The sequence below is a fragment of the Loxodonta africana genome, chromosome 20 (genome assembly GCF_030014295.1).
Source record: "Loxodonta africana isolate mLoxAfr1 chromosome 20, mLoxAfr1.hap2, whole genome shotgun sequence".
Taxonomy (NCBI): domain Eukaryota; kingdom Metazoa; phylum Chordata; class Mammalia; order Proboscidea; family Elephantidae; genus Loxodonta; species Loxodonta africana.
Window position 1 is genome coordinate 36,784,787 of NC_087361.1, and position 72,089 is coordinate 36,856,875.

At 36.9% G+C, this 72,089-nt stretch overlaps 1 protein-coding gene across 1 annotated transcript; it reads right to left on the reverse strand.

The window, feature by feature from the left end:
• Positions 1–21,110: 21,110 nt before the first annotated feature.
• On the reverse strand, positions 21,111–60,153 carry LIPI (lipase I). The gene is made up of 9 exons (XM_023548156.2): positions 59,842–60,153; positions 58,010–58,118; positions 56,544–56,645; positions 51,622–51,711; positions 50,271–50,438; positions 48,046–48,150; positions 39,804–39,915; positions 35,000–35,176; positions 21,111–21,483 (listed from the first exon to the last, which is right to left on the reverse strand). The coding sequence occupies exons 1-9, from the start codon at positions 60,151–60,153 to the stop codon at positions 21,396–21,398; spliced, it is 1,263 nt and encodes a 420-aa protein (XP_023403924.2). The 3' UTR covers positions 21,111–21,395.
• Between the last annotated feature and the right edge of the window lie 11,936 nt (positions 60,154–72,089).

Below are 72,089 nucleotides of genomic sequence, written 5' to 3' on the forward strand. Positions count from 1 at the left end.
AGAGTATAATGCACAAAACCCAGTGTACAATTAAAAAATTATTAGACATAAAAAAGAAACAAGAAAATATGACCCACAGTCAAGAAAAAAGTAGGCAATAGAAACAGACATCGAGATGGCCTAGATGTTTGAATTAGGAGACAAGAACTTTAAATCAGCTATTATAAATATGTTCAAGGATTAAAAGAACATAGATAGGCATAAATATGAACATATAGGAAATCTCAGCAGAAAAAGGAACACCTATATATATAAATAAAAAAAAAGACCAAAAATGAAATTCTAGAATGAAATAATGTAATACCTGATATGAAAAGTTTACTTGACTGGCTTAACAGTAGCTTAGAGATGACAGAAGAAAATGTCAGTAAACTTGAAGACAGAGCAATAGAAATGATCCAATATGAAAAATACAGAGGGGAAAAAATAATAAAAATAGGGCCACGGTGACTATGGAAACAATAACAAGCAGTCTAGCAGTAATGTTATCGGACTCTCAAAAAAAGAGTAAAACAGTAAAAATCAGTTGCCACGGAGTTGATTTTGAGTCATGGTGACCCCGTGTGTCTCAGAGTAGAACTGTGCTCCATTAGATTTTCAATGAAAGATTTTTCAGAAGTAGATCACCAGGTCTTTATTCCAAGGCGACTCAGGGTACACTCAAACCACCAACATTTTCGTGAGTAGCCAAGAGACAGTTTTTTTTTTTTTTAGAGACATAGCTATTTGTACCACCCAGGAACTTTAGAAAAAGAGTACAGAAGGAGAAACTGAAACAGAAAAATATTTGAAAAGTTAGATGTTTTAAAATCCCTCTCTCAGTGGTTGATAAATAAAAAAAATAGAAGCAGTAAATTAATTATTTAGACAACAATATTAATCACCTTGACTTAATTGATATTTATAAAACAAGACAGGATAGCTAGACCATAAAATATACCTCAATAAGTTTCAAAACATTGAAATCTTAGTATAGCCTCTGATTACAATGGAAATAAGTTAGAACTGAATAAAAATAAGATATCTAGAAAAGTCCAAAATGTTAGAAGGCTAAACAACATATTTCTAAATAACCTTTAGGTAAAAGTAGAAATCAGAAGAAAAATCTTTTGAACTGAATGAAAATAAAACTACTACAATGTATCAAAATGTGTGGGATAAATTTCAATGCATAAAACATTGATTAATGGGGCATAATAACTTGTGTTAAACTTAGGGATAAAGTTAGATTCTGTGAAAAGCTAACCAAGTCCATGTCATATATAATATATATTTTTAAAATACTGTCATTAACATTTCCAATCAGTTTCCATCATATTTTTTCTAGTTTGAGACTAAAATGACCTACAGTAATCAGATTCTGTGTTTCATTGCATAAATTTTTATCCATGCCATTTTGTATGGTATTTTGCTGGTGTACTATTCAAGTTCCCTAGTTATTTATGTTTTAACCTTTTGATTTTAGTTCTTTCAAAGAAGAATTTAATAGGCTTCTCCCTTGTTATAAAGTAAGCTTAATAAAGTTTCAAAATGCATTAAAATATTTATATTTTAGATTGAAAATTGATGAGTTACAATGATTTTTATCATTAGAAGGTACAATGTAGATTTTTTCGTCTCCTGTTAAATATATCTCAATCTGTCTCACATGAAGATGAGCTGTGCATATGTTACCAATGTTTGGGGGTAAAGAATACAGGGTGTTCTGTGTTTTCTTTTGGTTAAACAGGCCTGTGATGTTTCCCATAATTTCATAAATTTATACATTTAAGGCTCACTTTACTGAGAAGTTCTCCAACCCTGGTGACGTAGTGGTTGAGAGCTATGACTGCTAACCAAATGATCGGCAGTTAAAATCCACCAGATGCTCCTTAGAAACCCTACGGGATGGTTCTAATTCTGTCCTATAGGGTCACCATGAGTAGGAATCAACTCGATGGCAGCAGGTTTGGTTTGGAAACCCTGGTGGCATAGCGGTTAAGGGCTATGTTTGCTAACCAAAAGGTCAGCACTTCAAATCCACCCGGTATTCCTTGGAAACTCTATGGGACAGTTCTACTCTGTCCTATAGTGTTGCTATGAGTTGGAATCGGCTTGACAGCAATGGGTTTTGGGGGCTTACTGAGAAAGTTATTTCTTCCCAGTTACAAGGCTGAAAATTACTATAAATGTCCACCAACTGGGAGCTGCTGAGACCAAGCTGAGCCTGCCCTCTCCTGTCTGTTATTCTAGAAGTTCTGGGTGTGGCTTAATCCAGTCAAACTTAGTTTACTAGCCTACATGCCAAAGAAAAAATGCAATTTGTCTTATTGAGCCTGCTCACCATGATAACCTGTGTAGTTCATAACGTTTGTATGTACTTCCTTGTGAGAGACGGTATAAAAAGTTCTGCTTCCCTTTGTTCACGCGCTCAATTTGAGGTATACACCTCTTTGCTCTTTGCCTGCAGTTTTGTAATAAACGCTCTTTGGTGTGTCTTTATTGATGAGAAGACACACTGAGCAGAACCTGCTTTAGGTAACACTATCAGAAATGAAAAACAAATAAATTTCTACCCTGCCCCATCTCACTGTAATTCCATATTTGAGGCAGGCATATTGCATAGCTTCTGTCAACCCTAGGAATTGCTCTGGCACATGAGCATTGCCGTGGAACTTGGAGCAGGTCTAATTACTGAGAACAGAGCCGGGCAAAGTTGGAAGAACCTGGCTCTGCCTTAAAGTCCACAAGTGGTAAAACATTCTGGGGAACGTCCCTACCTTCAAGATCTAATAAAGACAGCAGTGATATAGATTAGAATTATTTCAATTCCATTCAAGATTTAAAAAATTGGCAGTGGTGTCTAAGATGAAAAAGTATGTCACCCATAGGAAGTCGAAACTCTACAAAAAGAAATTTAGAATAGTCAATACTTTCAAATTCAGGCAGAGATTGGTCATCTAGGTGGCCAGTCAGTACTTGAGTCTGAGGCACTAAGTTTTACTTTCTCTGAGTAAAATTAGTAAGAACAAAGCAGACATTCAGTTCTAGGGGGGGAAAATGGGACAATAAGAAAGTTTCTACTCCTAGAGAAGAAGGAGCCAAGGCAGAAAAATGCATTCCGGGGCATTCAAGACAGCAAGAATAATTGGGCTCTAAGCCAATTACCAGTGAGTAGTTTTCACTGGCTTTTAAGCCAATTACAGATCCTTGGCGTTGCAGTGGTTAACAGCTCAGCTCCTAAAAAAAAAAAGTCAGCAGTTTGAATCCACCAATTGCTCCTTGGAAACTGTATGGGGCAATTGTACTCTGTCCTGTAGGGTCACTGTGAGTTGGAATTGACTCGACAGCAATGGGTTTGGTTTGGTTTTGAAAGCCAATTACAAAAACGGGAACTTGGAAGGATGGATTTAATTTGTACAAAAGTTTACTTACCAGAATATTGAGGTGATGATGAGGTAGAGAGTTGGAGAGAGAGTAGGCATGGGGCTAGAAATAAATGGGGGTAACCCACAGTCACAACCTGCAATACCCTATGACTGTCAGAGGTGGTGCAGAAATAAATCTTCCAATGGGAGCATCTTAAATCTCTTCTACCATAGGTCAAGATTGGTCTTAAAGATAGGGAGGAAAGTATAGCCTATAGGTACGTCTGGGAAGGTGTGAGACGGGCCACCCCAAGTTGGGTAGACTCAGCTGTGAATTGGAACAGGGCAAAAAGCTGAACCCCAGATAGTCTTCAAACCACATGGGGGATTTGGAGCTTTGTTCCTCTCAAGCCATAGATCTCACATTTTAGCTTGCATCAGAATCACCTGGAGGGATTGTAAAACCACGGGTAGCTGGGCCTAACTTCAGAGTTTTCAATAAAATGAGTATAGAAACTCAAATTGGAGCCAGGCATTAATAGCACTTTAGGCTGCTCCAGGGAAGGGGTCATGACCTTGGGAGAAGTGATTCTATTTTGCTGAGGGCAATGGGGAGTTTCCCATACTGCTGACCTGAGAGTACCCTCTGTAGATCTTAGAGACCAATGCCAGCCATACCACAAGAGTTCTTGCAATTTACTTTTTATCATCATATCCACATAACATTGTGTCTGGGGCTGAAACTTTGAAACATATATCCAATTGCATCCATTTGCCCTTGACTAATACATCAGTCTGGATTCGTCCAGTTCCCCTCTGCTTAGTTCAAATTTTAGGCAGATCAGAGATAGATTCACGTTTGGTCACGTGAGAATTTTGGTACACTCAGACCTTGACGTAGGTGATGTTTATAAAATATACCCTAAGGAAAACCATCTTTCTATGTGAGGCAATTCAGCCATTGCTTTCCTTACACATTTTTAATATTTTCAATTGGCAGTAGTAAAAAAAATTAACCAACTTATCTGCTTAAATGTTTTATATTGTTTTATCATTAGTTGTGTGGATTAAAGTAACAGCTTTCAAGAAATTTCTACAGGTTGAGGAAAAATTTATGCTAAAAGGCTGCCCTCTTGTGACAATATGTTGTATGTTTTATTGGTAAAACCTAACTTCATCTTAGACCTTTTAGAATTCAACTCATAACGGCATAAAAAAGAAAAGAAAGCACCTTCATGTAGCTCTGGATTTTTTAAATACCTTGTCTATGTGCCATTTTTGAGTAATGAATATTTCTGATTAGGTATGTGGTTTAAATCCATCCTCATTATTTAACTATTTTACTGAACATATTTCTAATGTATACAACCCATTTCTGTTTCTAAAAAAAAAAAAAATTAGTTAGCTGTAGTTTGAGATGGTACTGACATAGCTCATAGAATTTAATAACTTATGTTGTCACCTATATTACCGTAACTATGAATATCACTACCAGATTGAAGAAGCAGTTCACCAGTAAACATTCCTAATGGAAAGATAAAGAGGACATACCTTCTAGCTTTTAAGAGCTCTAAATCTAAAGCAGGAGACAGATGATGTAAACAAACAATCACAAAGCGAAATTGCTGGTATCGTAGTACAAGAATACATACTATACCTTGAAACATGGCCTGATCACCCAGTAAGCAAGGTACACACGGGCCCATTGTGCCTTCCCACCAATCTGTAGTGCACAATTTCACCTGTCCCCCACCACAACAAAGATGCAGTGAAACCTCTGTGAAATTGCTCACCACAGATTAGCAAGTAAATAAAATTAAGCCCATGTGTTATCTTGCTCAATGCAAGCCAGTGCATACTGTGCTTACTGGTTAATTCCCCCTAGCCTGGAAGCATGGAAGAAGAAAATACTTAACTTTGCTTTGGAGAACCAGGGACATTGTCTAAGAGAATGTGACCCTGGAGCCTCTGTTAAAATTTGAATAAGATACACAGAATTTGTTTATGTCTCAAACTATGTTGCCTAGAGGCTGGGAACGTATTAATGAAAATACTTAGTCCCTGCCTTTAAGGTACTAAGGTGTAATGGAGAAACCATGACTGTAAATACTTTGCATGCAGCATGACAAGAGCTATAATGTTCTGTGAATTTTCCCACCAGAGTATCTTGAAAACGTATGCTTGTTTTCATTTTCATCACCACACAGTACTACAGTGACTGTAGTATTTTTGTAATGTTAATTTTTAGGTTTTTTTTTTTTCTTCCAGTGTTTTTCCAAATCCTTTCCTGCAGTGGTAGGAGCAAAGCTGTTCTGGGCTCACTGATGTAGAGAGATAGAAAGGAGAGTTGGACAGAAAGGAACAATAGCTGTGATTCTTTCTGGCTTTTGTTGCCTAAAAGCTGAGCCTTTGGGAAAACTTAGAAGGACAGTGGAGTGGGTGGAAAGAAGGTAAAGGTGTTCTTTCTAAGTGTGAAGGTTGTTGCTACATGTGAAAGGAGAAAGAATTTCCCCAGATTAGAGAAAAATCCCTCACTCCAACATCCCCTTCCCATGGTTGAAAGGAGGGGAAAACAGAGTGGCCTCTCGGTTGGCAGTGGGGATCTAGGCCTAGTTTTCTACAAATATCCCCAGAGGTGTTAAGATTTCAGAAGAAGTGTCTGTGGGGTCTGTCTAGGCAGAAGGGGCTGTGAGCGTGCTCTTGACAAGATTCTTGCATTCCAAAGACTGTAAAGAGCAGCAGTGCGCTCCTGGGCCTAAATGGGCCATGCATAATGGACAAAGGAGAGGCAAGCAGCAGACTGTGTGAACAGATGGCCATGCGTCAAATGCCTACTCACCCCCAATACCCTTGGTAGACTACGATCTGCCACCCAGATGCCTCCTTCAGGGCTGAAGCATGATTCCCCAAGCTTCTGGGTGGACCAGGGTGAGTCTTGAAAATAATGCTTACAGCTGAATAAAGTCACTTAATTGTGCAAATAGTTAACACGCTAAGTAGCTAACAGGTTGATGGTTTGAGTCCATTCAGACGTGCCTAGAAAGAAAGTTCTTGGTGATCCACCTTCAGAAAGCCAGCCATTGAAAACTCTATGGAGCGCTACTCAATGGCAACTGAATTCAAGATCACAACCCCTTCCAGAGACAGCCCACCTCCAAAGACTGGTCAAAACGGGGTATAAAATCTTGGCTCCCTTGCACCAACTTGGGGCAGTTCTGTAGACTCATGGTGACCCCCATAGCATCAGCTGAGGCCATTTTGTGACTGTATTGCAGTTCAGCTTCTTCTTCTGCACAATCCTGTTTCCGTCACTTCTCCACAGGTATTAATCCCAAGGGGACACCCCAATAAACTTCCTGCATATGAATTTCCACCTCAGAATCTGTTACTTGGGAAACCTGACCTGTGGCACCCCTATAACTACAGCACAACCCAGGAGCCAGCCCTCAAAGAATCTGACGCTAACTTTCCTGTCAGTACAGTGGAAGGGTGGCTTAAAGTAGACGTTAGAAGACATGAAGAAAATTGACAAGGCATGCTCACCTGAGCTTACGATTGAGATGTGCATATGATTCCTAAGTACCCTCGTACAATACATGTGTGCACGTATATAAATTACAACCTCTTGAATTGAAGCTAATGCATTTTGAGACAAAGACAATGAACCTATTGAAAATACGGAGTATGTAGACAGGCTAGTTCTGGAGAGTCACTTATAATTAGAGGAATAATAGTGGACTAGTTGGGCTATTGGGGAAGAAAATAACAAATAATTTCTATATTCTTCATTGGTAAATAAAGAAATCATATGATTTTTTTCCTCCAAATGTATCTCTCAGAAAGAAAAAAATTCCCTCTATATTTATGTCCTCACAAATCTCTCATATTAAGGATGATTCATGATTACCTTCCACCGCCCCTCTGTTAATTTGTTGGACTGTGGTGGCTTGTGTGTTGATGGTGACTTTGGAAGCTCTACTACCGATATTTCAATTACCAGCAGGGTCACCAATGGTGGACAGGTTTCAGCAGAGCTTCCAGACTAAGGCAGGCTAGGAAGACAGGCCTGGTGATCTACTTCTGAAAATCTGCCAATGAAAACCTTATGAATCATAAAAGAACACTGTCTGATATAGTGCTGGAAGATGAGCCCCCTGACGTAGGAGCTACTCAAAATACACAATGGCTACAATTGACAAAATACTCAGCGGCTGAAACAATGGGCTCCAGCATACCAGGGACCATGAAGATGGCACAGTCCCGAGTGATGTTTCCTTCTGTTGTTCATGGGATCTCCAGGAGTTGGACCTGACTTGAAGGCAACTAGAACAGCAATTATTACTTCGAACAACAAAATAATCTTCAAGGAAACTGCCTTTCCCAAACGTACCCTAACTTACATTATTTCCTGATGTTTGTATAGATATTATGGAGGCAAGTCCCAAACAAAGCAAGAAAATAACAGACTTAGTAATTATTCCTGATGGTGTGACATCCAAATTGCAAGTGTGGGATTAAATGCTGCTTTTAATGATTCCTCAAAATGAACAGGTTAACTCCAACAGGATGCACAAGAAATTGGTAACAGCTTTGGTTCGAGGGCGAGGGAACTCTGGATATACTACGTCTTGGTAGTGCTTATGACTTTTGCATGATGTTGACAATTACTTCTTTAAAAATATATCTAGATTGTAAGTACTCTATCCACTTTTTCTAGGTTTTGTAATGAACATACAAACCGTTTAGGCATAAAAAAAAGAAAAAAAAAAAAAAACCCTTTGCCGTGGAGTCGATTCTGACTCATAACGACCCTATAGGACAGAGAACTGCCCCTCAGGGTTTCCAGGGAGAGGCTGCTGGATTTGAACTGCCAACTTTTTGGTTAGCAGCCCAGCTCTTACCACTGTACTACCAGGGCTTCCATTTTAGGCATAAATAAATAAATCTGAAGAGGGATAATGCTATGCCTGTCTCACTGCCACTGTTTCCTCCAGGAAATCGCATCTCACAAAATCAGCTACGTAAGGAATTTGGTCACCCCTCAGGACTCTCCTGTCTGAATGCATTTCCACACTATTGTGGAATATTTTACATTCTGTCTCTGTTGGAGGACAGCTCCAGTAACAGGCCTGTGGACACAGAATGGTTTCAAACCCATGCCCTGGAGCTAGTCTTTCGGAGTTCAGATATCTATGTGACCTTGATCTGGCCTCCAACTCAAGGTCTAAGAGGACATTGCAGCAATGATATACTATTAGAAAATACTGAAAACAAGAAAATTATGTATATGAAATGACAGGTAACAGAAATACAAAAATGAAAAACTTCAAATTCCTAGACTCGTGGAACTTAATAAAATAATCACTAATATTTATTTATTAACCTTTCTATATTCTATTAAGAAAGCAACCATGTGATTTGTTTCAGCACCATGTGGTGACTGCACAACATTGATTACTCCAAGGTGTGGTGTGGACCTCATAGCTGAGCTTCCGATGTGGAGGAGGAAACTAGGGAAGGCTTGACTGGTAATAGAAATGATTCAGTTGGGTTCTTGAAAGATAATTAGGGAAGAGCACATGCCAAAAGAGGGGTATAGAACAGAAAGTAGCATACTGCAGTTGTACAGTGTGAGGCAGGAAAAAGGATGGATGTGAGGCAGGAAAAAGGATGGATGTGAGGCAGGTGGGTCAGATTAAACAAAGTTTGGTAACTCATAGAAAGGGAGTTATTCTAGTCAGTAGCTATTTAAGATTCTTGTGGAAGGAAAGCATATGAGCATATTTCTGTAGTAAAAACAAAAAGATATTTCTTTCATATATTTTACTAGAGAGGGGGTTACCAACCCCTCTTCTGGAGTCCTGGACCTGCCACGGTTAGACATGAAAGGGTGTTGGTAAGCAAGAAAAACCAAAGAGAGAGCCATTCAGCATACTGATGTTTCAGAATCTTGCTACCACAGCCAGATGCAGGGAAGCCAAGGAACCAGATTCTTTACCCTTTGTTTAACCCAAAAACCCAGTGCTGTCGAGTCAATTCCGACTCATAGCGACCCTATAGGACAGAGTAGAACTGCCCCATAGAGTTTCCAAGGAGCCCTTTGTTTAGCAGCCTTAAATGTGGGCGTTCTACACTGAATTTTACTTCAAATACCCCTGATGTCACAACAGTTGGATGTTGACTGTGTTCCCTGGCAGATTTAGGTGATCTGATGTCCTGGCAGTTCTCACCATGAAGAAATGAGGCTTCATGGGCAATTTTGTTGAGATTTTTTCTCAGAATCCAATTTCTATTCATCTCACCTGTATTGTAAAGTTTTTCATTTAGCTCTCATTCTAATTTCATTCTCTTCATTGTCTATTAAGCATAAAACTCATTATGACAACTAGTAAAGATTAGTGCCATCGTTTGTACATGTCACCTCACAATATTATTTATTTAATCTTGCTACCATAAAGTTATTGATAACCTGTAGTTTTTATAATCACTACTGTGTAAAGTATTACTAACTAAAATTAAATTTATAGTATCCTTTTAGATTCAGAAATTAGAGTCATTATAAATATTATGTCAGAATACTATAATTGTCATGGATCGAATTGCGTCCCCCTCAAAATATCTGTCAGCTTAGCTGGGCCATGATTCTCAGTGTTGTGTGATCGTCTGCCATTTTATGTGATTTTCCTATACGTTGTAAATCCTATCACTATGATGTAATAAGATGGATTAGCGGCAGTTATACTGATGAGGTCTATAAGATTAGGTAGTGTCTTAAGCCAATATCTTTTGAGACAGAAATGAGCAGAGAGACATGGGGAACACATTCCACCAAGAAGGCAGCACCATGAGCAGAGAGCATCCTTTGGACCTGGGGTCCCTGCCCCTGAGAATCTCCTCAACGAGGGGAAGATTGATGACAAGGAATCTTCCTCCAGAGCCGACAAAGAGAGAAAGCCTTCCCCTGGAGCTGACACCCTGAATTTGGACTAGTAACTTACTAGACTGTGTGAGAATAAATTTCTTTGTTAAAGCCATCCACTTGTGGTATTTCTGTTATAGCAGCACTAGCTGACTAAGACAATAAGCCACTGCTGTCGAGTCGATTCTGACTCATAGCAACCCTATAGGACAGAGTAGAACTGCCCCACAGAGTTTCCGAGGAGCACCTGGAGGGTTTGAACTGCCAACCTCTTGGTTAGCAGTTGTAGCATTTAACCACTAAGCCACCAGGGTTTCCCAAATAAGACAATAGTAAAGGCATCTTATTAAGTGAGGGAAAAAAAAAAAAAAAAACTGGTTCAAAATCAGGATTTGGGGGGAAAACAATTCTTGGTTCTCTCGCATTTCTGAATGACTTAGAAGCAGAGGCACTGACTGCCTTGTTCTGAGGTTCATCAAACAACCTTGGAATACAGAAATATTGCCTCCTTCTGGAATGGAAAGAAGGCTTGTTTACCGTTTAGTATAATATAGATAATGTCTCCCTTAGAGGCAAAGTTCAGGCAGGTGGACGGCCTATTATAAAAGATTTGGTTTCTCTAAGCTTGGGGGTCCCCCTCTGCAATGCAATGTGCAGGCATCACCTGCCCTCGTCGTGTTGGCCTGTGGGATCGGAGCCTGGGAAGCCAACGCATATGCTGATACTCTGGCTCTGATATTGCTATGAGTAATTTCGTTTTCCCACTGATACAGGAATTTCATGTCTTTTGCCAGCATGCATAATCCTATAATACTATAGCAGGCTAATTTGTTAGCTTGCAAGTAAAGACTAAGATGTTTCATAGTTCCTGACAGGTATGACCCCATTAAAAAAAAAAAATGCACGTTTTTATCCATAGACGTTTGGAGTGAATGAGGGAAGTAAGGGAAAGAAAGACACATTTAAGAGAAATGTTGATATTGATGAGTATGATTTTTGAATTTCACTAATTTGTTTTTCCATTTTTCTCCAATTAACCTGTTTTGTAAGCAGAAAAAACAATCAACTTTACATAAAAATAATATGCTAGGAATACTATATATTTACTATCATGAAAGTTACACAACTTTCATCATTGTAGTTGTCAAAAAATTTTTTCCTAGCAACATAGGGAAATTATTAATTTCTGCATATTCTTTCATATCCTGCCTCTACTGAATTCTTATTTGTTATAAAGTTGCTGACTCTATTGTGTTTTCTTGGTAGACATTATTATCATCTGAAAACATGATAATTTTAAAAGACCCAAAGTTAACTTTGTTTTCAGAGGCTAGTAGTGTGTGTATGAATTTCTATTTCACATTTTATTTCTTTACAGGATAAAAAAGGAACAGTGGAGAAAATGGACTTCCTTATCTTGATCTGATTTCAACAAAGATAATTTGGCTGTTTAACTGTTAATCAATATGCAGCTGTTAGTTTAAGATAGATATTCTTTTATCATTCCAAGAAAAATTCATTTTTAGTCCTAGTTTACTAAAAGTTTTTTTTTTTTTTTTTTCTGTCCTTCCATTATTAGACATGTTTTGAATTTTATCAAATACTTTTTTGGCATAGAATGAAATGACCATTGGATTACCTATAGCAGATATGGATTTCCTGTGTTGTTGTTGGGTGGTGCCCTCAAGTCAACTCTGCCTCCTGGAGACCACACATGACAGAGTAGAACTGCCCCAGGGGGTTTTCTTGGCTGTAATGTTCATGGAAACAGATCTCCAGGGGGAGGCCAGGTCTTTCTCCCCCACAGCCTTTGGGTGGGTTCAAACCACCTACATTTCTGTTAACAGAAAAGCCCTTAACAGCTGCACCACCAAGGCTACTTATAGATTTCCCAATACAATGGAAATGAGTGATTCTTTTGTCAGTCTTTGATATCAGTTATCTTGACTTAGGAGCCCTGGTGGCAAAATGGTTAAGTGCTCAGCTGCTAACCGAAAGGTCAGCAGTTAGAACCCACCAGCAGCTCCAAGGAAGATAAGACCTGGCGATATCCTCCCATAAAGATTACAGCCTAGGAAACCCTATGCAGCAGTTCTACTCTGTCATATAGGGTTGCTGTGAGTTGAAATTGACTGGATGACACAACAAGAACAACATCCTTGATTTACAAAATAAATTGTGAATATCTTTATTTGCTCTTTGCTCTAATTAAATCTAATGTGTGATTTTTCTTTTCCTTGAATGTTTGAAAAAATCTAGCATTGAAGCCTTTTTTAGAGACAATCTGTAATAAACGTCTAGATTTTTTCCAAAGTTTTTGGAAGAAATCTACCTAGACAGTATTTTTCTGCTTACAACTTTACTAATTTATATTACTAGAAAAGCAGCCATTTAATCAATATTGTTAAATAGATTAGCATAGTAAACCCTATTTTCTTTATTCTCTCTTTTCTCCTGCTTTTTTCCCAAAGTATCTGCTCTGTGTGTGTATGGGTGTGTGTGTGTTTGTATTTTTAAAGCTTCTTGACCTTTTGTCATGTAATTTGAAGATTTTTGTTTGGGTTTGATGTTTTTGTTCTTGTATTTGGTTACTTATTATTTATATTCAATGTATTTAAGAGTTGAAATTGATTCTGAAAACCACTTTGGTCATATCAGATATATAATATTCTTGTTTTCATTGTACCTTAAAAATGCCTTGAGGATATTTCTTCTTTGGAGTATATAATTAGACTTTCTTTGTTGCCTGGTAATTGCAGATTGACCAGGATGGTGAACAATTTTGATAAATCTTCCTAGTATGTTAAAAACGATTTATTAAAAAAAAAATTTTTTTTTTAATTGCCAATTGACCAGTATGGTGAACAATTTTGAAAATCTTCCTAGGATGTTAAAAAATGATTTATTATGGTTTCGAAATACCAAGTACATTTTTTTTTATATACATACACATGTATTCATTATATTATTCAAGTGCTTTATATTCATTTTATCATCTACAACTGAAGATTCCTGAGATCAGTAGGTTAAGTCCCCAATTATAACTCTGAGTCAAGTATTCTCCCTGTTTCTAATAATTTTATTAATTATTAGAAATAATCATATTTATAGCCCAGGAATATAATTTGGATACCATTTTTCTCACATCAATTCCTTATCGTTAAAAGAAAAGTTTAAACCATTTACATTTTTTGTCCTATTACGCTTATTCTTAAAATATGCTGCTTTCTTGTATTTTTCCCCCCTTTACAACAATTTTATTTTTTTCTACTGATTATTAAGTAAGTTTCACTTGGTTATAGGAGAATGAATTAACATTTTTAATTGTGTTTTATTTTCTCTGCATTTTCCTCCAAGAATTATAACCAGATACCTGGGTCTCAGTACTCCCCTGATTCAATATAAGTTAGTAACAAGAGTGGTAGATAAAATTTGCCTCCTTGTGGGCAACTTTGCTTTCTGGATTTTGTCTTCCGGAAAAAAAAAAAAAAGTTCTTTGAGGGGGTTTGCAAGGGCAGAGAGTAGAGAAGGGTTAACAAAAGAAAAAGTGGACATTGAAAAAGGAGAGGAAGAAAAGATTTACTAGCTCATGAAAACAAGAGAGATTGTTAGGTTTAGCGAGTAAAGAAAATCAAGGCCAGCTCCCTTGAGTAGCCACTGTGAGATGATAAGACCCCGAAAATTAATAACTTCATCAGCACCTGGGGTGCACAGAAAGCAATCAGGCCAACAAAGACCCAAGCAGAAAATCACATTGGAAATCAACCTCATTCAGAAGATCTAAATTTGGAGAGTGACAACCACGATCAAGTGGAGATTGAAAACAACCAAACCCGTTGCCGTCGAGTCGATTCCAACTGATAGCAATCCTAGAGGACAGTGTAGAACTGCCCCTTGGGATTCCAAGGAGCGTCTGGTGGTTTCAAACCGCCGGCCTTTTGGTTAACAGCTGTAGCTTTTAACCATCTAGCCACCAGTGTTTCCAAGAAGAGCTCCCCTATTCTCTGGGTGGAGCCCTGGTGCAAACTCCATGCGGCAGTTCTACCCTGTCTTCTAAGGTCGCCATGAGTCGGAATCGACTTCATGGCAACGTATTTTTTTTTCCCCTCCCCTTTGGTGTGTTATTTGGAAGTTGCGTAGCTCACAATGATTTCATGTTCACACGAATTCCTCATTTTCAGGCACCATACATTTGTACACACAAGTTACAGTGTACCTGAGGTACTGTGTGTACGTTTTTGCAATCCTCCGGGGCTTCTTTTCTGATTTATGAGCTGTGAGTACGTCTTTTATAAAAAATAATTCATTGTAGTAGTAATGTTCCCATGACAACAATGTCCTTTTTTTTTTTTTTTGGTAAAAGGCTGGAATAACCCAATTTCTCCACTTGTGTGTTATAATTGTTTGGCGGTATAGTATATGGAATTATGCTAGCTTTGCAAAATCCACAATTATTTTTTTCCTGTTTTTTAGCAATGGGCCCTGTGAAGGATGAAGAAATTCTAGATTATGTCTTTTCTGTACCCAAGAATGAAGATGATTCTGAGGAGGATGGGGACAAGGATGCCTCGGAGAACTTACCCATCTTGTGGCAACTGGAGCATGTTGCAATGGTTACAACAAGGACACTGCCATGGTCATAGAGGAGGATGAAGCAGTCAATGTTGCAGAGGAAAGGACTGAAGGAGTTGATAATACCCATGATGAAAGCAAAGAAAATGAAGGTGAGTGGTATGAAGATGTCTCCTACTTTGACAGTTCTCCTCTACTTAGTTTTTAATCCTCCCAACTATCTTGGGCTTTTAAACATGATGTCTCTGGGATGGAGCTCTGGTAGTGCAGTGGTTAAGAGATCAGCTGCTAACCAAAAGGTCAGCAGTTTGAATCCATCAGCTGCTCCTTGGAAATCCTATATAGCAGTTCTACTCTGTCCTGTAGGGTTGCTATGAGTTGGAATCTACTTGACAGCAAAGGGGTTTCATTTGGTTTTTGGGTCTCTGGGATTCAGTGACAGCAAGTACTTTTCAGGTCAAAGTTTGTGTCACATTGGCTATTGTCCCACTGGCCAAGGGAAGACACATATTTAAGCCCAGAGTCAGAGTTTGAAGGAATTACTTAAGGGAATTGGTACAGGAAGGTTTGAACAAATTAGGGGCCATTATTGAAACAATCTACCACAGGAAACGAGCCATCATTATCTGTCTACATTTGCTTCCAATAGTGTTATTTTCCCAGATTTGTGTGGTTCCATGATGACTGGAAAGTGGAATTCTTATGTCATACCCTGTGTATGTCACAGAAGGTGGAAATTGTCTTTGTATCAGAAGCACTTACTTCCCTGAAGGTATATGACCATATACCTTGGCTAGCAAGTAAGATGGAATCACAGTGGAGTGGGTGAAATCTCTTTTCTTTCCATTCCTGGTCCTACAATCTCCCTCAATGTCTCATTTGTATTTTGTTATCAAAATTCCCTCCTGGAGAATGAAGAACACCAAAGACCACAGTAAATATGAGCCCAAAAGACAGAAAGGGCCACATAAACCAGAGACTACATCAACCTGAGACCAGAAGAACTACATGGTGCCTGGCTACCACCGATGACTATCCTGACAGGGAACACAGCAGAGAATCCCTGATGGAGCAGGAGAACAATGGGATGCAGACCTAATGATGTGATCAAGGCTGGAGGGACCCCAGAGGTCATGGCCCCTGGACCCTCTGTTAGCCCAAAACTGGAAACATTCCTGAAGCCAACTCTTCAAATAGGGATTGGACTGGACTGTAAGACAGAAAACGATGCTAGTGAGGAATGAGCTTCTGGGCTCAAGTAGACACATGAAACTTTGTGGGCAGCTCCTGTCTGGAGGCGAGATGAGAAGGCAGAGAGGGACAGGAGCTGGTTGAATGGTCACAGGGAATACAGGGTGGAGAGGAGGAGTGTGCTGTCTCATTAGGGGGAGAGCAGCTAGGAGCACATAGCAAGGTGTGTATAAGTTTTTGTATGAGAGACTGACTCGATTTGTAAACTTTTGCTTAAAGTACAATTAAAAAAAAAATCCTTCCTGGAGTTTAGCAGATTGTGATTAATTTCCATGAATTTTCAAATTTAGCTTGTCTTCATGTATTTCCTTGACTTGTTCAATGGGAAGGGAGGTAAGGGTGAATCCATTACTGTTGGTTAGCACCATCTTAACCCAGAAATATTTTGCAATAATTTTTCCACTCTTAACTTCATATTAAAACCTGTGCCTATATTTAAATCTATAAACACTTACCAAGTCTTTTTTTTTTATATACCAGTTGGATGAGGGGGGATAGGCTGTAGTTACTAAGGTTGAAATAAGATAATCCTGTGTTTGATAACTCACTATTTAACAGAAACTGAATTTTGGCTGTTAGAATCAAAGTTTCTGGGACAGTGTCCTTTGTGTCACATGGTTCTGAGAATATATTTACATTGGTGATTAAAAGAAAATGTATTCTTAATAAATTCTACTTCTCCTTCTCTGCCTCTGTCCTATATTCTCCACTCAAAGAATATTCTGCTAAGAGTGAAACTACTTTCTGGTTCTTCATTCTTCACTCACTTTGGCAACTCTCACCTTGAAAACTTTTTCCATAGACATTTTCCCAGTTAAATAGTTCTCCCAGTTCTTGAGGAGTAACATAATCCTAGCAAATCTTAGGGGGTAATAAAACCTTTGAAAGTTCAACTGCAATGGTTCAGTGATTTCAGAATCTCTGCAGAAGACTTCATTTACTTTCAAATGTTCTCTTTTGCTAGAGAGTTATTAAGGAAATACCTAAAACGTATAATTCTTCTGTGTGTTTAAAGTGTTCAGGAGTGCTTTCACACTTTACTAATATATAATGAAAGCTTCTTTTTCTCAAAACTTCATTTCTAAATGCAAATTATAACTAAAGGCTGCATTTGTCTTGACTAAAATCTGGTTTCACTACATTCTTTAAAATGAGTTTGAGACACTGTTAGATTTGCTGTACTGTGAGAACTTGCTGATCTTTAACTAGAACCACCTGTAACATTTTGTCCTTCTCAATAGCCTGGAAACACTAGTCCCTGCCCACTTTCCCCTCACATTAAGCTAAAAAAAAAAAAAATTACTCTTTCACTTATTTAATTTTGCATTTATCATCCAACAGGTATTTATGGACTTTCTTAACTAGCCCAGGCATTCTCCTAGACCCTGAGAGTATGAAGATGTATAATATAAAGTTTAGGGAGCTCACATTCTAGTGATGGAGACAGACAAGTAAGCAAAGAGTTATAAGAGTAATGGAGACATGGAATAGTCTCTCTGGGAGCTCAGAGAAGGAGGCAACAGTGAAGGTGGGGTGAGGTGGGAACAAATAACAAGAAAAGGCTAAGAAAGAAGCTAAGTGAAAAGCAAAGTGCAAGGAAGGGCAAATCTGAGCCATGAACTGGAAGGTGTTGATGGGGTTCAAACAAGGAAATCTGGAAGACTAGTGGAATCTCAGTGAATCTGGGTAGATGGTCTGTTGCTTTGCAGCTTCCAACACTTTCTGCAATGTTATGTTCTATTTAAAGTACTTTAATCATGACTGCTAGCCACATTCAAACACATTCTTTCATGTCCCTGTGAGATATAATTCTACTCGTAGCCAAGAGCCTAGCATTCCAGGAACTTAAGACATAATATTGAAATCCATATTCGATTCATCAACACCATCTGCATAACCAGCTGTTCACCTCCCAGATTTTCTTCTCTTTTCAAATCCCACATGTTCACTGGGAGGGGGTGGAGAGGGAAGGATGAATGAAAATGTTATCTGTACTTTGAAGTCCTTGATTTTACAGACCCCGAAGTTGTCCCCTGAGGTTCTCTAACAGGGTTATTTATCCCACATGGGGAAGCAGGTGGGGCCAAACCCAGGTATATAGAAAAGTTTAGCAGTGTCTTCCTCCTAAGATCATAAAAGGATGCTCCAGAAAACCAGCACATGGCTATTTGCAACGCAGTCACACTCAGCAACCTCACATTGGTTGACAGGCATTCATCAACCTCATCACAGTTTCTCAAAGCCCGGCTCTTCTTTTTGACCCATACTTCTTTTCCAAAGACTTGACTTGCTTCTGTCATCCATTTATTTATGCCACAAACATTTACAGAGTGCATATTATGTGCTCGATGCATAACAGTCAAAACACAACAAAACGCAAAACATAGCTTTCAAGTATCGCCAATCTCCTCAAGGAATTTTTCTCCCCCTCCATCACTGAGCATGATAAATACACCCAACTAATAGGGCATCTGTAAGGACTAAATGCAGTATTACGTGAGAAAGACCACCATGTAGTAAGTATTCATTCCGTATTTGCTATGATAATGGTAAAAAATGTGATAAAGCAAGGTTATAAAGCCCTAGGAGTTATGACCTATCAAAACACTTCTATAAATGTAACTAACTATAAATACACTTACATCTATCTTGAAAACAGTAAATTAAAATAACACTGAAGCCTATTTGGATAATGCAATTTATTAAAAAAACAAAACTGGTTGGCTTTTAATTGTGTTCACTCTCCATTTCAGTTGACTACTGTGGGTAAGAAAAAATATAATTTGTTCCTTTTTGGGTGCTTTTTTTAAAAATAAAAGTTGATAATTCAATGGAAACACAAAAAAGGCAAATCAAGAAAATAGACAATATATGATTTAGTTTGATAAAATCAACCAAAAAAGTATGAAACTACCTTGTCAAGGGGGCTTTGAAAGACAATATGACTCGGATTCCAGGACTCGTGTTGCGCAGGCATTGTGAAGGGCAAAGAACTTAAAAAGCTCATCCCTCTGCCTCATCTGGGTCTGATCCAGAACATCACGCCTTCGGGGCAGCCGGGCATAACCTATCTTGTGCATAATGGCTATTCGTTCTTTTTGTTGTTCCAGATAATTGCTATAGAATAGCTGTGATAAATTACAGTCCTCTGAAAGAAAAAAAAAAAAAAAAACCCAAACCCATTGCTGTCAAGTTGATTCCAACTCATAGCAACCCTATAGGACAAAGTAGAACTGCCCCATAGGGTTTCCCAGGATTCGAACTGGCAGATTTGAACTGCCGAACTTTTTGGTTAGCAGTCTGAGCTCTTAACCACTGTGCCAAGATTTCATTTTCCCCCTCTTTACTTCTAATTTTGGTCTATGATAGCCATAAATTTAGAAAAACTAACAGAACTAAAAATGTTAGTTCAGGGTCAAAGGAGATTACCTCCCTCACCACTCTCAAGACAAACACTTGATACTTCCTCTCTGGGCTCCACTGAAAAAGGATGGAAGAAATTAGGAAGATACTGGAGAGGATATTGTAATATGGGAAGGTATAAACATTTTGTCAGTTGACATCTTTGAGTTATCCTTGGAAAGTCGTATTGCCTGTGCCAAGAAAGTTTCCTTATCAGAGTCATACAGTCCTTTAGTATACTGTGAGACAAGTTGGCTGTCCCTTCTCTGGCTACCCAAGGCACTAAGCAATCAGGAATACTGGAGCAAGATTCCTGCCTCTGGTACCATACACATGGTGCATTACATTCAGCTTTAAATGTTATTAATGTCACAAACTGAATTTCCAAATCTTATGGTGACATCTGGCAAACCAATGGTAAGTACTGGAAGAGTGAAATTACATGAAGGTTTCTGTTTTTGTTTAGCATGTGGGGAGTTTGTTAGCAGATGTCTAACCAGCAGAGAGTAAAGAAAGGTGGTTCTGTGGATTGGAGTCATAGCCTGAGGGGTAAAGGGCTGTAGCAGAAACAGGAGGAGCTATTCCCAAGAAGGACTCTGTGGGACAATAAAGGTTCAGGCAGCAATCCTTAAATCCCTAGGCACAAAGCGAAGAGCTTTCTTCTTGTTTCTGCCTGGAGCACTCATCTAAGGGCTTTTAGATCGCAATGTTTTCAACATAGGCTACAACAGTGGCCTCAAGTCACCTTCGAGTGACGTATTAGACAAAAGACATAATTGTGAGGGTCATGGCAGGAAATCAGAGCATACAGAATGACTGTAGTTGACAGGCTGGTTTAGAAATACACACAAAACAAACCTTAGAAACTTCCAGGTATAACTGAGAAACCTCAAGCCCAGGAATACTTGGACTGAACAGGTAAGTGGGAGAAAGCCAAGGATATTTTAGACAGTTATTTCGATCTGATCATTTGTAAATATAACTAATAACAGCTAACATATACTGTGATGAACTCTGGAGAAACACGTTAACAGAATCTAACAAGATTCACCCTAGAGCCAAACATTGTGGGTTTCTGTTATCCTTGGTAAGTCAGTTAGAAACTCTTTGAGTTTCCTCACCAGTGGAGATAATAATGCCTATCTCAAAAACTTTTCGGAAGGATTAAGTAGGTTAAAGTGTACAGGTATTTTAACCGTGCCAGGAATACAATGATGTCTATAAATGTTGTTATTGTTGCTAGCTTTTTTTATTTAGTTCCAAATCACAGAGACCCCATGTATAATAAAACTAAACAATTCCCGGTCTTGCGCTATCCTCACAGGAGTGTTAGCTATTGCTATTTTTAGTACTATCACTCTGCCCAGACGTTATTCAAAGAGCTTTACTGAAATCAATCTTAACAAAATCTCTTTAGGCAACTGTGACATGGGGAAGTAAATTTGTTTACCCAGAACCAGTCATTAGTAAGTGGCGGGGCCAGGATTTGACCTTAAGCATCATGTACCCTTAGGTTCTCAAGCTCCATAGAAACAAAGCGTTCGTTTACGAGGCACTTATAAAAATACCAAGATACTGAAACAGAAGGTGTATAAAAGGCAACTGACATTGGTATTTTGGTCTATGAAGTTTACATTAATCCAAGTGATTTCTCCAAATGACAAATTTACAATTAAAAAAAAAAGTAAAAATATAAACAGCTTTTAAAGTATATTCAGAATGGTTTACCCTATACATTTTTATTTTCTATATTCTCCTAAAATTGTATTCAAGAAGTAGAAACACCTAAATCCCAGAGTTAATGATGCATTCTAAAAGAAAGAACGACTGCATTGTTCCCTTTACAAATCCTTTAATTCACAAACAAATCCAGTTCTCTCATTTGATGGAAGGAAGCATTTTAGTTACATTTCCTTTGGTGTACATGTGCCTAGATTGAAAATTACTTCTTCACTTTCTTTAAGTAAAAAATTATACCTGCAAAGCGGTGCTCTGTGAAGGAGAAAAAGAAAGAGAAAAATAACTATTAGTAAAACAGGAAAATGTATTTCATTCTCGTATAGGCCACGCCTGTGTCTAGCTAGTTCTCCACAGGCAGGGAGTCAGAACAAACCTCTAGGATTGTTTCAAGTCGGTCTTATTTTGCTGTGTAGTAATGATGTAGACTCAATGCTTCTGAGAAACAAAAAATGTTGTGCTTCACCTTGCTTCACGGGAACACTTACGTCATATGGGAGATACAGTTTAATATTGAAAAAGCTGAAACCTGAACTCAACTCTTACTAATCAGATGACTCCTTCTATCTTGATACCCATCATGGAAGACTTGGGGTGAGTTACATGGACAACTTCTGTCAAAGTGATTTACTCAACCTTCTTTTGCTACCTGTTGTTGTTAGGTGCCTTAGAATGGGTTACAACTCTTAGTGACCCTATGTGCAACAGAACAAAACACTGCCCAGCCCTAGGCCATCCTCACAAGTGTGGTTATGCTTGAGCCCATTGTTACAGCCACTGTGTCAGCTCACCTTGTTGAGGGTCTTCCTCTTTGTCTCTGACCCTCTACTTTACCAGGCATGATGTCCCTCTCTAGGAACTGGTCTCTCCTTATAACATGTTCCAAGTACATGAGATGAAAGTCTCGCCATCCTTGCTTTTAAGAAGGATTCTGGCTGTACTTCCGGCAGTCCGTGGTACATCCACTATTCTTCACCAACACCATAATTCAAACACATTGATAATTCTTCGGTCTTCCTTATTCATTGTCTAGTTTTCACACGCATATGAGGTGATTGAAATAACATGGTTTGGGTCAGGTGCAACATTTTGCTACGTGATAAAATGGAAATAGCAATGTCTAAAATGTTTTATTGGAGCCCTGGTGGTGCAGTGGTTAAAGTGCTCCCCTGCGAACCAAAAGGTTGGTGGTTCAAACACACTAGCCACTCTGCAGGAGAAAATTGTGGCAATTCGCTCCTGTGAAGATTTAAAGCCTTGGCAATCCTGTCCTATAGCATTGGTATGAATAGGAACCAACCCAATGGCATCAGGTTTCAAATGTTTTATACCTTGAAGAGATTGTATACTTAGTATTTGAAGATTTCTGAGAAGTCAAGTCACTTGGGTGAATTAGACATCTTGTTTATTGTAACTATTTATTTATCTCCCTATTAAGGTCTGGAAAGGAACCCTGGTGTTGCAATGGTTATGCTCTGGGCTGCTAACCAAAAGGTAAGCGGTTCAAACCCACCAGTCATTCTGCGAAAGAAAAGACCTGACGATCTGCTCCAGTAAAGACTGCAGCCTAGGAAACCCCATGGGCAGACTGACAGGGAAAGGAGCAAAAGGGAAAAATGGTAGTAACACATGGACATTTTCTGTCAGTAATAGTAATTTAGTTTAAAAAAAAATTGCACAGGCTATCAGCTCACCCCTTTATTTGACATATGCATTGCTCTAGTCCAACAGATACATTGTTCCCAGTCTACCTATGGCTCTGTTAAGAATAAATTGAACAAGTTTTTAAAATATTCTGCAGCATTTCTATTTTTTTTTCAGCTGTGGTACTTGCCATCCATTAGTCCTTTGGACTAATCTTTCCCTTGTCAACAGCATTTCTAGATTAAAATCATTCAATTTCTAAATGAATCAATTTTCTATATCTGCTAATGTGTTTAAAATTAACAAAATACAGACATTTATTTTTTCATCATAAGAGCCGGTAGAGGTCACTACAGAATATTTCCTTTGAAATTATGCACAGCTAGGAATTTTAATTATACTATGGCGGTAAACATAGTGCTTAAATCTTAATGGAATTTCTGTAAGTTGGCAAAAGTTTTCTTTTTTTAATCAGAGATCAGAATTTGTATACCTATTTTTAGAATTCCAGAACTCAACTGTGCTCGTGAGGAGCCTGTACATAGATCCAAGGCAATCTTTCAGACAGAACAAGGGGATACCGCAAGGTTTAAAGTCAAGAAAGGTGTGCGTCAGGGCTGTATCCTTTCTCTATACCTATTCAATCTGTATGCTGAGCAAATAATCCAACAAGCTGGACTACATAAAGAAGAATGTAGCATCAGGTTTGGAGGAAGACTCCTTAACAATACGCAGATGACACAACCTTGCTTGCTGAAACTGAAGAGGACTTGAAGCATTTACTGATGAAGGTCTAAGACTACAGCCTTCAGTGTGGATTACACCTCAACATAAAGAAAACAAAAAGCCTCACAACTGGACCAATAAACAACATCATGAAAAACGAAAAAAGGTTGAAGTTGTCAAGAATTTCATTTTACTTGGATCCACGGTCAGCACCCATGAAAGCAGCAGTCAAGAAATCAAATGACGCATTGCTTTGGGCAAATCTTCTGCAAAAGACCTCTTTAAAGTATTAAGAAGCAAAGATGTCTCTTTGAAGACTAAGATGCGCCTGACCCAAGCCACGGTGTTTTCAATCATCACATATGCATGTGAAAGCTGGACAATGAATAAGGAAAACCAAAGAAGAATTGACACCTTTGAATTATGGTGTTGGTGAAGAATATTGAACATACCACGGACTGCCAAAAGAATGAACAAATCTGTCTTGTAAGAAGTATAGCCAGAATGCTCTTTAGAAGCAAGGATGGCGAGACTACATCTCAAATACTTTGGACATGTTATCAGGAGGGATCAGTCTCAGGAGAAGGACACCATGCCTGGTAAAATAGAGGGTCAGCAAAAAAGAGAAAAATCCTCAATGAGATGGATTGACACTGTGACTGTAACAATGGGCTCAAGCATAACAATGATTGTGGGAATGACATAGGACCAAGCAGTGTTTCGTTCTGTTGTACGTAGGGTCGCTATGAGTCAGAACTGACTCAATGGCACCTAATAACAACAATATCTTTAGAATAACTACATATAATTTAAGAATATCAGACATCAGCATTTCTCCAATACTAAGAAGTAAGTGGAGGAAAGGCTGTAGCATTCCTCAAATAAATGCATATATACTTGTTTTGATTCTCTATTTACCCTTCTATGACATCCTTGTTCACTGATTGTGCCTTCAATGCTTTCGATCTACCTGATCCATCCATTTTTAAGGTGTTATAGTGTCTTAGAAGGCGAGTGTGTCATTAGACTTCTTAGTAGATAAATTACCTCAACCTTCAAGTGTCCTGTGCTCATATTTGTAATTTATTATCCATGTAAGTGTGTTATGTTTCTTTTCTACAATAGAATAAAAGCCCTTGATTCTATTACCACTGAAATAATTTCAATCAGTTTTTGTTGTTGTTGTTGTTAGATGTCCTGGAGTCAGTTCCCACTCATAGCGACCCTATGTACAACAGAACGAAATATTGCCTGGTCCTGTGCCACCCTCACAATCGTTGTTATGCTTGAGCCCATTGTTGCAGCCACTGTGCCAGTCCATGTTGTTGAGGGTCTTCCTCTTTTTTCCTGACCCTCTGCTTTACCAAGCATGACGTCCTTCTCCAAGTACTGGTCCCTCCTGGTAACATATCAAAAGTCTGTGATGTGAAGTCTCATCATCCTTGCTTCCATGGAGCACTCTGGTTATACCTCTTCCAAGACAGATTTGTTTGTTCTTCTGGCAGTCCACAGTACGTTCAACATTCTTTGCCAACATCATAATTCAATCAGTAATATAGTACATGCATCGATAGTTTTTCTTATTTATTTCACATTTTTCAAAACCTGCAAGCATTATAAAACAGCTAAGCTGGTTCAAAAGGGCTACCAATCTTAAATTTCACTAAAACACATGACGATAATTATTTTTCTTTCTTTTACTTTGTGAAAAGCCCTCTAGTTCCACTGCTATGACTCTAAAGTGGATGTCTTTGTATTCTATGTTATCAGTAGTCTCTTCTTGTTGGGCCATAAAAAAAAAAAATCAAATTTTTAAACACTACACTTTTGAACTGTCTTCAGAAGAAAAATGTTATCTGTTTATTTTTATCTTCAAAAATGGAATATTGCATTTTCATGCTCTGCTTATTGCAAATTAGCAAAAAGGAATACATTCCATTGACAAAGTATGCATTGAATAAAAAATAATTGACAAAATCCAGTAATAAAATCTCTTTAAAATTCAAATATAATCAAAATTTTGATTTACATTTTAACTCATGTGTTATACCAAATTATGAGTAATACATGTGCTTCCTTATTTGAAAAATAAAAATTACTTTGTGCTCTCCAAGGCATTTGCACAACTTATATCACCACATCTATGCAAGTAGCATTCTTTGAAAAGGTTACATAGAGCAAGGTTCACTTCTGGCCCCCCAAAAAGTAACAAGTATTAGATTTACCCTCCTACCTGGAAAAAAGAAATAAATAAAATAAATGAAAAAAAATAGTCTGCAAGACACTTGACATCAGGTATTGAATGATGGTGAACACAGAGATGGGAAACAAACTTGGTGAGCCCTATAATTGCCCAACTTTATTACCATTATCCATTTTCAGATTTTGCCATCACCCTTAACAAAAGCTCAGTGTCACATAAGCAATGAGCCCCCCCTTTTGCCATCCCTACCACCTGCCCCTGATAACCATTAGTAAACTTTGGTTTCTATTCACTTGCCTAGTCTAGATATTTTGTATAAATAGGATCAGATACTTTTTGTCCTTTTGTGACTGATTTATTTCACTCATCATTATGTTTTCATGGCACACCCATATTGGAGCCTGTATCAAGACTTCGTTTCCCATTATGGCTGAGCAATATTCCGCTGGATGTATGGACCACATTTTGTTTATCCCTTCCTTCCTTGATGGGCATTTACTTTCTTTTCACATTTTGGCTATTGTGAACAGTGCTGCAATGAACAATGGTATATAATTTTCGGGGGGCAGTCCTGCTTTCAGTCCGTTTGGTTATATACCCAAGAATGAAATTGCTGTATTACATGGTAATCCTATGTTTAACTCTTTGAGGAACCACCAAACTGTCTTCCAAAGAAGCTGTACCATTTTACAATCCCACGAACAATGGATTAGTGTTCCAATTTCTCCACATCCTGGTGAACACCTGTTGTTTTCCATTTTTTTAATCACAGCCATCTTAGTGTGGGTGAAGTGACATCTCGTTTGGGTTTTTATTTACGTTTCCCTAAGGAAACCCTGGTGGCTAGTGGTTAAGGGCTATGGCTGCTACCCAAAACTTCGGCAGTTGGAATCCACCAGGCAGTCCTTGGAAACTCTGCAGGGCAGTTCCACTCTGTCCTATAGGGTTACTACGAGTCGGAATCGACTCGGTGGCAATGGTTTTGTTTTCCTTTGTTTGTTTAATAGGTAATGACACTGAGCATCTTCTCATGTGTTTGCTAGCCATTTGTATTTCTTCTTTGGTGAAATGTCTATCAAAGTTCTTTGCTCATTTTTTGATTGGGTTGTTCAACTGTTGTTAAGTTGTAGGAGTTCTTTAGATATTTTGGATGTTAAACTTTTATTAGATATATGGTTCCCCAAATTCTTCTCCTAATTTATAAGTTATTTCTTTACTTTGTTAATAAAGTCTTTTAATGAACTTTTTAAAAAAAATTTTTATGTAGTCCCATTTATTTATTTTGTCTTTTTTTTTTTATGCATGTTTTTGGTGTTGTATCTAAGAATATATTGTTAAAAGCTAATGTTTTCTTCTAAGACTTTTATAATTTTAGTTCTTAAATTTAGATGTTCAATTCATTTTCAGATAGTTTTTAAAAATGGTTTGAGATACGAGTCCAGGTTCATTCTTTTGTTTGTGGGAATCCAGGTGCCCTACCATCTTTTATCACATAAAAAATAAAATGATGTTATTTCTTAGGTTTTGCTCTGTAGCATATCTAAATAACTTCACCCTATTTCTTACTTAAGGAGCCCTGGTGGCACAGCAGCTAAACCCTTGGCTGCTAACCTATTCCTTCCCATTGGATGGGCTCATTTTTGAAAAGTACTTTTAGTCCAACCGTACTTAAAAATTCATCCCAGGTTACCTTCCTCATGGAGATCCTCCTCAGCCTTTAAGTTGTAAAGGCCTCCTCTACTGGAAATGCCTGAAGGAGAGCTATGTTTAGTTTCTATCACAGTTTGTATAGAGAGATAATTAGTCGCTCAGTGCTTACAGAGTTTGATGTGGACCATAAGGCATCACATTTTTATAGCTCACACTCCCAATGATTTGGCAGTGATAATTTTCATTAATTTCACATTATCTGTATGGGCAGATCTAAATAGGCAAAGCAACTAGATTGTTAAACCAATTATCTAGGTAAATAAGCTTAAAGCATACATTTTATGTAGGCATCTGTTAGAACCCGAAGCCAGTTATGGTAAGGACTTTGCTAAATATCCAAAAAACTTACATTAGGGTTTTTTTTTTTTTTTTCCCTTGACTAGAAATAAAGGCATCCACATTTTATAACTGTAGTAGTTTTCATAGTCTACCCACTGTTTAGATTTCACATAAAAAATAAAATTATGCAATTTCTTATGTTTTGCTCTGTAGAATACCTCAAAAACTTCACCCTATTTCTTACCTAAGGAGCCCTGGTGGCGCTATGGCTAAGCCCTCAGCTGGTAACCTAAAGGTCAGTGTTTCGAATTCACCAGAGACTCCATGGGAGAAAAGACCTGGTGATTTTCTCCCGTGAGGATTACAGCCTTGGAAACCCTATTGGACAGTTTTACTCTGTTTTATAGAGTTGCTATGAGTCATAAGCGACTTGATGTCATACACAACATTAGCAACTCGATGTCATACACAACATTTCTTACTTAAGCTATGAATAAGCTGTATGTAACATTAGTCTATGGAGAGGACATAATTAGGATAGTGAGTTAAATATAACAACCAACGCCATTGGTTTGTTTTTCCCTTTTCCTTCCCCCTATATTAAATGACATAAAAAGGAAAATGTCTGGAGGAAGTAATGACTGTCTGTCAGGAGGCTCCCCAACATTCTGGATCAAAGAATGAACAACATCTGGTGAGGTGGGAAATCTGAAAATATTCTCCTTGCTTAACATCCCTTATATCAATATATAACAAGAAAATTACTTAAAATGCAGATAAATATTCATGCATACATATTCACTGCGATACTCTTTATGATAACCAGACACTGGGGGAAAGCTAGGTGTGTAATAATAGAGCAATAATTAAGTTAAATATTTCACAGGCCACTTTATTGCACGTAGAGATTATATAATGCAGCCATTAACTTACAGTTAGAAATTTAAAAAAGAAAAAAATGCTTATAATCAGGACCTGGGTGTTGCACAGCTCCAGGTAGATTACATACACATTGTTATCTATGTGTGATGTGACCCTTGGAGCTATTACAATGCATAGTTGGCCTGGCTATACACAGAGACTCTGCTTATACTACAGTGTTTATAGTTAAATGCATGATTCAATTGTAACACATGTGATTATAAGTAAGTGCTACAAAATATTAACAGTTGCTTTTTTTAATTGTAGGGTTATATATGAATTAAACTTTCCAAATGTTCAACAATGGGAATGTCTGACTATATTAATTAGTGAGTGAATGTTTGTTCCTGTAAAAATAACAGCAACTAAAAAAAAAAAACAACAAATTAAAATTCCCAAGATCATGGATATTGGACTAAAGAAGATTTGCTTTGGAATCACTGCAAAGGCACTTTTTAGCTGAATAATCTTACTCATGTTATTTACCACCCCGTGTTTGTTTCTGTACAATGAGAAGAGAAAATAGCTACCTCATAGAGTTATTGCAAGGACTGCAAAAATAGTGCCTGGAATGTAGTAGATGCTAAACAAATTTGATTATTCATGTAGAAAGCAATTCACCAATATAAAAATTCTCCGTGTTCTTACCTTAATGCCCAAGTGTTCAAAGTCATAAAGGCATATACCCCTGGTTTATCATTTGGATCATCCAAAGCATATATCTTGTAAAAAATTTAAATTTTTTTTCTTTATGTACTAGTGTCCTGAGAATATTAAATCGAGTTGGGGGCAAAGAACTCAAAAGATAAATTTCATCTTATAAGATGGAATTGTAATCAATACAAATTCCTTTTTCTAAACTTATTAGTCAACTCTGCTCAGAGTGTTATGTTCTAAATGACCCTCATGGGTGAGCATACTGATCACTGCAGTTTTTAGAGTGGGGAGTGTGATAGAAGAAGTGGGTGAGGAGTTTGGAAAAGAAGTTTAGAAAGTAGTGGTGAATGAAATGTTTGCAAGAAGACAGGAGTATTTACATGGTTAAGAATGGAACTTGTAGTTTCACAGAAGTATTATACGTAAAGCATTTTATTGATGAATTATTTCAGCAACATGGCTGAATCCATTTCACATAATTACTGACTTGGTCAATCTGTTGCTTGAGCTTTGTATTTATAAATAAAAGGTAGAGTAAGGAAAGTTAAATGGGAGGCCAGTAAGGAAAGGGAAGAAGAATGGGAAGGATATGAAATGAGCATCTAGCACAAGTCAAATATATACTTTATATACATATTTTGCACTGAAAAAATATGGAGCAAATTACAAGACAAATAGAGAAAGAAAAGCAGGCATTTTATGAACAAAAAGGATTGATTGTAAAATACATTTATACATATTTGTAATGTACTTTTTTCAAAATTTGTTGAGATTTTTATTGATTATTGGGTATTTATGTAATTACTATAATTATGTCTCACAGCATAGAGAAAATATACGTGCTGTCATTTTCATAATTACAACCTGGAAATTCTTGATTACACTATGCAATTATACAATTACTACCTAGACTTATGTCACAAAAACTTTTAGGCAAATTAAAAAGAGAATCACTTACTGTAAATATCAAACATTTAAAAAAAATTCCATGTAACATAAAGTAACTACAGAAAAAATTACTTAAAACATTTTCAGAAATAAAATATAAATTAAAAATCTTGTCTTAATATAATTAAAATATTGAATTTTTAAAATATCTGGGCATGATAACTTTTTTGCTCAGTAATGACTAATGATGTATAGAAGAAAAGCTCATTTCTGATCATCCTAAAACCACTCCATTCTTCTTATACGAAGAAACATAGCTTTCACTATAATCAGAAACACACACACGCTACCCACACTATTGACACTCTTTGTTGTTCCTGATCTGTATTGGCTCTCAATGTTACACTGGACCTGGATAACTTCATTTCAGGACCCCCCCCCCCTCCGCCCGCCAAAAAAAAAAAAAATGGATAGTAGATAGTGAGGGTGGAGGACAAATTTCAGGATGGATGAACAAACATTGTAAATGCAAAGCAGTTTTGCAAAAACTGTTATTTTTAAACACCTTTCAGAGTTCTGGGGTACCAATCCCCACCTTCTGCCAAAGTATTTTTGGCCTTTTAGTCATGCAGTTTAAAAGACAATGAAATGCTGAAGATTTCAGCACAAATAATATAACTGTAAATTGGTTTTCTGAGGTAATTCTCTAAATTAAAGACAGCTTTTTAGCTGTTCTGAACCATATACTTGCCACATTAAATTTAAGCATCATGTACAATATTTTCAAAAGGATCTTGAAACTATTGAACTAAATGCAATACTAAATACTCAGAGAAGTTTACATGAAGTAAGTAGGAGAAAGCTACAAAGTTTTAAATGTAAATAATTAATTTAAAAAAAAAGCAATAAATCTAAATAATTTACACATAAGCCCTCTATCATACCTTGGAATAAATTATTTGAGAAGATACTTCAGTGTTCAAGCCTACATTGTATTACCAGGCAAAATTTACATTACAGTCATGTAGAACAATAAGTATAACTATGGGAAAAACATTGCCTGCTATAATGCCAGAAGATGAGCCCCTCAGGTCGGAACGTACTCAGAATACGACTGGAGAAGGGCTTCCTCCACAAAGTGGAGTCGACCTTAATGTTGCAGATGGAGTAAAGCTCTCGGGGCCTTCATTTGCTGATGTGGCATGACTCAAAATGAGAACAGCTGCAAACATCCATTAATGATAGGAACATGGAATGCATGAAGTTTGAATCTAGGAAAGTTGGAAGTCATCAAAAATGAAATAGAATGCATAAAAATGAATATCCTAGGCATTAGTGAGCTGAAAGGGACTGGTATGAGTCATTATGAATCAGACAATTACATGGTCTACTATGCCAGGAATGATAAATTGAAGAGGAATGGTATCACATTCATTGTCAAAATGAGTATTTCAAGATCAACCCTGAAGTGCAGTGCTGTCAGTGATAGAATAATATTCATACAACTATTATTCAAATTTATGCACAAACCGGTAATGCCAAATATGAAGAAATTAAATATTTTTTATGAGCTTCTGCAGTATGAAATTGATCAAACATGCAATCAAAATGCATCGATAATTACTGCTGATTGGAATGCAAAGGCTGGAAACAAAGAAGAAGGATCAGTAGTTGGAAAATATGGTCTTGGTGACAGAAATGAGATCACATGATGGAATTTTGCAAGACCAATGACTTATTCCTTGGAAATACCTTTTTTCAACAATGTAAATGGCAACTATACACATAGACATTGCCAGATGGAATAGACAGGAATCACACTGACTATATCTTCTAGAAAGAGACAATGGAGAAGCTCAATATCATCAGTCAGAACAAGGCCAGGGGCCAAAAGCAGAACAAACCATCCATTGCTAATATGCAAGTTCAAGTGGAAGCTGAAGAAAATTTTAAAAAGCCTACGAGAGCCAAGTACAACCTTGAGTACAGCCCACCTGAATTTAGGGACCATCCCAAGAGTAGATTTGACACATCAAATGCTAAGGACTGAAGGCCAGACAAGTTGTGGGATGACATCAAGGATGTCATACATGAAGAAAGCAAAAGTTCATTAAAGACAGGAAAGAAAGAAAAGACCAAAATGGATGTCAGAATGGTCTCTGAAACTTGTACTTGAATGAAGAGTAGCTGAAGTGAATGAAAGAAATGATGAAGTAAAAGAGCTGAACAGAAGGTTTCTAAAGGCGGCATGAGAAGACAAAGTAAACTATTACAATGAAATGTGCAAAGATCTGAAGTTAGAAAACCTAAAGGCAAGAACGTGCTCAGCATTTCTCAAGCTGAAAGAACTGAAGAAACCATTCAAGTCTCGAGTTGCTATACTGAAGGATTCTATAGGCAAAATATTGAATAAAGCAGGGAGCCTCAAAAGAAGATAGAAGGAATGCACAGAATCACTATCAAAAACAACTGGTCAATGTTCAACCATCTGAAGAGGTAGCAAATGGTCAAGAACTGTTGGTAATGAAAGAAGAAATCCAAGCTGCACTGAAGGCACTGGCGAAAAATAAGGCTTTAGGAATTGACAGAATACCAATTGAGATGTTTCAACAAATGGCTGAAACTCTGGAAGTGCTCACTTGTCTATGCCAAGAAATTTGGAAGACACCTACCTGGCAAACTGACTGGAAGAGATCCATATTTGCACCCATTCCAAAGAAAGGTGATCCAATAGTAAGTAGAAATTATCAAAAAAAATCATTAATATCACACGTAAGTAAAATTTTGTTGCAAATAATTAAAACATGGTTGCAGCAGTACATCAACAGGGAACTTCCAGAAATTCAAGCAGCGTTCAGAAAAGGGAACAAGGGATATCACTGCTGATGTCAGATGAATCTTGGCTAAAAGCAAAGAATGCCAGAAAGATGTTTACCTTTGGTTTGACTATGCAAAGGCATTCAGCTTTGTGGAACATAACAAATTATGGATAACATTGCAAAGAATGGAAATTCCAGGACACTTAATTGTGCTCATGCAGAACCTGTACATGGACCAAGAGGCAGTCATTCCAACAGAACTAGGGGATAGAGCATGGTTTAAAATCAGGAAAGGTGTGCATCAGGGTTGTATCCTTTCCCCATGCTTATTCAATCTGTATGCTGAGCAAATCATCCGAGAAACTGGACTATATGAAGAAGAACTCAGCATCAGGATAGGAGGAAGACTCATTAACAACCTGTGATATGCAGATGACACAACCTTGTTTGTTGAAAGCTAAGAAAACTTAAAGCACTTACTGATGAAGATCAAAGACTACAGCTTTCAATATGGATTACACTGTAACATAAAACAAAAATCCTCACTGGGCCAATAAACAACATCATGATAAATGGAGAAAATATTCAAGTGGTCAAGAATTTGATTTTAATTGGATCTACGATCAATGCCCAAGGAAACAGCAGTCAAGAACTGAAATGACATGTTACATTAGGCAAATCTGCTGCAGAAGATCTCTTTAAAGGGTTAAAAAGCAAAGACACCACTTAGAGGACTAAGGCATGCCTGACCCAAACCATGATATTTTCAATCACCTCACATGCATGTGAAAACTGGACAACGAATAAGGAAGACCGAAGAAGAATTTACGCCTTTGAGTTATGGTGTTGATGAAGAATATTGAATATACCTTGGACTGCCAGAAGACTGAACAAGTTTGTCTTGGAAGAAATATGGCCAGCGTGCTGCTTGGAAGCTAGGATGGTGAGACTTCAAGTACTTTGGACATGCTATCAGGAGGGACCAGTCCCTGGAGAAGGACATGGTGCTTGATAGGTTTCTAGTTTCTGGCTGAGAATTACATTGTGTGCCTCTTCTAGACTGAGGAGAAAATAATCTGTCCCTCTTTACAGTTACAGTACCGAGGAAAAGACTTTTTTCCTTGACAAAATGAATCCCTGAAACCTAAATGCAAAAAGCAGAGGGAATAAAACTACATCATCTAGACTTCGCTGTTCCTACCTTCCTTCCTTCTGTTCAAAGAGAGATACTATTGGGGAAACAAGGGGAATACGATGGTAAACAACCCTGGCCTCATTAGAACCTATCTTTTGGACAACTATAGGTACAATTTCCATATTTATGTTTAGTGGAGACTTAGGAACTTTAAGTAATAGATATAGAGATTGGTTGGAGATTGAAAATCGTCACATCTGTAGTCCTTCTAGACATGACTCTCCTCTCTCTCACTGATAGTTTGGTAGGTGACGTTGCTTCTATTTCTGTTGAAATGCCCATCTATTTGGTATTTTCATGAGTATCTCAAGGAAAGGCCAAGGACAATAAAATTACCCCTATATATTTGTTGACATCTTCTTTACTTATTGAGCTTTGAATGACTACATATGACCATAACAAGTGTTAGATACTTAAAAGAAATTTCCCAACTTTTCTCTGTTGGTATATACCTTGTCTAAATGCATATTCTTATCATTATCATTTATTATTTTTATTCTGTGGTAAATTATTATTTACTATGTCTGAGATTTATAGAAATGCAACTGACAAATCAAATATATAAATATGGGAAGGTGGAATACTTTTCTAATATTTATGTAATAAATATTCTAAAATGTACAATAAATAGATATTGCATTAAACGAGAAGAACTTAAACCATTCTTTAGCAAGCCAACATTTTCAAGTTTGAAAGAAAGCACTTAAAACCACAATTTTGTTTCCTTACCTTTCTGGGTATGTAAGTGATTTTAACATGAGACGCTGAATCCTGTATTCACACGCGGGACACTGCAGATTCGAGCTCTGAAAATATGTCAAACTAATGCTTGAAATATTTGCAACGTTGTTATAAAACTGAGCAAGAATCTTAACTTCTTGACCATTAGAAAGTGATTCACTCTCTCTAAACAGAAAATATGATATATTAAACATATTAAAATTAGAAAACATAATTTTAATTTGAAAATCAGCATACTCTTAATGCATAATAAACAGAGAAACCAATCACATGCGGGGAAGGCCTGTCCATTACAAAATTCATTAAAATATTTTAAAGCAAAATAGTAATAATATATGCATTTTTATGTTGAAATACTTTGGGAATGCTTTTTGGGAAAAATATTTGAGGCATCTTGCCTTCCAGACTAGATGATTATACATTTGCCTAAGGTTAGAGAAGTGCCCTTGTGCTTCTTTTTTAGATTAAAAAACTAGCATAGTTCCTTGCATAGACTAGGCACTCAAATAATGGTTATTTTTGTTCTGTACCACTTTACCAAATATTTGTGTCCTAAAACATAACTTACAAAACCTTCAAATTCAAAAGAAAAGATAAAGGTAATATTTAATAAGTGTAATTTCTTGAGCAGGTCAAGCTTCACATACTTGACCTCATTTAATTATCTCAACAATAGTAGTGGATACTATTAATGCTGCCATTTTACAAATGGGAAAACTGAGGATTACAGCATGCAAGAGCCCTTCCCAAGGTTATACAGCTAGAGAATGCAGAGCTAGAATGTAAACTCAGCTTGGTCAACACCTTCACCACTTTGCTTCATTCCCCATCCCTAAACCCTGGTGGCGTAGTGGTTAAGAGGTACAGCTGCTAACCAAAAATTCAGCATTTCAAATCCACCAGGCTCTCCTTGGAAACCCTATGGGGCAGTTCAACTTTGTCTGCTATGTGTCAGAATTGATTCGACGGCAACAAGTATGGGTACGGTATGTAAGGGCCAGAAATGTGGGGCCTGGAAGTCAGTACAGCCAACTTGGGCCTGCTTGACTCAAATGCAAAACTTCTACCTACTACCTACTCACCATATTTCCTTTCACTAGATGAAACTAAGGGAGAAGCACAGTCAAAAAAAAAAAAAAAAAAAAGGCAAAGACAAAAATAAAAAATCTGTTGAAATAATTTTCTATTTTGAATAACAACAACAACCTGCTTGAGCAAAGATGACAATCACAAGCACATACCATACACACACATACACAAACACATGTACTTGGACCACTTGAAGAGCAACTCATGGTGCACCCAGCAACCCTGTAACCCCATGTATGTCCTAGATCTGCTCTCTCTTTGATTTCTCTCAGCTTTTGTGGGGAGCTAGGCCCAACGACTGTTATCACGCCTCTGAAAGTCCATCTTCTGCGTATGTGCACAGGAGCTTCCATAAGAAGGAGGAGGAGGAATAAGAGGGGCTGGGGAGGGGGATGAACGATTTTAAACCAAATGGTAAGTGTGGATGGATATGCCTGGATGGCATAATTACACATGGTTCCCATTTTTTACCATAATGTTACACATTTTCTAAAGTAAGCAAACTTTGTTTCTGTTTTCAAAAGGGAAATAAGTTTATTTAAAACTTCCTGACTCCCCTGGCATCTGAAAGATAATTTAAATCCTAAAGTGTGAAAAATTGAGTAGCAAAGACTTATTAACTTCAAAAAAAAAAAAAAGAAGCCATTAGCCTGGCTTAAATGGACAGATTATTTACAGTGTGTAAATGTTCCCATATCTTTTTTTCATGAGAAGTGTGCTAATTCACATTTTTTAATAATATGCAAAGATATTTCAGGATGTTTCACAGAGAACAGAATGTTTGTAAAGTGAGTCAAGACTCATGGTTTCTTCGCCACCTGCACAGGTTTGTAATTCCTGCTCTAGGAGTGGAGTCTGGGTGCCATTCCTCAATTCAGGCCCTTCCCTATCCCCATGTCTCCTTGTTCCCTGACTGTCCCTGACCGATACTCTGCATCTCCCTCTGTGCTCCCACAGTACCTTAAGTGTTCTTCTACTATAAAACTTAAGAATAAATAACACGATTATATATATATAAATATAATTATGTATATATAACCCATTGCCATCAAGTTGATTCTGACCCACAGTGACCCTAGAGGATAGAGTGGAATTCCCCCATGACTTTCCAAGGCTGTAATCTTGCAAACTTAATGGAAGCAGACTGCCACGTCTTTTTCCATGGAGCCACTGGGTGGGTTCAAACTGCCAATCTTTTGGTTAGCAGCCAAGAACTTAACAACTGCACCACCAGGGCTCCTAATTTACACATATATATGTATGTACACCTGTTGCCGTCCAGTCGACTCTGACTCATAGTAGCAACCCTATAGGACTGAGTAGAAGTGGCCCATAGGGTTTCCAAGGAGTGGCTGGTGGATTAGAATTGCCAACCTTTTGGTTAGCAGCCATGCCTCTTAACCACCGTGCCACCAGAGGTACATACATATGTATATACACACACACATACATACGTATCTCTATGTATTATATACGTATACTACTGTTGTTGTTGTTCAGTGCTGTTGAGTTGATTTCGACTCATAACAACCTCATATGACAGAGTAGAACTGCCCCACAGGATTTTCTTGGCTGTAATTTTCACAGAAGCAGGTCACCGGGTCTTTCTGCTGCAGAACCATTGGGTGGGTGCGAACTACCAACCTGCTGGTTAGGGACCTAGCACTTAACGGATGCATCACCCGGGCTGGAATAATACTATTTAGTATTATAATAAATCAGTGCTCAAAATTAGATGAAAAGGACTTAAAGTTTCTCTTAATAAAAAGATAAGCCTCGATGAAAGTGAAAAATTTGGATTGCAGTTCTGGTTTGATTTCTTTGAACACCTTCTTAGGGTGACTGAAGGGTAGTTGAAAAAACAGAGTCAAAAAAATTTGGTGCTCTCTCATTACCAGTTTCACTCAACTACTAAATTAAATTCTCTGCAATATGTTTAGTAACTTTAAGAAAAATAAATCTATGAAATGCAAATAAAAAAAATATGTTTATCTCAAAATTATATAAAAAAAAAATGGGCCTGCCACGTAACCCAAAATATTATTTCTAAAGATGATCATGCACTCCGTGATGAAATGGTCCTTATGATATTTCAGTACAGAGAAAGGTTTTCAATATTTTTGCCAACATGACTTTAATTATTTTCTTTATGGACACCAAGGACTGAAAGATTTATCTGCTAAGCTAACTGCATGTATGATGAGCCAAGGCTACTTTTTATTTTTTAAAGTTGATTCATATTTTAACTAAGGGTTCATAATAATAATGTGAAATTAAATACATCTTTACCATTGTTTGTGATGCTAATGTACAACTAAATAAGTACCCAGAGACTTTTTCCTGGTTCACCGTTAACAGCTGAATAACTATAGGAGCCTGGTGGCACAGTGGTGAAAGCTCTTGGTGGCTAACTAAAGGCTAGTGATTTGAACTCACCAATTGCTCTGCAGGGGAAAGATGTGGCAGTCTGCTTCTATAAAGATTTACAGCCTTGGGAACCCTATCAGTCAGTTCTACTCTGTCCTATAGGGTCGCTATGAGTTGGAACCCACTCTACGGCAACAGGGTTTATATGCTTAGGTACAAGGTCAATCACACATTAGATCTACTCGGCGTAGGTACTGTAACTACCTAAACTGTGACAGCAATAAATGTTGAATATACTGACTGTGCCTCCTGAAATTCCAACGTCATCAGTAATCAGTCAGAACTTAAACCAAATTGTAAGTCCAGTAACAAGAAAGTAAAGTTTATCTTTATTTAATCACCAGACAGATGGTACCTCTGAGCCTTTTGGAAACACTTTCATTATTTAATGAATTTCTAAAAGTATAGCACAAGCTGGAAACCACAATTTTCAGAGTAGTGCGTACTTTTACTTCATTCTTTTGTTTAAGCGAAAACAAATTTTCTAGCTTGAGAATTTATTAAACACACACACGTATATTTAATTAACTCAAACTGAGAATATTCTTTAAGATGATTAGACAACTTTTAAGATATGTATATGCAGATATACATACAGGCACTCATACAAACATACAGAAAGTATTAAATAGAAAATTGAAGGAAAACCTCCTTTTGTCTGGGGGCTTTGTTGCTGCGAATGTTCTCTGAAATACTAAAATTAGGTCCTTCTGTTGTCAGAAGCCACATTTACTCACATCATTGTGAATATGACTTTACCTGAAAATTTGAGAGAATTAAGAGGCAAGGTGGTTTAACAGGGAGAACAATGGAATTACCAAACCCATTGCCATCAAGTCGATTCCAACTCCTAGCGACCCAACAGGACAGAGTAGAAGTGCCTAGTAGAACTGGTTTCTAAGGAGCAGCTGGTAGATTCAAACTGCCGACCTTTTAGTTAGTAGCCAAGCTCTTAATCACTGCACCACCAGGGCTCCAATGGAATTACAGTCGGTAGGAAAAAAATAAATTCTCTCTTCTCTTTAACTCTCCTAGTCACTGATTTAGTACCATAAATCTTTTTTTTTTCTTTTTTTATATTCAGTATCTTCCTCCATAAAACGAAAGAATTAGAATATAACATCTGAGGTCTTTTCCCTAACATTCTAAGAACCTCTGGATAGAATATTTACACTCTTTGGATTATCTGTTGAAGTGGATGCTCAAGAAAGCAAACATTTAGCTTATGGCAAAAAAAAAAAAAAAAAAAAAAAGAACAAAACTAAATTGTACTTACTTATAAAGCCTTGGGTCTTCAGTCATCCCAAACTCATTCAGTAATTTAAATGTAATATAGCCATCCTTCATTGTTTTATCCAGAACGAGCATATTGAGAACAAAATAGTAGGCTACAAAACACAAATATAGAACCCAGTTCACATTGTTTTTACTTTGTTTTGACACCTGTGTAGATACGCATGCATGGCGCAGGACCGGGCGGTGTTTCATTCTGTGGTGCACAGGTCGCTATGAGTCGGAACTGACTCGACGGCACCTGACAACACCAACATACACGCGTGCAGTGTACACATATGTTACATATGCAAATAATATTGAGAAGCATTCTTTTGGTAAATGGGTAATATATTTTACTTCTTGTTCGTCAATTTTCTATTAGTCTAAAAAAAAAAGGAATGAAGAAGCCTGGCAGTCAGTCACAGACATGGTGAAGAGTTGGCCAAATAGTTACTGAGTACTAATTGACACACGAACCAAAACCTTCAGGATATAGATCAATTAAACAATTTTTTTTTCAATAGCACATTTAAAGCAAATATGATATGGTTCCTTAATTATCTAATTATTTGTCTTAGATAAATTGCTTGACATATATAATTCCCAACTTCACTGGCTGTTTAGGAATTACTGTGAAGTTAAATAGTCCCATATAGGGTTAGCTCATAATAATTTTTATTCAAAATATTACTGCTAGAAAATGATAAATTATATCTTTCATGGACAAGGATGCTGAACTCACTCCTATTCTCAATATTGTCAGAGCAATAGAGGAAGTCTGACTATCTGTGAGTTATCCCAAGACCTGTGCACCCCTTTTAAAGACAGTGTAATGTCTGAAATAGTCCTGGGGAAAATCTCTATGCAAAAAATTGTCTCTGCTTGATGTTAATGAAGCTATTAATTAGCCAAGTGTAACACAATGTCTTGTGCCTGATGCTTATTAACCAGTTGCCACTGAGTAAACTCCGACTCATGGTGACACACGTGTTGTTAGAGTAGAACTATGCTCCATAGGATTTTCAATAGCTGATTTTTCATAGCTAGATCACCAGGCACTTCTTTAGAGGAGCCTCTGGATGGACTGGACCCTCCAACTTTTCAGTTAGTAGCCAAGTGTGCTAACTGTTTGCAACACCCAGGGAATCTAATGATCTCAAATAAGGTTATTCATTTATTTTTAGATAATGGATTTTAGATTTGATTTCATCCTGGGTAAATAACTTCTGACACAGGAGGTATAAAGGGACACTTCTTACTTTAAAGTTACTGCCTAGGTCTAGACAAAATACTTTGTTTTACCTCACCTTAAATAAGTTAGGATTCAGACTTGCTCATGTGATTTCTGGCTGTGACACTCTGGGATGTGACAGAATAGCCCCTTACTGCTATGAGTACATAGAAATCCTGAGTGTAATATTTACATTTAAAAAAAAAAAACAAGCTCATAGAAGAAATGGGAAATATCAGGGGCCAGAAAAGGAAAAGAAATTAAAGTCTGGAAGATAGCAAGGAGTAAGCCCAGATCCCCCAGGGACTTGAGAACTAGATGTAGCAGAAAGATGGAGGCTGACGTGACAACTGCCATGCAGAAACAGGAGCTATGATGCCAAGTGACAGAGGTGAGATGAAAGTCCCTGCACAGAGCCAGGGACCTTAATTCCCTACCTTCTCATTGAAAGAGGAACTATGAAAGCTCAATACATTGGCTGGCTGTGAGTCTTAGGTTAAAAAAAAAAAAAAATTCCCTGGGACTGAGTAAAACTCCAGGTAACATGGAATCTAAATTTAGCCTAGCCATTTGGTGGACAACTCACAAAAATTTACACAAAAATGCTGCATGAACTTTTTGTGTATAAGGCTTTGGAACAAACTAGATTCAACTTGCTCTGAGGAACAATTTTGAAGAGCTGATTTTTCAGAATTCTCTATATTAAGAGAAAATATTAATCGTTATTTTGAAATAGTACAAATATTTTTCTTTCATTTTTAATCCAGACTTGGACAGAACTTTGAGCCTGGAAAACAAAAATAAAAAGGAAAAAAATTTAAATAAAACTAGAAGAAAGCTACAGACTACCTGTATGAAAAAAATTATATTAATAATAAAGGTCCGATAAGCGAATATCTTCACAGTGCTGAGTAAAAAAATATTTTCAGCATAGAATTCTATACTGAGATAAATCTTCCTTCCATAGTGAGGGAAAGATGAACACTTTTTGGATGAAAAAAAAAAAAAACAGACTGAAAGAGCTGGTAGTAAAAGAAAAAAATCATTAAGGATATATTTCAGGAAAGAAAGAAGGTGAACTCAGAGGAAGGGGTGGAGGGCAAAGAAAAAATACAGAAAAATGAAATTGGAAAACATAAGTAAACATTAGATGTAATGTATATACTTACAATTAATGACCATTAAATAAAATGTGGAACTAAAATATTAGCGATAGGAAACAATAATATTAAAGATAGGAAAAAAGTCATAAGATTCAAAGGCTATATGAGGCAACTTGTTGCTGTGGCAGAATCTGATAAAATGGTCTATGACACAATATACATTTTTGTGTATGAGGCAAAAAAAGATGTCACCAGGAAAATATAGCAGTCTTTAGTCATTTATGCTACGCATCTAAAATAACAACCTCAAACACTCTCAAAATACACAAAGCCAAAATGAATAGATTTACAAGGGAAAAATGGCAAATCTTCAATAGAGAAAATTTTAACACATCCCCTCAGAAGCCTTATCGAATAGATAAATAATAACTAAAGTTATTGGATCCAGTTAATAACGATGACTTAATGGACTTACTTAGAATAAAGTACCTAACAGTTGGAAAATACATATTTTGTTTTTCAAGTACAGATCAGTCCTTTCAAGAAAATAGTTATATGTTAAGTTCAAAAATTCCCACAGCTACCAATTAGAATACAGAATATATTTTCCAAGCACAATGTAATAAAAAATGCTAAAGAAATGAAAACATACAAAAATCATAAGACACTAGAATTGATTTAGGATTAAAATATACATAAAGTAATTCCACACAGTCACAGGTTAAACGAGAAAAATCATATAATTATTTCAATAAATAACAAAAATATGGATTTCTATACTTCTAAGAAATTATAAAATATTTAGAATAGATCGACAACCAAGCTTTATACAACAAATTAAAGGAACATCTTCTCTAGTGGAGTGAATCCCCATGATATATATGGAGATCCATAAATTTCTTGAGAATGTTATACCACCATAAACACTGTCAGCTTAGACTGAAAGAGACAGAGGAAGTATGAAATGAAAGAAGGCTGCCAGACCCCCAAATTCTACATTCTATAGGCAAGAACCAGGTTGATAAAACCACTCAGCTGTAAACACATGCTACTTTTCACAAAGAGAGAAAAAAAGGATGACTCTGAGATTTGAGCTGAGAGCCCAGAAAGTAAAGACATGAACCTGGAGGAAGGAGCTACAAGCTGAATAGAATTATTCCCAGACCTTGAATCAAAATAGAGTTACTAGCTGAATTTCAAATTACTGAGAATAAAAACTGAGACTGAGAATTTCTTCCATTTTCTCCCTTGTCAATGGAAATATCTGTAACCTGTATCCTGTACCTGTCTCAACATTGTATTTTGGGAGCAAGTAACTTGATTCTTGAGTTTTACAGGCCTATAAATAGAGACAAATTATGCCCCAGGTTAGATTATACAGAGCTTCACCCAAATGTGATTTAGATGATTTACATGACGAGATTTGGAACATTTTACTGATGAGATTTTTGACTTTGAGTTGGTGCTCTAATGGGATGAGATTTTGGGGACCTTGGAAAGCAATGAATGTATTTTGCATGGGGGACAGACGTGTATCTTTGGAGACCAGGAGGTGGACTTTGAGAGGCAGAATAATGGTGTCCCTAAGATTTCTGCATCTTTATTCATAGAACCTATGGATATGTTACTTTACATGGCAAAGAAGAATTAAGGTTGGAGATTAATGTAAGTAACCAATTGACCTTAACATAGAGAGATTATCTTGGATTATCTGGGTGGGCCCAATGTAATTACAAGGATCTTAAAAAATGGAAGAGAGAGGCAGAAGAAGAGTCATAGAAAGATATCTGATGACAGCAGCAAGGTTAGAGTGATGTGATGTAAGAAGCAGACACACTACTGCTAACTTTGAAGAGGGAGGAAGTGGGCCACAAGCTTAGGAATGCAGACAGCCTCTAGAAGCTGGAAAAGGGAAGGACATAGATTTTCCCCTAGAGCCTCCAGAAAGGAATGTAATGCTGTTGACACCTTTCTTTTAGCACAACGAGACCCATATCAGACTTTTGACTCACACATCTTTAAGGTAATAATTTATATAGTTCGAAACCACTAGGTTTTTGGCAATTATTTACAGCAGCTATAGAAAACTAACACAATAATACATAGAGAAACTCTCAATGAGTTAGGTAAAGAGGAGAGGTACCTCAACTTTATAAAGAGCATCTATAAAAAACCTACAGGTAACATCATACTTAAAAAAGACTGCATGCTTTCCCACTTAGATTAGGAATAAGACTGGGATGTCTGCTTTCACTGCTCTTATTCAAATATAGTACTGGAAGTTTCATTGTTGTTGTGTGCCATTGAGTCGATTCTGACTCACAGCAACCCTATATGACAGAGTAGAACTGCCCCCACAGGTTCTTCTAGTTTGTAATCTTTACAGGAGTAGATTGGCAGGTCTTTTCTCCCACGGATTGCTCTTTAGGCACTTCAATAAGTGAGAAAATGAAATAAAAGGCATACAGATTAAAAAGGAAAAAATGAAACTATCTCTGTTTGCAGATCGCATGATTCTTTTGATAGAATATCACAAGAAACCTATTTTTTAAAACCCTAAAAATAATAAGTGAATTCAGCAAGATCATAGGAAACAGGCTGACATAAAAGAATCAATTCCATTTCTATATACTAATGATGAACATGTAGAAACCAAATTCAAAACACAACATCATTTACAATTACTCTAAAGAAATACCTAAGTATATACTTAACAAAGTATGTGCAGTATCTGAATGCTGAAAATAACAAAATGCTGATGAAAGAAATGAAAGAAGACCTAAGTTAATGGAAAGACAAACCATGTTCATGGATTGGAAGACTCAATATAATAAAGAGGTCAAATTGATCTTCAGGTTTAATGCATTTCCTATCAAAACACCAGCAAGGTTTTCTATAAACATAGACAATCAGAAATTTGTATGAAATTTCTTAGGCCTTGGAATATCTAAAACAATCTTGACAAAGAAGAATAAAAAGAGAGGAATCCGTCTATCTGGTATTAAAGGCTTAGTACATAGCTATAGCTATAGTAAGCAAGAGCATGGGTATTGGCAAAGGGATAAACACATACACCAATGAAACAGAATAGAGAATCCAGAAAAGACTCACATAAATGTGCTTAAATGATTTTTGACAAAGGTACAATAGCACTTTTCAACAAGTAATGCTGGAGCAATTCAACACACATACACACACACGCAAACCTCAGCCCAAAGCTTACATCATATATAAAAACTAAATAAAAAGGAATTATAGACTTAGATGTAACACATAAAACTATAAAAAAAAAATTAAGTAAAAAAATCAAAAAATCTTTAATACCTAAGAGTTGGCATGAAGTTTTTAGATTTGACACAAATGAAATTCATAAAAAGAAAAATTAATTAGATAATCATCAAATTTGAAAACTTTTGGATGAAAAGACAAGTTATAGACCAAGAGAAAATATTTCCAAACTACATATCCAGCAAGGCCTAGTATGTAGAGTATGGAAAGAACTGCCAAAAATCAGTAGTAAAATAATAATAACAATAACCTGATTATTATTCTAATCTAAATATGAGCAAAAATAGATACTTCACCAAAGAGGATATTAACCCACTGCCACTGAGTCGATTCCACCTCACAGCAATCGTACAGGACAGAGTAGAACAGCCCCATAGGATTTCCGAGGTTGTGATCTTTACGGAAGCAGACTGCCAAATCTTCCTCCTGCAGAGCTGGCTGGTGGGTTTGAACTGCTGACCTTTTGGTTAGCAGCCAAGCACTTAACCACTTCATCACCAGGGCTCCTTAAAGAGGATACACATATGGCAAATAAGAAAGGCCTAGCAATCTACTTCCAAACAATCATCCATCGAAAACACTATGTAGTGTAGTTGTACTGTGACGCAGCCTACTTCTACTGTGACACACATGGGGTTACCGTGAGTCACAACCAACTCTGTGGCAATTGATTTGGTTTTTGGTGTCATACTCTTCTCAGAATAGTTGTTGTTCTGTTGTTAGGTGCCGCCGAATAGATTCCAACTCATAGGGAAACCATGTACAACAGAACAAAATACTGTCTGGTCCTGCGCCATCCTCACAATCCTTGTTATACTTAAGCCCATTGTTGCAGCCACTGTGTCAATCCATCTCATTGAGGGTCTTCCTCTTTTTTGCTGACTCCCTACTTTACCAAGCATGATGTCCTTCTCCAGGGGTTGATCCCTCCTAACAACATGTCCAAAGTACATGAGATGTAGTCTTGCCATCTTTGCTTCCAAGAAGCATTCTGGTCACACTTCTTGCAAGACAGACTTATTCATTCTTTTGGCAGCCCATGGTATATTCAATATTGTTTGCCAACACCACAATGCAAAGGCATCAATTCTTCTTCACTCTACCTTATTTCATCATACAGCTTTCACATGCATATGAGGCAACTGAAAACACTATGGCTTGGGTCAGGTGCACCTTAATCTTCATGGTGACGTCTTTGCTTTTCAACACTTTAAAGAGGTCTTTTGCAGAAGATTTGTCTAATGCAATGCGTCTTTTGATTTCGTAACTGCTGCTTCCATGAGCGTTGATTGTGGATCCAAGTAAAATGAAATCCTTGACACTTCAACATTTTCTCCATTTATCCTGATGTTCTTATTGGTCCAGTTGTGAGGATTTTATTTTCCTTATGTTGAGGTATAATCCATACTTTGAGCTTCATCATAAGTGTTTCAAGTCCTCCTCACTTTCAGCAAACAAGGTCGTATCATCTGCATAATGCAGGTTGTTAATGAGTCTTCCTCCAAACCTGTTGCCACGTTCTTCTTCATATAGTCCAGCTTCTCAGGTTATTTCCTCAGCATACAGATTGAATAGGTAGGATGAAAGGATACAACCCTGATGCACATATTCCCTGACTTTAAACCACACAGTATACCCTTGTTCTGTTCGAACCACCGCCTGTTGATCTATGTACAGGTTCCTCATAAGCACAATCAAGTGTTCTGCAACTCCCATTCTTCTCAATGTTATCCATAATTTGTTATGCTCCACACAGTCAAATGCCTTTGCACAGTCAATAAAACATAGGTAAACATCTTTCTGGTATTCTCTGCTTTCAGCCAGGATTCATCTGACATTTGCAATGATATCCCTGGTTCCATGTCCTCTTCTGAATCTAGCTGGAATTTCTGGCAGTTCCCTCTTGATATACTGCTGCAGCTCCTTTTGAATGATCTTCAGCAAAATTTTACTTAGTGTGACATTAATGTTATCGTTCGATAATTTCCACATTCAGTTGTCTCACCTTTCTTGGGAATAGGCATAAATATGGATCTCTTTCAGTCGGTTGGCCAGGTAGCTGTCTTCCAAATTTCCTGGCGTAGATGAGTGAGCATTTCCAGTGCTGCATCAGTTTGTTGAACTATGGCAATTGGTATTCCTTCAGTTCCTGGAGCCTTGTTTTTCGCCAATGCCTTCAGTGCAGCTTGGACTTCTTCCTTTAGTACCATCAGTTCCTGCTCATACATTTCTGTGAGATTCTCTCTTGTTCTTCAGGTTCCCTCCTTTTGCCTATCGTTGTTTACTTGCCCGTTTTTCTATTTATGTTGCTTAGTTTCAGTTCCCAAATGGGAGTTAAGAGTGTAGATGGACGTCTTAGGCTCTGTAACATGATATACACTGAAGTAACTGTAGTGGTTGGACTGATAACCATACACATTTGGGTGTGAGGGAAAGAAGACTTGATTGGTCTTTGGGAAAATTATACTAGAGTCCTCTTTGAATTTGTCAAACTGGCTCTAATAAATTTTAAACCTCCTTGAAGGCGCATGATAGCATTTGAATGGGTGGAAAGAACATTTTGGATAAAATGTAAAGGAGTATATAATACTAAGCATTTGCTAAAAATGTTAACAACTTACTACAGAATGGACTTGTGCCAGCAGTATCCAAAAACACAGTGGTCCTAAGAGACTGTCTTTCCATTCTTTCTTTTAAAATATCTTTCCACAGATCAATGTGATAACCTGAGATTTGAGAAACAAAACAGAAAATTGGCCTTCCATCAAATTGCATATAATTGTTTCAAATCACTTAAGAAACTAAAGGATCAATGCATAGTAGTAGTAGCAAAAATAATAATAATTTGTGGATTTTTTTTATATCTTAAAAAGCATTTCTTCAAATAAATTCAACTTCTTTTAATTACAATAACAACTCTTAAATCCAGAATTAACAAATAAATAGTGCTCCCTGAAAATCTCATCAAAGTTTATCATATCACATATGGATAGAGTCTACTTACAGCAGTTTTTTACTGTTATATTATAAATTCAGTATTGTGCTTTGTAACTGTTTTTAGTAAATTCAGCATAGTAAATTGATTTGATAAAAATAAATAAACAATTTAATTCCATGAGTACAGCTCCCAATTCTTCCACATATGCATAAGTAATGTTTATATACATGCTTACATGTATGTACATATGTACATATTACATATGCAATATACGTAGTATGTTGTTGTTAGGTGCCGTCGGGTCATTTCCGACTCATAGCAACCCCATGTGACAGAGTAGAACTACCCCATCGGCTTTTCTAGGCTGTAATCTTTATCAAAGCAGATCGCCAAGTCTTTCTCCTGCGGAGCCACTGGGTGGGATCGAACCACCAACCCTCCAGTTAGCAGCCACCAGGACTCCTTATATCACATATACATATATATATATGGACTGTATATTTTACATATAAACCAAAAAAAAAAACCTATAGTGACCTTATAGGACAGAGAAATGCCCCATAGGGTTTCCAAGAAGCGGCTGGTGGATTCGAACTACCAACCTTTTCATTAGCAGCTCAGCTCTTACCACTGCATCACCAGGGCTCCATTGTACTTATAGTATATATATATATTTCAGATACATACATTATTCAAATACATACATATATTTGCAATACATATTATATATAGTATATAAATATATTAAATATGTTTTATATATGCATATATAGATAGTTCAGATGCTTACCGCTTTATATGTGTTTCTATTTCCACATTGCTACCACCAAATTTGAGATTTTAATATAATAAAAAGAATAATGAATTGGGAATTCGGAGGCTTAACACTAGTTCTCACTTGTGCCCTTAAGTGCAATTCATATATTGATTGACTATGTCACAATTTTCTCACTTACGTGGAAAAGTGATGGGACCAGAAAAACAACCCCCAACATGAGGGCTGACGAAACCTAATTCCACAAGATATCATATGAACACAAAGGGTCTCGGAGAAAACAAATTGGCCAAGTCGGCATAGCGAGTGTCTCTCCGAGAGTCTCCATGTATGTTAATATAAAATCCCTGCTGAGGAAAACTGGTGGCATATGGTTTAATTCAGCCTTTGGAATTCCTGCCCACTTCCTCCAGCCCCTGTGGTTTTAGAAATGTTTCTGGCAGATCTTCTTATGATACTGACCAGATGTTAACACGCTCATAAAATGCTTGAATCTTGTATTCTCTTTTGGAGAACCCTGAACAAAAAACCTCTGAGATTCCTTCCATCTTTAACACTCCATTTTTATCTGGGTTCTTCTTTCTCTATAATGTCCCACTGGTAGGTTTCAGGTATAAGAAGCTGCAATATTTAATTGTTCCTACCGAGATTTATTGATTTAGAAAGTGTGGACAACGTCTCATTCGTATCTACTTGCTGAAAGCAAATAAATAACCAACTATGGTTCTCACCTGTTCAATTACTCCTAAGGTTTCCCATTCAAAAAAAAAAAAATACTCACTCCTGCCAAGAAACTGAAAGTCTTCCTTTTTAAGTGATAATATAGATAAATAATAGTAAGATCTTTTGTTTATCAAGAACAGGAATCACCACGAAGTCACCAAATTTGCCCGTTACCCTGAGCACTGAAGGATAGCTGATCAAGTTCCTCTCAAGAAATATCCTAAAAAATATTTAGTAGAAAATGAACTATTTACTCTGGTTGTCCCACATCTGTACAAATATTTTTCCCATAAAATGTTAGCATTTTTAACAAGAAAGCGGAAACACAATTTAGCTTCTAACAGAAAATACTAGCACAAATACATTATTCATTTTCACAAAGAATTATAGTAGTTGTAACAATTTCTTACCTAGTCTAGGACATGATAGTTTCTTAAAGTTGTCACAGTCTACACATAAACCAGTCTTGTAATCTTTGTACGAAGCACAAGGAAACGAAATAAAATTGCACTGTGTTTTCAAAGATGCCATGAACAAGTAAACTGCTCTCTGGTGGTCACATTTAAAAAATTCAATCCCTTAAGAATTAAAAATCGAGCAAAATAACTGTAGATAATTAATCCAAGTTCAAGAAAATTACAGACAAATTAAAGATTAGGCTTTTTAACACAATGTACCTTATGAATATTAAAGTGTTCACTACAATAGTTTTATCTCAACCAAAGAAATAGTACTGAAAACAAATTTAGCATGTCTTTTATACTGAATTAATAATCAGTTTTTCTAAAGAAAGATTTCCACGGCAAAAGTGTTTAATTTTAATAATTTAACAAACTCTACAAATACAGTGCCACTACAGTCAACAACTGGAGCCCTAGTGGTGTAGAGGTAAAGAGCTCAGGCTGCTAAACAAAAGGTGGGTAGTTCAAATCCACCAACTGCTCCTTGAAAACCCTACAGGGCAGTTCTCCTCTGTCATATAGGGTCACTATGAGTCAGAATCGACTTGATGGCATACAATAACAACAACAACATACTAAACAGTTGGTGCACACATCTCTCCTTTCTGATCCCACCACCCTAATTTTATTCGATGTCAGAGATGACAAAGAAACTTGGTAAGATTAAAACTTTATCATGTTTCTTGCTCTTTTCAACATCTCACATCCTCATTCCGTTGGTCAGACTTCTATAGCTACAGAGGACTTTAGTCATGTGTTATTTGACCAGTTGCCACTGTGACCCTAAGAATATTTCTTGCCTATGTCTCCGAAGTGAGCCAAATTGTACACTTGGAACTACTGCTCAACTATCTATATGTACAAGACAACCAAGTGTCAAGAGTTTATAAATCCATAGTGTTGGTACAGTACTGTAGCGACTTGCTCCTGTTGTTAGCTGTCCTCCAATTGCTTCCAACTCACGACAACCTGAAGGTTAAATCCTAAGATCTTGTGTTATACCATACTTTAGCTGCTCAAGCTTCTTCAATGACTTGTAACTACTAATGTTTAAAATGATCTAAAACTGCTGAAACTACAATGTAATAGCTTTCATCTATGATCAAATGGGACATCTACTCATAAAATTTATGAACTCATCAGGGTAAAATTACACCATTGTTCACCAATAACTCTTCTGAATTATGGGCAACGAAGATGGGATCAAAATATTGCCCGAAGATTAACAGGGCAAAATATATCAATTTTCTTTTATCATTTTGAATCATATGTAAATATATTCAAAATACTATTGGTATACCTGAAAAAATTGATTTAGGACAGCCAGGTTGATTTTTTCCTCCATTAGGATAAAAATCTATATGTCCCAAGGGTTCTTTAATGCCTAAACCTGAAAAGAAACGTACCCAAGAATTACAATGTGTATATAATCAGGTTGATATCACTTGCATAAAACAAATTTACAAAATCTATTGAAAGTCACCCTTTTAAAATACGAATTAAAAATAACAGCTATTGAACAAAAATATGAGTTTTCTGATATCAACACTTAAAATTAATTCCTCACTAAAACTGTATTTCGTTAATTAAGCACATTTATCAATCACTTACTATAGGTCAGTCACAGTTCTTTGTGCTAAGAAGTGAATAAACAGAGCAAAAATCCTTGTTCTAGTGGAAATTACATTCTAGTTGAGCAAGACAGATAACAAACAAGTGAAAATATAGTATGTCAGGTAATAAGTGCTGTGGAGAAAAATTAAATAGAATAAGACCGTCAAGAAAACCCAACAACAAAACATTTGCCATTGAGTCAATTCTGACCCATGGTGACCCAATGTGTTTCAGAGTAGAACTGCACTCCACAGGGTTTTCAAAGTTGGTGATCTTTCCAAAGTGGATCGTCAGGCCTTTATTCCAAGGTGCTTCTGAACTGGTTTGAACTGCCAACATTTTGGTTTGTAGCCAAAAGCTTAACTGTTTGCACCACCCAAGAACTAATAAGGGGACAGGAAGTGCCTAAAAAGAGTGGTAGGTTGCACTTTGAAGGAAGTTGGTTATGAGGTAAGAGTTGAGCAAAGGCCTGAAGGATATGAGGTAGTAAGCCAAGTGGTTATGTGTGTGTGAGCATGCCTAGGGTATTCAAAGAAGCCAGAGTGGCTGCAGCATGGCGTGTAAGAAGGAGAGCAGGAGGAAATGAAGTCAAGTCAGATAGGCCCTTTTAGGCCGCTGTAATGATTTATTGTCATTCTAGATGATAACGCCTCGGACTGGCTGAAGCTAGATTTCACTATCTAGAAAAAATCTAAAGAATATGCTGTTTCAGCTGGATCAACTTGGGTCAGAGTGTGACGGAAGATATAGCTATGATTTTAGGGGCTTCTGCAGGTCTTGTAGAGGAGCTTTGACAATGCAGTGGCTTGAACCCACCAGCCACTCCACAGGAGAAAAATGTGGCAGTCAGCTTCCATAAAAATTACAGCCTTGGACACCCTATGGAGCAGTTCTACTCTGTCCTGTAGGGTCACTGTGAGTCAGAATCAACTTGGTGGCAATGGGTTTGGTTTTTGATATAGATCTTGTAAGAAGCCCTGGTGGTGCTGTGGTTAAAACCTCAGCTGGTAACCAAAAGGTTGGCAGTTTCAACCCATCAGCTGCTCAGTAGGAGAAAGATGCGGCAGTCTGCTTCCATAAATATTACAGCCTCGGAAATCCTATGGGCGAGTTCTACTCTGTCACATAGGGATGCTATGAGTCAGAATCAACTCCATGGCAATGGATTTGGGGTTTGGTATAGATCGTGTAGATCCTTGGAGTGCTGATGAAAGTACAAATTCTGGGTCCATTTCTAACCTGGAGTCTATAACCCAGGGAAGTCATTAGAATGGGAGGGAGTGGCAAGCTCAGAACACTCAGGACTGTGATTAGATATAAAATCTTGCTGCTTGGAGCACAATAAACGTTCTACAACATAACGAACTCTTAAGAGGGATAAGAAATAAATTTCACATAATAAAGATAAGTGCTTCAGTCTGACCTTAAGGATTAAGATACAGCCACTTGATTTAATTCTAATCTGTAATGGAACGTGGTAACAGATTGCGAGGTATTTGAGGGACATGAGAAGCTTGGACATGTGCGTTACAGGACAGGATGTTCAGCATGCAAAGAAAGACAAAGAACTTGGATGACTTCACTACAACTTCCTAGAATTCAGTAAAACGTGTGCATGATTTCATTGTGACAGTGGTAAGAGTATACTAGCCAATCCCTCTTTATATCCTATCGGCCACTTAGCTTGTGGAATCTAAGCAATGAAGGACAGCCTCGGAGTATGCGATAAAAGAAGCCTTTTAACAGTTTTGGAGTTCTGTGAAATTTCCTCGTATCTAAACTCAATATGGGGTTCCAAGACTAGGGGTTCCTGTTTTGGAGCCTTAATTTTCTCCAACTTTCCACTGAAGAAGAATCAAACCAAGAAGGCTTCTCAGGAATTAGAGGGAAGCAAGCGACATTTACTATTAACTATGAGCAGCCCTTGACTCAGGTGTATCATTTCCCTTTTATCAGAGGGAGGAGTGGGTAGGGCAACTTGGTCTGCTTAGGTCATTCATTCCCTAAGTTCAAGAATGGTAGGGAGAGCAGATGTGACTTTTTAATTTTCTTTTTACTATAAAATGTAACACACACAAATAAAGTGACATACAATATAAACGTACAGAGTAACTAATTATTATAAGGCAAATAGCCGCATAGCTACCACGCTCCGGTCAAGAAATAGAAATAATATCTACAAGTCTCCAGTTTGCCCTTACCTAACCACAAGCTTCCTTCTTCTCACTAAAAATAATAGTCATCCTTTCTTTTAAAAAAATCATTTTTTATTCTTTTTTATTTATTAAGGATGCCCCCAAAATAATATAGTTCAGATTTTCCCACTTTGGAAATACATATAAAGTGAGATTATATTCTTTTGTGTCTGATTTCTTTTGATAATTAGTATGTTTGTGACAGTCCTCCACAGTGCTGTGTTTAAATGTAGTTAATTCATTTTCGTTGCTATACAGGATTTGATTGTATGAACCTACCACAACTTATTTATGCAGTCTACTGTTGGTGGATATCTGTGCAGCTTCTAATTTTGTGCTAATATGTTTTAATGCTATAGGCATTCTTGAAAACATACATTAATGCATGTGTGAAGGCATTTATGTTGGTAATTTACCTTCTGCGTTTCCATACTGATGTTATAATTAGCTTGTGGGGTTATCAAAAGCAAACAAACAAAAAATGCAGATGATGGGATTTTTTTTTTTTACAAAGATTACATTTAATTTGTAAGTCAACTTGTATGCAATGCTCATATTCATATAAGTGATTCATTTGCTTTTAATTTATATAATTATATATAATTTCTATGTTTCATGTTTTTCTGCAGAAGTTTGGTCCAGATTACCTAATCTACCATTTTTTAGAAGGCTACATGACTACTTTAATGTATACAATTGAATAAGGACAAAAATTATTGACAAGATGCATTCATTGGCAGTATTCAGCACTTGCTGACTCCATGGATCTCATTCAGAAATCCTCTGAGGCAGATGAACACGCAGTGCCCAGAATCTTTGCTCCTCATTTGTGATGGTGATAAAAAGGTTAGTCAAAGTTGCCAACTATATTATATCTAGTAGCAAATCTCATAGGTTGAGTCATCAAAAGATGTTCAGTGTATAAGATGAGGCCAAAACAATAAATTAAGAAAAGCCAAAAATTCAAACAAAAAAATAATAAGAAGTATGAAGACCATACTGAAGGCCATAGACAAAACTGAAGTTGGAATTTCAGAAAGAAGGGTTCAGATGAAGGACTGCAGAGAAATTGGACAGTAGGTGTGTCGTGCATGGATAAAGCACTAGGGATAAAGACATGAAGGCTTAGAGATAACCATATTGAAACTATAGATTCTTCAAGCACTGCCTCCCTATAAAAACTAGGTGAAATTAGGACCAGAATTGTTCCTATTGTAGACTCAGTCCATTGTCACACACACACTAGAGTCATCTCCCATCTGTGTCATTTATGACATTTATGTCTCCCACAAGAAGATTGGTATGGATCACCATGAGGTAAATTCAGGTTAATATAGGAGAGCATGAATTACCTGGACCAAAGAGAAAGGAAACAGGGAAATAGAAGCAGTCTTAGTGTCACTTCCTCCTAGCCCAACCTCAGCACCACACCCTTCGCATACCTACAACCACGACACACTTAAATTATCAACTTGTCAGAATAACATACTAGTGAGGTGCAGACTCTGGAGTCAAAAGATAGGAGTTCAAACTCTGGTTCTGCTATTTTATTGTCCTTGTGAACTTAACCTTAGTTTCCCCATCTGTAAAAGAGGGCCATGTGAGAATTGAGTGATTGATTCATATAAAACACTGTCTGAAGCATAGGAAGTGCCCAATAAATATCAGTTAGTATTATCAGTCTCAAATCTGGAATTGGGTCAGGGTCATCAAGATTACTCCCTGAATGTATAGCCTAATATACCCTAGCCAAAACTACCAAAATCCTGTAAAACATTTTTAGGAAGATAATTAAAAACTATAAAGGAATTATTTTCCTATATTTAAGGAAAATTATTTTTTACCTGGGCCTGAACTGCTGTACTCAGTTCTAGTTGATATACATCAAGACATAAAAAACGAATAGGGGAGAATAAAAACCTAGATAACCCACTAAACCAAACCCATTGCCATCAAGTCGATTCTGACTCATACTGACCCTATAGGACAGAGTGAAACTGCTCCACAGGGTTTTCAAGGAGTGCCTGGTGGATTTGAACAGCCGACCTTTGGGTTAGCTGTCGAATTCTTAACCACTACACCACCAGGGTTTCCAAAAACATAAATGCAGCAGGAAAATTAAGTTTGGAGGAAAATGTAATCCAATAAAAAAATATATACATATGACTAGTGCGGGCATGAAGAACGCTTTTTAATCAAATTTCAGAATTTGAGGATGACATGAAACTCTTGAAATCTGAAGGTTGGGGCAGGTAAATAATGCCATTCGACACCCTAGGAAATCACTAACCCTAAAAAGTATTGGACTGATCATCACTTTATCCATGACTCTATCTCCTCTTATGTTCTTTTCTCCTGTGTTATGTTACCTTTTAATTAAAAAAAAATCAACCAATAAATCCTTTATAGTTACCACTGGTATCAGAATGGATGACATCTACAAACTCTGCATCAGTGTAATCTAATCTGTCATATGATGGTTTCCCAGAGAATTCTGGTCCAGCAGGATCAAGACCTGAAATGCAAGAAAGAAACTCTCAATCTATTAAATCAAGCTCTATTACATTGTTCGCTAGATTGTAGGCTTGCGTTATTATTACATTATGAACATAAAAATCTATAGATTTTTAATTTAAACCTGTCCAGAAATATGCCTAAAAACAAAAGAAATTGGATGAATACTAGGTAGCTTCATTATTTGAACAATAATAATTACCAACCTTTTGAGTTTTTGTGTTAAGCTACACTAGAGATGCCTCAACAAAATACTGAATAATAAATAACTACTACTTCATTTGAGAAGGACATCATGCTTGGTAAAGTGGAGAGTCAGTGAAAAAGACCCTCAATAAGATGGATTGACACAGTGGTTGCCACAATGGGCTCAGGCATAACAACAATCATGAAGATGGTGTGAGGCTGGGCCTAGTTCATTCTGTTGTACATCATAGGGACACTATGGATTAAAAACCAACTCCATGGCACCTAGTGGCAACAACTTCATTTGAAGGGGGAAGAAGGATAATGAATACCATCTTGCTTGAACTCTGTGCCTTACTAGTTCCTACTGGATCCATCTATAAGTCTAGCGTGATTTTTAGGTGCCAAATGCCAATTTGGGCTGTGGAGTAAAACATATTTATTATTACCTACCATTTATTTGTAACTAAAATTTCCCACACACACTTAAGAAAAGATTAAAGTTTTAAAATTAAATCAATTATGGATATTATTTCTAAATAACTCATAGCAACCCTCCAGGACAGAGTAGAACTGCCCCATAGAGTTTCCAAGAAGCACGTGGTGGATTTGAACAGCTGACCTTTTGGTTAGCAGCTGTAACTCTTAACCACTGCACCACCAGGGCTCCATGTAATATATACATGTTAGTTAATACATGAATAACCAAAACCAAAAAACCAAACCCATTGCAGTCAAGTCGATTCCGACTCATAGGGACCCCGTAGGACAGATTAGAACTGCCCCATAGGATTTCCAAGGCTGTAAATCTTGAGGGAAGTAGATTGTCATATAGTCTACTCCCGCAAGACATGAATAAAGTGTTTTATTTAATGGATTTATTTAATGAATTTTCCTTGGTATTGAAATAGTAAGTGTCCTTAAATTGCAGGTGGGAATGCAGAAATAGATCTTTTCTTCCCATTTCCATATGGGTAACTTGAGCTCTGTTAAGAATTGAAAAAGGCTTTAAACAGTCTAATAACAACAACAAGAGAGGACAAATACTTGGATATAGTGTAGAAATACAATACAATGTATGAGCATAATTTCTATTAATTATTGCACCTATTAAATTTTAGGTAAATTCTGATGCTTTACAAGTGTGCTAAGACATTAACTCCATGAAAAATATTTTACCTGTTATTCTTCCGAGCTGACCTTCAAATATTTTTCCAACAAATCCACTAATATGAGCCCCTAAGCTCATACCTATGAAATGAAAAGTATCAAGAAATGCTCCATGCTCCTGCAATTGAAAATGCAATGTTAAGATTTTCCTTTCAGATCATGACAAATTATGCCTCATATTCTAAAACTCATTATTTTTTCTGGCTTAATTTCTGGCTTAATCAATTTCTTAATGAATAATAATTTCAAAACAACTATATTTTATTTAACTTTTACCATAAGAAAGTTTAATATCTTATACGTAGTATTATGTAGCATATATGTTTTATGCAAACTAACACATTTAATTAGCAAAATTTTTTATAATAGTAATAATAATGATAGCCACTGTATATTGAGCATTTACTACCAGCTACGTTGATAAACGCTTCACGAATTTCATATTTAATATTTATAATAGTTCCATAAATTATTTATTTTTATCTTATTGCCTAAAACTGTCCCTGGCACCTATTAAATGCTAAATAAATATGGTTAGAGAAATCACCATTTTATGAAGGAAACTGAGGCTCAGAGGTTCATGTCTTGCCCAAAGCCACACAAGTAATAAGTGGAAAAGATGGGTTTATACCCAGGTCTGTTTGACTCCATGTTAATCTTCCTCTGTGTTTTATCTGATCAGATTATGTTAAGAATCCAAAAACAGAATAATCATCCTTATTTCAGAGAAGAGAGAAGGAAGCTTGTGAATTTTCAGTTTTTTCCTCAGATTACAAGCTGGAAAATGATGGAGTCAGTTCTTCCAGGGCAAAATTTTGAATACCTCTTACAGACTTGGCTCCAGGGGGCACTTAGCAGCTTACATGAGGTAATGTTTCTACCACCACACTCTCATGCAGCTGAAGTGTTTTAAATTTCTTTTAATTTAAAAAAATCTTGAATGTATACTTACATAACTTTAAAATATTAACTAGAGATTCAAATTATTTGTTTATATTTTCAACTGGGTATTTGAGTTAATCATAAATTTTGGAGATGTTTGAGTTTTATAAAAGTAGAATCTATATGAGACTAATATACAATTTATTATTTATATTTAACCCATTCAGGAGTTTCTAGACAGGCATTTTATATTTGTGTAATGTATAATAACTAGTTGCTGTCGAGTCCATCCTGACACATGATGATTCCATGTGTGTCAGAGTAAAACTGTGCTGCATAGTGTTTTCAAGGGCTTATTTTTCAGAATTAGATAGCCAGACCCTTCTTCCAAAATGCCACTGGGTAGGCCCAACTACCTTTCAGTTAGCAGTGAGTACTTATCATTTATACTACTCAAAGACTCCAAAGTTAGTCATTATAAGTAAAGTTTTAAAAAATATATATTTTAAAATAAAACATAACTAAGCTATTAAAAATGATATGTATATATATTTAATAACATTGGTCATGTCTGATCATAAAATTATCCACTTAGGGGGCATAAAGAAAAAATGGCTACATACATTAGTATATCAAAGCAGTAGTTCTTAATGCTTACAGAAAAGCGTATTTTCTTTATTTTATTACCACTTCATGGTATTGCATAATAGTCTGTATATTATGTAAACAGGAGCTCTGGTGGCACAGTGGTTAAGAGCTTGGCTGCTAACCAAAAGGTTGGCATTAGAATCCATCAGCCACTCTTTAGAAACCCTATAGGGCCATTTTACTCTCTCCTATGGGGTCACTATGAGTTACAATTGACTCGACTGTAGCGGAGCAAATTATGTAACATGTATAATGCATACAATTTCAAGACCCCGGCACTGGGTGATAATGCATAAAATTTCAAGACTTACCAAAAGTTTTTGAATATGTCCACTCAAAATCATAGCAACTTTTCTGGTATTTTTAACTGCTCTATTGTAAATTAAAGTTGTAGCACCCCGCTTCCAGTCTACTACAATTATATTCATATCTTCTTGATTCAACAAAAGTCTTACAAAGTCCTGAACCCATGATGGAGTAGAGCCTGTTGGTCTGTAGCCATGAATAAGCCATACTGTTTTCTTTTTTGTGTTGAAAAGAACATTAAGTGAGTTATCTTGCTCAAATAGTGGCTCGGCACAGTTTAGGTTGTTTCTTGTATACAGCATCAGAATTATCTCCATCCTGGGAATAAACAAATCTCTAAAAGAATCCTTTACACTTAACTGAGTGAATTCAAGACATGGTCTTTTAGTCTCTGAAATAAAAAAAAAAAAAAGTTAAAAAGTCACTCAAGCTGAGTACTGGGGTAGAATTTGATTCCTGTTGGCGTTGCTGAAAGAACTGGACTTGGTGGGACAATGGACAAAGGATTTCACATGGTTAGCATTTCAGTATAATTTACTGAACAACTACAAAGAATAAAGCAGTACAATAAAAAAGTCTTTTTGATTTAGCAGTAATAAAAAATTACTTTGGAAAATATAAATAAATGGTGTTTAAAAATTAGGAATTATATCTGCACAAAATATCAGAAAACAATACCAATAGCTATGACTGAAATCATTAACATTATGAAAGCATTATGCACAATAATAAAATAGATTATGAGTTTTAATAGAAATATCACAGAAGAGTGTGTGTGTGTATATATATATACAATAAACATTAGAAAATTATACTTAACCTTCCAGTGATCAAATAAACACAAATCAATTCAATAGGTAAAACTTTTTATCAAAGTGAGTAAGATGGAAAAATCCATTGAATGCTCACTATGGTAAGTGTAAACATAACAAGTGATTCATATATATGGATGCTAAGAGCGTATTTAAAACACTTTAAATATCATCATGGCAGTACTCTCACCCATGTATGCAATCTAGCTAGCTAGTTAGATATCTAGCTATCTATCTTTCCATCCAGCCACCAATCCATCCTAGAAGGAACTGGGACAGAAAATGAAAGAATAAAGCTAAACCAACAGCAATAGTTATTAGTAAGCAGTGAAACAATGGCTGCTTTTTATTTTCTTTCTTAAAGTTCTTAGATACTTCCAATTTTTCAAAAAAGCACGTAACACCAAAAGAATGTTTTTTGTGTCTTAATAAGAGCACATTATGGACCCACACTGCTTCTGAAAGTTTAATTTGGTAAGATATTTGAGAAAGCGATCTGTCAATATATATCAAAAATTCACAAAAATGTTAGTATATTTTATTCCAGTAATCCTACTTCTAAGAATCTGTTTCAAGAATATAACCTGAAAATACAGGAGAAAAAAACGCTCTAACACAAATTATTTTAATGCTAACAAAACAGAAGTGATTTCAGTGACCAGAAATAAGGATATGATTAAGTAAATTATGATATATCTATTTACTTTATAAATCCATAATTAAAAAAAAATTTTTTAATCCATAAAAATACATATTAATTCTAATAATTCTAGTTTGGAAATTATATATGCAATTATATTGATGATAAATAGGAGGAAGGTAATGAAAAAGAAACAAGACCTGCATTCAATTTCCAGGTTGAGCTGAGAAATACTTGAACAAGTTAAAAACCTCAGTACTCCATTTGTTGAGTCTCAGGGAACGAGAAAGTTGAGAGGAGAAATAGATCAAGCCACAGTGTATTACTAACACTTGCCAGGCTTTGTGAACTGTGGAAAGGAGAATTGTGTACTGCCACTTCTCACCAGCTGGAACCACCATTTTGGAGGGCCAAAGGCAGCCAGTACATCCTAACCGCTGGTCCACTCCAAGCCAAGGTAGATTTTACTTGGCTCTAGAATGTAAAATGAGGAATAAAACAGTAGTATCATTGTGACAAAAGTACCATAAAATAAAGGAAAGGAAAAATTATGCAAAACAATTAGCAAATAAACACACTGTCTATTACAATGCAAGAAAAAATGGCCTCTCAAAAACAGGAGGAGGCAGAGCCAATATGGCATTATAGACAGGGGCACCATGCCAACCCTCTGCAGCAAAGACCTAGAAAACTAAGTAAAACAGATATAAATGTCAATCCTAAGGAGCAAATGAAGGAATAAAGAACTCAATCAAGTACTCCAGGGAATAAAAAACTGACAGAGAACAGAGAATGAGGAGAACTATGGAGTGGAGGTCCCATACTAGCTAAGATGGCCAGATCACCACCATGGGCCACAGCCACCAAAGAAATCAGACAGGGAGTAGAGGAAGGCAACTCCATGGAGGTCCCAGCAACCAGAAATACACGCTTTCCCACTTCCCATCCTTTTTCCCTCTACGCGGCCTCTGTTGCTTGCCAATGGGCTACAGTTGCTTAGCTGGAGAGACACCAACTCACTACCACTCCCCCACATGCCCCCACCTGCCAGCCCCTTCATTGCCATTTGTTTGGGTTTTTTTAGTTTATATTTTTGGCTGTTTTTTTATTTGCTTTTTTGTTGTTGTTGCTTCTCTCTCTCCCTTCTTTCCTTTCCTTTCTCCCACTGAGCTAGCCACCTGTGCCAGCCCCTCCTCTTCTTGACAGGCAGTTGTTTTTTGGTTTGCTTTCTTTTGTTGTTTTGTTTTTAATTACTTGTTTGTTTTTTGGTTTTGTTGCTTTTCTCTCTCTCCCTTCCTCCCTTTTCTTTCTTCCACCTAAAATGTGCCAATCCCCTCCTCTTCTTGATAGGCTGTGATTTTTTTGGTTTGCTTGCTTTGTCCTTTTTTCTTCTTTTCATTTGTTTTTTGATATATTTTTTCATTTTTGGCCTTTTTTTTTTTTTTTTTTTTTGCTTCTCTCCCTTTCTTCTTTTCATTTCTCCTGTCCAGCTAGCCCCGTGGGCCATCCACTCCCCTTTTGGATGGCTGTTATTTTTTGGTTTGTTTGCTTTGTTTTTTGTTTTATTTTGTTGTTGTTTATTTGTTTGTTTTTTGGTATTGTTTTTTAAACTTTTTTATTGCTTCTCGCTCGCTCTCTCTCCCTTCCTTCTTTCCTACCCAGCTAGTCCCATGTGCCATCCCCTCCCCTTATTGACTGGCTGTGATTTTTTGGATTGTTTGAGTTGTTCATTTTTCTTTTCTTTTTTTTTCTGTTTCTTCTCTCTCTCTCCTTTTCTTCATTTCCTTTTTCTCACCTACCCAACACTTTGCACTGCCCCCACTCTTCTAGAATGGCTGTGCTGCACACCTCAGATGGAGTCACTGTGCATGGCCTCCCCAGGTCTGTGCCATTGTCGCTGACCACCTCCCTCAGCACCATTTTATTTATTGTTTGTTTGAGGTTTTTCATTTTTTCTTGTTTTTGTTTTTTAGTTATTGTTTCTTCTCTCTCTCTTCCTTCCTTCCTTCCATCCACCCAGACCATACACTGTCCCCAACTTCTTGGTGAGCTGTGTCTACCACTTGGCTGGAGAGCCTCTGGCACAAAGCATCCCCAGGTCTGCACTGCCCTCACAGGCCAGCACCCTAAGCACCATATCTTTTATTTTTCTTTATCTTTCTCCTTTTTCTTTCCTTCTCCCTCTCACCTAGGGCCTGTACTGCTTCCACTCCCTTCCTAACAGGCTGTGTCATGCCACCCAGCAAGAGAGACAACAGCTCACTGCCACCCCAATTCTGCCCTGCCCCCAAACACCAGTGCCTCCACCACCATATATTTTGTTGTTGTTTTTATTTTGTTTTTCTTTATTTGTTTGTTTGATTGTTGGTTGCTTCTCTCTCTCCTCTCTTTTCCTTCTTTTCTCCTGCCCACCTAGCCCGGTGCACCACCCTTGCCGCTTTTTGGCAGGCATTATCAAGTAATGAAAGACTGACTTAAACTTAGGCAGATGAGGGTAAATTTCAAGGTAACCACAAATAAAGTTAACACACCTAATCATCAAAATAAAGAAGAAAAACATTAAGTTTCAGTAAACACAATATCTACAAAAAAAAAAAAAAAAAAGGAATTCAACACAGAAGAGTAAAAGAAACAAAGAAAACGTTGGCATCATGAAAGAAGGCACTACAAAATGACAGCAATAAACTCAAAATCAATAATCACACTGGCTTAAATGCACCCATAAAGAGACAGAGAGTGACAGAATGAATGCAAAAAAAGGACCTATCATATGCTGTTTACAAGAGACAAGAGACACACCTTGAAACAAAGACATAAACTTTTTAGAAATCAAAGGATGGAAAAAATATATCAAGCAAACAGCTACCATAAAAGAGCAGGAATGGCAATACTAATCTCAGATAAAACAGACTTTAAAACAAAATCAGCCATAAAAGACAAAGAAGAGCATTGTATAATGATTAAAGGGACAATAAATCAGGAAGACATAACCAAAATAAGTATCTATGCACCCAATGACAGGGCTCCAAAATACATAAAACAAACTAATAGTATTGAAAAGAGAAGTTAACAGTTCCACAATAACAGTAGAAGACTTTAACACACCACTCTCAGTAAAGGATAGAACATCTAGAAATCAACTCAGCAAAGATACAGAAGATCTAAAGGCCACAATCAACCAACCTGACCTCATAGACATATATAAAACACTTCACCGAACAGCGAAAAGTACACATCCTTTTCAAATGCACATGGAACATTCTCCAACTAGGCCACATATTACGCCACATAGCAACCCTCAACAAAATCCAAAACATCAAGATAATACAAAGTATCTTCTGTGATCATAACACCATCAAAGTAGAAATTAATAACAGGAAGAGCAAGGAAAAGAAATCAAATACATGGAAACTGAATAACACCCTGATTAAAAGCCACTGCATAACAGAAGAAATCAAAGATGGAATAAAAAAATTCCTAGAATCAAATGAGGATGAAAACACATCATACCAAAACCTTTAGGACACAGCAAAGGAAATGCTCAGAGATCAATTTACAGTAATATATGCATACATCAAAAAAGAAGGGACAAAATCAAAACATTAGCTACACAACTCAAACAAATAGAGAACAGCAAAAGAAGCCCACGACCACCAGAAGAAAGGAAATAATAAAGGTCAGGGCAGAAATAAATGAAATAGAGAATAGAAAAATTATAGAATCAACAAAACCAAAAACCAGTTCTTTGAAAGGATCTACAAAATAGACAAACCACTGGCCAAAATGACAAAAAAAAAAAACTGGAAAGGATGTAAATAACTCAAATAGGAAAAGAAATGGGGAACATTTCAACAGACCCAACCAAAATAAAAAGGATTATAACCAAGCATTATGAAAAAATATACTCCAACAAATTTGAAAACCTAGAGGGAATGGACAAACTTCTAGAAACTCACTACCTACCCAAACTAACACAAAATGATGTTGAAAATCTGAACAGACCCATAACAAGAGAGGAGACTGAAAAGGCAATTTAAAAAAAAAAAAAAAAAAAACTGCCAATGAAAAAAACCCCTGGCCCAGTAGGCTTCACCAGAGAATTCTACCAAACATTCAAAGAGCTTCCATCAGCACTACTCAAACTATTTCAGAACATAGAAATGGAAAGGGTAATTCCAAACTCATTCTATGAAGCCAGCATAACCCTGATACCAAAACCAGGCAATGACATCACAAAAAAAGAAAATTACAGACCTATATCTCTCATGAATATAGATGCTAAAATTCTCAACAAAATCCTAGCCAATAGAATTTAGCATCATATCAGAAAAATAATATGCCACGACCAAGTGAGGTTCATACCAGGTATGCTAGGATGGTTCAATATTAGAAAATCGATAAATATAATTCACCACATAAATAAAAGAAAATTTAAAAATCACATGATCATCTCAATTGATGCAGAAAAGGCGTTCAACAAAGTTCAATAACCATTCCTAATAAAAACTCTCAATAAAATAGGTATAGAAGGGAAACCCCTCAACATAATAAAGGGCATCTGTACAAAACCAACAGCCAACATCATTTTTAATGGAGAGAGGCAGAAAACATTCCCCTTGAGAACAGGAACTAGACAAGGATGCCCTTTACCATCACTTTTATTTAACATAGTGCTGGAAGTCCTAGCTAGAGAAACAGGGAATATAATGAAATAAAAAAACAAAAAACTTATTGCCATCAGTTGATTCTGACTCATAGCGACCCTATAGGACAGAGCAGAACTGCCTCATAGGGTTTCGAAGGAGCACCTGGTGTATTTGAACTGCCTACATTTTGGTTAGCAGCTGTAGCTCTTAACCACTGCACCACCAGAGTTTCCAAAAGAAATAAAGGGATCCAAATTGGTAAGCAAGACGTAAACCTGTCCCTGTTTGTGGATGATATGATACTATACATAGAAAACCCAAAAGACTCCATGAGAAGACTACTGAAACTAATAGAAAGATTCAGCATAGTAGCAGGCTACAAGATAAACATATGAAAATAAGTTGGATTCCTATACACCAATAAATAGAACTATGAAAAGGAAATCAGGAAAACAATACTATTTATAACAGCCCCTAAAAAATTAAAATACTTAGGAATAAATCTAATCAGGGATGTAAAACATCTATACAAAGAAATCTACAAAACACTACTGCAAAAAACCAAAAGAGACGTACTGTCATGGATTGAATTGTGTTCCCAAAAAACCCGATGTCAACTTGTTTAGGCCATGATTCCCAGTATTGTGTGGTTGTCCTCCGTTTTGCAATTTTCCTATGTGTTATAAATCATAATCTCTGCCTGTGGTTAAAGAGGATTAGAGTAGGATGTAACACTCTTGCTCAGGTCACATCCCTGATCCAATGTAAAGGGAGTTTCCCTGGGGTGTGGCCTACACCACCTTTATCTTACAACAGATAAAAGGAAAGGGAAGCAAGCAGAGAACTGGGGAACCTCATACCAAGAAGAAAGCAGTGTCAAGAGCAGAGCACATCCTTTGGACCTGGGGTTCCTGTGCAGAGAAGCTCCTAGTCCAGGGGAAGACTGATGACAAGGACCTTCTTACAGAGCTGACAGAGAAAGCATTCCCCTGGAGTTGATGCCCTGAATTTGAACTTGTAGCCTACTAGACTGTGAGACAATAAACTTCTCTTTGTTAAAGCCATCCACTTATGGTATTTCTGTTAAAGCAGCACTACATAACTAAATAAATGGAAAACTATACCATGCTCATGGCTAGGTAGACTTACCATTGTGAAAATATCAATTCTACTCAACCCAGTCCAACCCAGTGCCGTAGAGTCGATTTTGACTCATAGCGACCCTATAGGACAGAAAGCAATCTACAAATATGATTCAATCCCAATCCAAATACCAACAGCATTCTTTAAAGACATGGAAAAACTAATCATTAACTTTATATGGAAAGGGAAGAGGCCCCGGATAAGTAAGCACTATTGAAGAAGACGAATAAAGTAGGAAGCCTTACACTACCTGACCTCAGAACCTACTATACAGCTACGGTAGTCAAAATCAGCCTAGTACTGGCACAATAACAGACACATTGACCAATGGAACAGGATTGAGAACCCAGATGTAAATCCAGCCACCTATGGTCAGCAGATCTTTGACAAAGGCCCAAAGTCCATCAAATGGGGGAAAAGACAGTCTTTTTAACAAATGGTGCTGGCAAAACTGAACGGCCATCTGCAAAAAAATGAAACAGCACCCAGACCTTAAAAAGTACACAAAAACTAATTCAAAATGGATCAAAGACTTAAATATAAAACCAAAAACTATAAAGGTCATGGAAGAAAAAATAGGATCATCACAGCATTAAAAGGATACAAACCGTAACTAACAATACAAAAACACCAGAAAATAAGCCAGATAACTAGGATCTTCTAAAAATTAAACACTTATGCTCATCAAAAGACTTCACCAAATGAGTAAAAAGAAAACCTACAGACCAGGAAAAAAAATTTGGCTATTACAAATCAGACAAAAGGCTAATCTCTAAAACCTAAGGAAAATCCAACATCTTTACAACAAAAACACAAATAATCCAATTAAACAATGGGCAAAGGAAATGAACAGACACTTCACCAAAGAAGATATTTAAGTGGCTAATAGATATATGAGGAAATGCTTGTGATCACTAGCCATTAGAGAAATACAAATGAAACCCATAATGATATCATGTTACCCCAACATTGCTGGCATGAATCAAAAAACAGAAAATAACATATGTTGGAGAGACTGTGGGGAGACTGGACCTGTTATGCACTGCTCATGGGAATGCAAAATGGTACAGCCATTCTGGAAAATGATATGGCGCTTTCTTAAAAAGCTAGAAATAGAAATATGATCCAGCAATCCCACTCCTAGCAATATATCCTAGAGAAATAAGAGCTGTCACACGAATAGACATTGCATACCCATGTTCATTGCAGCATTGTCCACAATAGCAAAAAGATGGAAATGACCTAGGTGCTCATCAACAGAAGAATGGATGAACAAAATATGGTACATACACACAATGGAATACTACAAAATGATAAAGAACAATGATTAATCTGTGAGGCATCTCTCAACATGGACGAATCTGGAGGGCAGTATGCTGAGTGAAATTAGTCAATCACAACAGGAAAATATTGTAAGAGACCACTAGTATAAAAACTCACGAAAAAGTTTACACATAAAAAAGAAACAATCTTTGATGGTTATGGGGTGGGGGAGGGAGAGAAAAATACTAAATAGACAATAGATAAGTGGTAACTTTGGTGAAGGGTAAGACAGTACACAATACTGGAAAGCCAGCACAACTTGTTCAAGGCAAGGTCATGGAAGCTCCATAGATACATCCAAACTACGTGAAAGACCAAATTACTGGGCTGAGGCCTGTGGGGACCATGGTCTTGGGGAACATCTAGCTCAATTGGTATAACACAGTTTATAAAGAAAGTGTTCTACATTCTACTTCGGTGAATAGCATCTGGGGTCTTAAAAGCTTGTGAGAGGCAATCTAAGATACACCACTGGAGTGAAGGAGGATGAAGAAAACCAAAGACACAAGGGAAACATTAATCCAAAAGACTAATGGACCAGAACTACCACAGCCTCCACCAGGCTGAGTCCAGCACAACTACGTGGTGCCAAGCTACCACAATCGACTGCTCTGACAAGGATCACAATACAGGGTCCTGGTCAGAGCTGGAGAAAAAGGTAGAACAAAATTCTAACTCACCGGAAAAAAAAAAAAAAAAAAAAGCCAGGCTTACTGGTCTGGCAGAGACTGAGAGTATGGCCCCCAGATACCCTTATAACTCAGTAATGAAGACACTCCTGAAGCTCATCCTTCAGCCAAAGGTAAGAGAGGTCCATAAAACAAAACAAGACTAAAGGGGCACATCAGCCCAGAGACAAGGATGAGAAGGCAGGAGGGAACAGAGAAATCTGGTAATGGAGAACCCAAGGTCAAGAAGGGGAGATTGTTGACATGTTGTGGGGTTGGCAACCAATGTCACAAAACAATATGTGAACTAGTTGTTTAATGAGAAACTAGTTTGCTCTGTAAACCTTCATTTAAAGTAAGAGAACAAAAAAAAAAGGAACAGGAGGTCACAAAAAGAAAATTTATAGAAGTAAAAAGATAGCAGGATCAGATGAAAAAAATGAGATACTTCAATTAAGGAAAAGTAAAAATGCAATTGCAGGGAAAATGTTCATCTTACAGATGTTAGAATCAACTTGGAAAGTTCTCTTTGTAAAAGGAAATGCGCGAAAAGAGAGTTCAAAACTCTGAAATACAGGACAGAGAATGAGGATTTAAATTAAGAATTATCAGTGTTCACCTTGAGGGGGAATAATTTCTGGGAGGAGAAGGTATGATAAACAATAGATAAGGAAAGAATTGCATACCAGGATGTGCATAATGAGAAGGTTCATCACAAGCAAGCTACCGAAAATCAGTTCATTGGACTCACCAAGAGACTTCCTGGAACCTGGGCTGGGTTTCGATGAAAGAGAAAAATATCCTATAAATATCAAGGCAGAAAATTCGTGTTACAAATAGAAGAGTGAAGTGTAATGACTTCAGATTTCTCTGCTAAAAAAATACACTAGACAGATAAACCAAAAAAAAAAAACCTCCTTGCTGTCAAGTTGATTCCGTCTCATGGGGACACTATAGAACAGAGTAGAACTACCTAATGAGGCTTCCAAGGAACAGCTGGTGGATTTGAACTGCTGACCATTTGGTTAGCAGCTAAGCTCTTAACCACTGTGCCACCGGGGCTCCAGACAGAAAAATATGTAATGAATGAAGGTTATGAATGGAAAAAATTGTGACTTAATGATTTCATACCCCTTCCTAAAGTACACCACTAATAGCCAACATACTACAGTTTCTGACCTTGTCATTGTTCAATAAATGCTAGATTTATTGATGACAAGATCCATGGAAAGCCACAGTATAATTGAAAATAAGCATAGAACCAAGTTAGACATGATTGGAATAAATGTTAGAAAGCTGGATAAAAACATATATTCAGTATTAGAAATCATTTTTGTTCAAAAGTCCAAAAGATGCCAATAAGATGCAAACATAGGTTAAAAACGAGTATATAGGAAATGTGGTACAAAAAGTCCCCAACTGTGGGATTCAAAATATTTAAAATTTTTTAACTTTAATAAATAGATTAATATGAGTTAAAAAGATATTAAAAGCCTCAAGTATTAAATATTAACCACTGTACTGTGCCCAAGTCATGGTATGGTGTTTTCAGTTGCCTCCTATGCATGTGAAAACTGGACAATACATAAAAAAGACCAAAGTAGAATTCACGGTCTCTGGATTGTGGTGCTGGAGAAGGATACTGAATATACCACGGACTGCCAAAAGAACAAAACAATCTGTCTTGCAAGAAGTACAACCAGAATGCTCCTTAGAAGCAAAGATGGCAAGACTACATCTCACATACTTTGGACATGTTGTCAGGAGGGATCAGTCTTATTTATGCTTTCTACTTTCTGTATTTCCTTCTTCATTTTTCTTCTTGTCTTTTGTACGCAGATCAGTCCCTGGAGAAGGACATCATGCTTGATAAAGTAGAGGAAGAAGAGGAAAACCCTCAACAAGGTGGATTGACACAGTGGCTACAACAATGGGCTTAAGCATAACGATTATAAGGATGGAGCAGGACTGGGCAGTGTTTCGTTCTGTTGTACATAGGGTTGCTATGAGTCGGAGCTGACTCGACAGCACCTAACAACAACAACACTGTACTGTGTAAAACAGTACACATAACTTTCTACACCCTAAGAAATATAAAGTGTAGCAAACATAGTCTGTATACAAAAGGCAAGAATGAAAAAGGAAATAAAGCAGAAAGCATAAAACAAAATGATACAATAACACAAGAGAAAATAGATGCTATATGTAAATATGTAACTGCTCAAAGCCTGCCTATCTACTAAAACGCAAGGAATTCCAGCTTCTGTTAAAGAAAAAAAAAAAAAAGAAACTTAATAATTAGGTATTTCAAGGAGATATACCAGAAATTTAAAATAAATGGAGAGGTAAATATATTCTTAAAAAAAAAAAAAAACCCAAACCCACTACCACCGAGTGGATTCCGACTCATAGCCACCCCGTGTGGTTTCCTAGGCTGTAAATCGCTATGGAAGCAGACCGCCACATCTTTCTCTCGCCAAGCCACTGATGGTGTCAAACTGCTGACCTTTCCGTTAGCAGTCGGTCCCTTTAAAAAAGAAAGGTTAATTGATGTGTCAAATTGCCATGATGGCTCCAGTGCATCACCCTTGCCTGGATTTATGCCATTTGCCTTGTAACTTTTTAGTACTCTCCCACCATGAATGGGATCTATCTCTTCTAGATATGGGGCACAGACAATAGCTGATGTAATGTAAGCAGGCTTGAAATGGGTTGTACATTGGGGCTTGCCCTCCCATTCCTCTGCCATCACCATGAGAACATTTCTGATCTAACCTGCTAGAAGACTAGAGACAGGTGTAAAAGAACTAATCCCCCAGTTGTGCCAGTCACCTCAGGCAATTATAACCAATCCACAGCCAGACATGTAAGTGAACCAAATTCAGAAGAGCAGAGCCACCCAAACAACTCTCCCCTGGCTCCATGTGTACGAGCAATAACTAACCATCAACTGCCACTAAGGGCTTGGGTTTTTATTTTGTTTCATTTAGCATTACTGTGACAACAGATAGTTGATGCCAT

What these genes read in the sequence shown, in the direction of transcription:
- LIPI (XM_023548156.2), bottom strand. Translation starts at nt 60,153, where the DNA reads ATGGAGATAATTCTGATGCTGTATACAAGAAACAACCTAAACTGTGCC. An exon ending in TCAGCTCGGAAGAATAACAG is followed by an intron (nt 56,646 to 58,009) that starts GTAAAATATTTT and finishes CTTGCATTTCAG; the next exon opens with GTCTTGATCCTGCTGGACCA. An exon ending in TGGCACAAGTCCATTCTGTA is followed by an intron (nt 39,916 to 48,045) that starts GTAAGTTGTTAA and finishes TGTGTTTTGTAG; the next exon opens with CCTACTATTTTGTTCTCAAT.